Source organism: Chenopodium album, chromosome 23 (assembly GCF_948465745.1).
Source record: "Chenopodium album chromosome 23, dcCheAlbu1.1, whole genome shotgun sequence".
Lineage (NCBI taxonomy): Eukaryota > Viridiplantae > Streptophyta > Magnoliopsida > Caryophyllales > Amaranthaceae > Chenopodium > Chenopodium album.
In genome coordinates this window covers 33,821,752-33,882,699 of record NC_137856.1, presented here as the reverse complement: position 1 = coordinate 33,882,699, position 60,948 = coordinate 33,821,752, and the positions used below count along the sequence as shown (strand labels likewise).

Sequence of the window (60,948 nt, the reverse complement as noted above, 5' to 3'; positions counted from 1 at the left end):
ATATTTTGGACTTGATTATTGGTATGGTTTTAAATAAGGGCCTTATGTGGTTCCAATTTGTAAGCTTTGACTTATTTGTTTTCTAAACTATGTTATTTTAAAGACTTAAGTTTGTTTTTCCGCTGCGATACTTTGATAAAGCCTTAACGTTTTAACACGTGGCGGTAGCATGCCAATGGTTCTCCACTATTTTATTTAAATTAAGTGGTTTGGAAAAGGGAGAATTATTGGGGTGTTACACTTATACCCTCAAGGAGTCCCATTGCGTAAGTGGAACCATCTGATATGCCCTTAAACTGTCATTTACCGGTTCACAGCTTGCAGTGATTTCGTAAATTAAACTCAAGCCTACCACGTACGTTTATGACAACATGCAATGATCATATATGGTTTCAAACGAAATTATATGACCCCGAGATGTATCCCCTAGGGTCTCAGGCCCCTAAACCTCAAAATTTCCTAAAACAGCGTGGATTATAGCCTTCAATTTTGTAATTTTTTGACCTTTGTTCGCCCGAAAATAAAAATAGCCAAGATGTTAACCATGGTTCCTAATACCCTCCAAAAGTACAATTAGGTCGGTGGAACCATCCAATATGCCCTTAAACGGTCATTTTACCCGTTCACAACTTGTAGTGATTTTGTAAACTCAAGCCTACCAAGGACGTTTATGACAACATATAATGATCATATGTGGTTTCAAATTGTATTATATGACCCCGAGATGTATCCCTTAGGGTATCAAGGATTTTTGCCACCGGGCCTCGAAACCTCAAAATTTCCTCAAAAAACGTGGATTATAGCCTTCAATTTTGTAATTTTTTGACATTTTTTCGCCCGAAAATAAAAATTGCCGAGATATTTACCATGGTCCCTAACACCCTCAAGGATTCCAATTGCGTAAGTGGAACCATCCGATATGTCTTTAAACGGTCATTTTACCCGTTTATAATTTGTAGTGATTTCATAAACTCAAGCCTATAACGGACGTTTATGACAACGTATAATGATCATATGTGGTTTCAAATGACATTATATGACCCCGAGATGTATTCCTTAGGTTCTCAAGGATTTTCGCCATCGGGCCCCGAAACTTTAAAATTTCCTCAAAAAGCGTAGATTATAAGCCTTTAATTTTGTAATTTTTTAACCTTTTTTCGCCTGAAAAGAAAAATTGCCGAGATGTTAACCATGGTCCCTAATACCCTCCAGGAGTACAATTGGGTCGGTGGAACCATCCAATATGCCCTTAAATGGTCATTTTACCCGTTCACAACTTGTAGTGATTTTCTAAACTCAAGCCTACCACGAACGTTTATGACAACATGTAATGATCATATGTACTTTTAAATGGTATTATATGACCCCGAGATGTAACCCTTAGGGTATCAAGGCTTTTCGCCACCGGGCCTCGAAACCTCAAAATTTTCTCAAAAAGCGTGGATTATAGCTTTCAATTGTGTAATTTTTTTGACCTTTTTTCACCCTGAAATAAAAATTGTCTTGATGTTTACAATGGTCCCTAATACCCTCAAGGAATCCAATTGCTTAAGTGGAACCATCCGATATGCCCTTAAATAGGGGTGAGCATGGGACGGGTACCCGCCCCCGTTAGTACTAACGGTTCGGGTACCCGATAACCAAAATCACTAAAAGTGATACCCATAATCGGAACCGATAAGTTCGGGTACCCGGACTTTCGAATCTGTTATCGGGTACCCAATAAGATATCCAATAATGAGAATTAAACTTAATTATGTAGTTATTGTGATATAATTTACAACTAATTAACAACAATACCATATGATCTTGACCAAATTATTAATAATATTACTAATCTTTGATATTATAAAGTAATTATGAAGTAAAGTAAAAGTTTAGATTTATATTAATAGATTTAAGTAGGAAAAAAAGCAAAAACAATGCTTATCGGATCGGAACAGGTAACCGTTAATTTTTAAATAATACCCATAACCATACCCGAGAACAAATTATCGGAATGGGTACTCGAACCGTTATGGTTATCGAATCGGGTACCCTAATTTTCGGAACGGTTACGGATCGGTTTTTTCAGGATTTCGGTTTTTCGGGTAGTTTTGCTCAGCCCTCTTAAACGGTCATTTTACCCGTTCACAATTTGCAGTGATTTCATAAACTCAAGCCTATTACGGACGTTTATGACAACGTATGGTTTCAAAGTTCAAACGGCATTATATGACCCCGAGATGTATCCCTTAGGAAATCAAGGATTTTCGCCACCGGGCCCCGAAGCTCAAAATTTTCTCAAAAAACTTGGATTATAGCCTTCAATTTTGTAATTTTTTGACCTTTTTCCAACCGAAAAGAAAAATTGCCGAAATGTTAACCATGGTCCCTAATACCCTCCAGGAGTACAATTGGGTCGATGGAACCATCCAATATGCCCTTAAACGGTCATTTTACCCGTTCCCAACTTGTAGAAATGTTAGTCAAGTTAATCGAAACAGAGGAAGTATATCAGAAAGCTAAGGAATATATTATCGTTGTTTCATAATATGATTCAAAAAAAAAATTTACAATAAGGTTCTGGTTGAAAAGCAATGCACTATTTCTAGAGCAAAAGGGGGGAAAAAAAATTGCTTATGAAACTAAATAATCTTGTATTATTTCAGCTTGTAACTGATCTACACTTTTCAGTTGTGAAGTTTTGACAGCACAAATAAAATCATGGTTGAGCCATGGTAAAATCTTTTCCAGAAAGTTTCTAATTTACTAATGCTTGCCTTCCACTATCCTCAAATCTCCCCCAAGATGCGCGATCCACCATCATCACGTCACTATTCTTGACTGCTAGGTAAACCAGGTCTTTAACTAGGTAAAGGATTGAAGTTTAGGCTCAATCATGAAACCTTTGATCACGAATCCAACTTCTTCTGTGTGGCATTGGCAATGCAACGAAAATTCTGCCTCTCCAACAGAGCCGTTAGGGTGTGTCTTGAACTCGCCTATAGGGACTTTAAACCATTCATTTCTTGGTTTGTCATTCAAGTTTTGCTTGTGCTCCTGAAATTTCACATTAGGAAGGAGTAGTAGAGAACGGGCAATCACCTCTACAAATTCTGAGTCGTTTTCTAGCATGGCCACATAAGTGAATGTATATGTTACATTTGGAGATAGATCTTCGGTCTTGAATTTTCCACCCACATGAAGCTCAGATTCTGAAGATTTTAGTTTTGCCACTCTGATTAATGCACCATCTCTGCAGCATAAGAACAACAGTAGTAAAACTTTAATCATATATCAACCTTGCAATGACTATCATTCAAACATGTAGATTGTAGAACACATTTTCCTTCCTTTATCAATTACCTGTCTTTAGTTTCAGCCCATTCGCAGTTATCCATTTTTGTATTCCACTTTGGCAAACCATCACAATCCACTTTTGCTGTTAAGGAGAGGCCTACCACATACACCATGAAGCAATTATATTGGCAGTCCTCCTGCTTCACAATCCAGAACTTCTGTTTTTCAATCAATAACAGGAACTGAATTAACAAAACATACAACATCGAAGCCTTAATCCCAATGATGGGTTCGGCTACATGAAGATGAAATTTAAAAACTTTAGCTATTATTTTAGAGGGGAAACAAATAGAAAATTTAGGAGCTAAAGAGTCTGAAGCCTGTCTAGTATTCAGAATGGTAGATGAACTTGCCTTTTTTTTGTTATTCAGAAAGATCCCAGCAGTGAGCTGCTCATAGAGCTTGTGAATGGAAGACATGTCAACTTTAGTGTCACACTGCTCAATGATGGCTTCAAAATTATGAGGCAGCCTAAGCCTTTGCTGCGACCATCCATACACCCTAGCTTGTTCGTCAAATTCTTTGGGCACTCCAAAAAAGTCAAGTTGTTGGAGGGTTGTGACATACGCCAAACCATGAGGAAACTGTCGTAGCATCTGACAATTTAAGATCTCAAGCTTCTTAAGCCTAGGCATCGCCCCCTTCTCTATCTTCCACATGACCAAGTTCTGAAGGTCCTCAAGGTAGAGTTCTTCTAGCTGAGGAAAGGAACCAAGGTTGCAAGTGAATGTTGTTCCCGTGAAAGAGTTTGACAATCTTAGAAGCTTCAGGTGGGCTAATGCTCCAGCAACTACCATAACATCCTCATTCCTTAGAACACTATTCTTCAATTCCAGTATTAAAAGATTAGGTGGCAATAACAGAGAGAGCTTCTCTACCTTAATTTTTCCAACCAATACCAGTTCATCTAGGTGTTGATTCTGAGAGATAGCGCGATTTACATGTGTTAAGGTCACACCAACGCTCCATTCACAGTGGAATGTATGGAGCCGATCAGAAGCAAGGCTTGGGCAATCAAAGACGGCTTCCAAATTCTTATTGGTTGACACAACCACCTTCAACTTACTTAAGGTTGGGCTTAGTCCAAGCATCTCAGCTGAAAACCAATCACCCCCTCCACATTTAACACCCCAGAGTACTTGCAAGTTCTTTAGAGCACTCAACTGTAGTTTTTCAAGAGTCCAAGGGCAATCAATTGGCAAAAACAGATGCCTTAGTAGCATAAGCTGGCACAAGACATCAGGAATTTTGACAGTTTTACCAGAGCAGTCAATATTCCTGTAGTCCAAAGTAAGTAAATTTCTCAATTTACCAATTGATGCAGGGAGTTCTGTGATATTAGATGCCCGAATTCCCAGATACCTCAAGTGTCTTAAGTTCCCGATTTGTGTAGGCAAAGCTCCGGTGGGAGTCTTAATTCCCCAAAGATTTAACAATCTAAGCAATTTAAATTTTTGAGTGAGAACATTTAAGTTTAATGTCTCTTTGGATTCATAGGCAGAGTGCATTACACTAGATCTTGTCAATAGTACAAGTGACCTCAAATTTGAAGCTTGGGTAGGAAAACATGTGCTGAAAAAATGTGAAGAAAAGAGAGAAAATTAACTATGGTTTATACGTTATAAATTATAATCCATGATTTATATATGTCCTTGTTAGAATATAGCATTATGAATAAATCATAAGATACGAAGTACGAAGTATTAGACATATATGAATTCCATTATAGAAAGGTCTCTTTATATGCTTAAGTGGATAAATATGTTACCTGGAATGAAGAGCAGCCCTCCGTGACTGGAATGCTATTTGAGATGCATCAGTGGGAGCTAAATTGTTGATAGGAGTATTAACTTGAAGAAAACCTTGTTCTCTGGCCTTTCTGACACAGAGTTCGCGCAATAAATCATGCAAGTGAATTGCTTTGATGGCTCCTTTACAGTTGATCCGCACTACTTGAATCATGAACCGGTGACTCATTTCTTCTAAACACTGCATTGCTACATCTTCAAGGGACATGTCTTCATTTGCAGCGATAAAACCCTCAGCTATCCACATTCTGGTTAGCATTCCAACTGGAATTTGGCAGTCTTCTGGAAAAACACTCAAATAAAGAAAGCAAGGCTTAAGATCAACAGGTAGATCATCATAGCTCAGGGCGAGCATATCACCTACTTTACCATACATATGTGTGCATGTGCCTTCCATTACCCTAGACCGTACAGCTTCATTAACTTGTTGCCATTCCCGAATGCTTCTTTTTGTATTCAAGATCCCAGCCAATGCTACTATAGCCAAGGGAAGTCCATCACATTTCTTCAGCATCTCCTTGCCTAGACCCTCATAGGTTTCGTTATTGCAATTTGTATGATAATTGAAAGCAATCTTGCAGAACAGTTCCCAACTTTCTTCCTTGCTTAGAGGCCTTGGTGCATGGACATATAGGTTCCTTTGGAGGTTCTGGAACTGAACTACTTCTTGGTTTCGGGTTGTGATAATAATTTTGCTTACTTTGTCTTTCCTCACCCATGGGAGGGCAGGGAGTATTTCCTCTAGTGCTTCTTTCCTCCACACATCATCCAACACCAATAAATACGATTTCTTTTCCAAGATGCTCCGGAGCTTGTCCACTAGCTCATCCACACTTGAATTTGCATTCAACTTGGACAACTCCATATGGTCAGGGTCATTAACTTTCCTCAATATCTCAAACAAAACATGTCTGGTGCTCCATTCTTGGGATATATAAACCCATACACAACAATCAAAGCATTCTTTAGTATATGGATGGTTGTAGAGCTTCCTAGCAAGGGTGGTTTTCCCCGAGCCACCCATCCCCACAATGGAAACAAAATTTACTTGAGTCTTCCCTTCTCCCATCAATACTTCTACCAACATTTTGATGTCTTTCTCCAAGCCAACAACAAAATCACCATCATCATCATAGGGGTAGCTTCGTGGTTTTTGTTTAGAATATCTTTCACGGTTGCCAGATGATCTCAAATTTTCCCCTACATATGTGATTCTTCTTACCCCAGAAACAATTAAACTGTCTGTAATCTGCTTCACATTACTCTGCATCGACTGTATCTGCTTCCCTATACTGTAGGTATGAGGCGCTGTATGCAGGAAGCACGTAAATCTGAAGAGCCGGCCCTTATTTCCTGGGACATCTTTCTTTGCTTCAACTTCAATGATGTAAGTATCAATGACATCCTCAGCATCATAAACAAGTTTCCTAATTTGCCTGATCAAAGTCCGAATTTCCTTTATTTCTTGCTTTGCATCAGCATCTTGGAGATACTGTTGCATGAGTTCAAGGTCCTGTTGGAGGTCTCTTACTTGGTCTTCCACTTCAAATAACAGGCTTGCTTCTTGGATTAGCAAGGACCCAATCCATTGAATAGCTGAATCTACAAGAGATGCCGCCATTTTACAGCTAGTCCTGTATGCACATACCCTTGTCAAAATGAGTATTAACTATGAAGTTAGCAGAATACTGCTGCAGTACTATCACTAAGACAAATCAGAAATTTACAATGTGTAAACTATCATCAAAATATAGCAAGGCTTTTACTGAATACAGAGTAATTTGAAGCTCATGTATATAACAAAGCAAAAAATATAGTACAAGTGACAAATCAAAAGATGTAGAGTAAAAGTAAATTTACCACTTGCCAGTCTGCCAGAAGAGGCTGATCACTGATTCAGTGATTCTGGTGAGGAATTGGTGAGATGAATAGATTGGTGGAAGATTCATGGGAATTCCCAGTCTATTTTCGTGGAATTTTCATTTGAAATTGCATCATTTAATTCAACTAAGGAGGTGCTTTTTGACTAATCTCCGGGAATATAATAGGATTTTTCTCATTTTTGGAATATGTTGGATTTATTGCAAAGTAGCCACTGGCCACCATAGAGGCCCTACAGGTCCACAAGTTTGAGACTTTTTTTTTCTTTTTTTGACAAGCACAAGTTTGAGACTTTAGTTTGATTCACACTAATGAATTTGGCCTAATCCCATAGTTTTAATGATGATAGTGAGTTAGTGACATTACCTTCAATACTTCATCTATTCTATAACTAAGACCACGCAAAAGATTTTAAATCAATACTTAAAGACAAGATATCCTCTAAAACACTATCAAAATCAGAGAAGTAGAATAGAGGAATTAGTTTTTTAACTATGAGTAGAGGAATTAGTTTTCTAACTATTATTTACAATTCTCCTAAATCTCAATACTCAAATTCTGTACCTTCTATCTTCTTAAGAAAAAAAAGGGTAATATCAATGAAACTTCTCCAATAACAATCTACCCCCACTGGCTTCCCAAATAACTAAGATTTTTTTAACCCGTGCAAAAGATATAACATGTGCATTAACACGAGTACAATCTAATTATTCAATAATAATATTGTTGCCATCACAATTGTTCACCTCTTGCAAATACCTTCAACGCCAAATACTGAATTTATTTGTTACTAACCTCTATCTCTAATAATTAAGCCACATTTGAGGATCATGGAGTTTAGGGATGGTTTGTTCCTCCATCTCCCCTGGGAGTGACCTGGGTTCGATCCTCACCCCACCCCTCCTGTGATAGGAGGGGCACCCCCTGTATCTTACCGTGTAAAAAATAAAAAAATACGTAGTAAAAAAAAATTAAAAAAAATAAAGCCACATTTATGTATGCCCCCAATATCTCTATATATTATTCATTTTTTATGTATCAATTATGAAGACAAGCTAAGGCCAATTTCAACAATCCATTTTTTCTGATCAAATATCCTCAAACTACTCAACATTCATATACACGAAAAAAAAAAATTGCACATCAACCCCCGGTACAGAGAAAATTTTGTAAATAGATCAAGAAAAATGAGTTCTTATTGTTGAAAGATTTTCAATGAACATAACTCATACATATTAGCCGACCCCACTTTTGGGATTAAGGCTTTGATTGATTGATTGATAACTCATACATATTAACATAATACAGAATGTCATCATATTTTACAAGATAGAAAGATAATAATCACAATAAGACATCCAGACATGCCTTATTGTTCTTAGCACAAAGATCAGTTTCAACAAGCCAATCTTTCAACACAGATAATCATACAGTATGTCAAGTATTTGCAAATCTTCAACATAGATAATCTTGAAAAAATCCTGTCTGCCTATATGTTTAAACATGTTCACAACAGTGAATCTATGACAGAATCCTGTTTACTTAAGTTCTAGCATGTTCACATCAGCATATTCACATGCAACTCTTTGGCAGAATTTAAGTTTTGAACAAGGGAATGCACTAAATGCATATTAATCCAATATACTTCGTACAAGATTATCATACTTACGGTGAGCTGAAGATGACGTCCACACTTTAGCTATGCAGCAGGCTTCCCTTACCTGATCAAATTCGTAATCTCTTTCTTTCCCAGCCTCACAGCATAATCATGTCATTATACTATCTCTGAAACATCTAAAGATGTCATTAATGTCTCTAAGAAATCAAAGCTTAGGCTCAACGATATTACAATAACACCTTTGACTATCAAATCACATTTTTTCTTTATGGGTTTCTAGAGGCAAACTCATGGAAAATCTCACCACTCCAACATTTCACGAGGATGCCTGAAATTTAATGGCCAAAACTTGTATGTATTATATTCATTCATTCCTAGGCTTGTCATCCAATTTTACATAATGCTCTTTCTTGTATTATACAGGATAAAAAGAACAAATCCAATCAGAAAATCGGCCTAATAGAAAGAAAAAAGAGAGAGAGAGACAGAGAAAAGGAACCAACACCAATCTAAGGTTACAATCAGTTAAAAGCTCAAAGCTTTAGGCTGGTATAGTCGTTTTCCTTGGTCCAGTGACTCCAGTCTGGTCCAATGTTCTGGTCAGGACCAGTTTTTGAACAGCCCTAATAACAACACCTTGTATTTCGAACCCAGGCTCGATCCCTGCCAGCCTGAAGTGTAGAGTCTGGTCAATAGATGCAGGGGATGTCATGAATTCACCAATAACTAGTTGAATCCATACATCTTTTTGCTTGTCAACCAACACAAGTTCCTCTGCATGGGATGTTCCGGGAGCATAGGAAAAATAAGATCTAGCAGCTTTCAGACACCTTTCAGATGCTGAGAAAGGCACTTTTATCACAAATGCAACTTCATAACTGATTTCTGGCGAGAGATTTCCAGCGTCAAAATCCCCCATCACATAGAAAAGCTTATTACTGAAAGATGCTGGTTTCAATTTTCCCACTGTTATCAATGCTCCATTGCTGCAGCACAGAAATTAACCCAAATAAGAACATGCATCAAGGACTTGAAGACATTCTAATTAAAAAAAAGAGAGACTAAATCTATATTGTGATTCCTCTTTGAAATGTGAATTTACTATAAAAACAAGCACAAACTATTGTCTATACAATAAGTAACGCGAATCAACTATTAAGTACTATAATTTGAATTGAATGTACCAAAAGATCTAAAAACCATCAAATTTAACAGATTCTATCCATATTATGATTACTCTTGAATAGAATTTTGCAGCAACACAACAAATGCAGACTGTTAGCCTATACCTTTCTTCAATTACGCTCCATCCCCAGCAATTATCCAAGGGAACATCCTTAAATGGGTCACACTCAGCCAAAGATAGGCATGTGGCATACAACATGAAGCAATTATAGTAGATGTCATTTTGCTTCACCACCCAGTATTTCTGCATAGTTACATCACAGGTTAAACTGAGTACTTAGGAAATCAGACTCAACTTTAAAGCAGTAACATTGAGAAAAAATAAATTATAGAGATGACTGGTGAACAAGCCTGTGTTTTATTATTCAACAAAACTCCAGCAATGAGCTGCTCGTAGAGCTTGCTGATGGAGGAAAAGTCAACAGGAGTGTCAGATTGTTCAATGATGGCTTCAAAGTTATGCGGCAGCCTAAGGGTTTGTCTTGACCATCCACATTCTTCTGCCTTTTGGACAAACTCCTGGGGCACTCCGAAACACTCGAGTTGCTGAAGGGTGGTAACAAACGGCAAGCCAAGGGGAAACATGTGTAGCATTCCACACTTAATAATCACTAGCTTCTTCAGACAAGGCAGTGCGCTTGGCTGTACCTCCCATATGTTCAATTTTGGGAGACTCGCCAAATATAGCTCTTCAAGCATAGGAAACGAGCCATATCTGCAGGAAAACACAGTCCCCAAGAAGGAATTGGTAAGTTTGAGGAGCTTCAGATGGGCCAATGCTCCAGCTGCCACCATGGGATCTTCATTTTCTAGAATGCTATCCTTCAACTCTAATATTACAAGGTTTGATGGCAATATGAAAGACAATCTGTTCACCTGTAATTTTCCAACCAATACCAGTTTATGTAGAAGTTGGTTGTGAGAGAAGATTGGATTAGCAAGCTGTAAGGCTACACCATCACTCCACTCACAGTGAAATGTATGGAGTCGGCCAGATGTCAGGCTTGGGCAATTGAAGGCAGCCTTCAGATCCTTTTCTGTGCTCACCATCACCTTCAACTTTTTTAAATTTGTGCTCAGTTTAGGCACCTCTCTTGCAAACCAATCGTTCCCTCCACCACATCTAACACCCCACAAAATTTGCAGGTTTGACATAGAACTCAGCTGCAGCTCTTTTAATCTCAAAGGGGATTGAGCAGGCAAATATAGATGCCTAAGTTGCACAAACTTCCCAAATATATTGGGAATTATTATAGGTATGTTGTTATCAGAATCTATGTTTCTGTAGTCTAAAGTCAATAACTTCCTCAAATTTCCTATAGAATTGGGAAGCTTTGTTATATTTGAGGCACGAATTCCAAGGTATCTTAAGTGAATAAAGCTTCCAATTTGTGTGGGTAAGGTACCAGATGCAGTCTTAATGCCCCACAGATTCAACAATCTCAGCAACTTGAAATTGTGGTAGACAATCCTCAAATCTAACGTCTTGGATACATAAGTATTGTGCAAGCTGCTAGATCTTGTCAACAAAACAAGTGACCTTAAATTTGAAACTTGTGTGGGGAAAGTGATGCTGGAGAAGTTAGGAAAATAGAGCTAGTCATTAAATTTCTCCAAAAATAAAGGAGGGAATTAAGACAATGATTCATCCAATTCCAAATATGATAAAGTTATATAATGCATTAAGTAGGATGTGTCTATTGATCTCCTAAGTTACCTGGAATGAAGAGCAGCTCTACGTGGTTGGATTTTCAACAAAGATGCATGAGTGGTATCCTGATCACTGGTACCAGCAGTATAAATTTGAAGAAAACTCTCTTCCTTGGCTTTTTTAACACAAAGATCACGCAATAGATCATGCAAGTGAAAAGCCTTTATGGCTCCCTTATAGTTGGTTCGCACTACCTGAATCAAGAACCGGTGACTCAACTCTTCTAAACATTGCACTGCTACATCTTCTTGGGACATCTCTTGATTAGGTGAGCCAACAAGACCTTCAGCTATCCACATCCGAGTTAGCATTCCAGCTGCAATTTGGCAGTCTTCTGGAAATATACCAAGATAAAGAAAGCAAGGCTTCAAATCATATGGTAGATCCTCATAACTCAAAGCTAGCAAATCCTGTACGCTTGTGCATGTGTCCGTGTAGGTACCCTCCATCACTCGTGAACGTACAGTGTCACTCACCTGCTGCCACTCTCCTATGCTTTCTCTAGTGTTCAAAATCCCAGCTAGTGCTACTATAGCCAAGGGAAGTCCGCCACATTTTTTCAGCATTTCTTTGCCAAGTCTCTCGAAACTTTCTGTGTTGCAACTTTTGCGCTGACTAAGGGCAAGCTTATAAAGCAAGTCCCAACCTTCCTCCTCACTTAAAGGACGTGGCTTGTGGACATATAAATTTTGCTGAAGGTTTTGGGACTGAATGATTTTCTGATTGCGAGTTGTGATGATAATCTTGCTGCCGCTATTTATACTTCCCCATGGAAGGGCAGGAAGTATTTGCTCTAGAGCCTCTTTCCTCCATACATCATCCAGGATGACCAAGTATAGCTTCTCTTTCAAAATGTTGTAGAGCTTATCCATCAGCTCTTCCACATTCAACTTGGCATGAAGCTCAGACGTCTCATTCGGACCACCCACCTTCCTAAGAATTTCAGACAGAACATGACGAGTGTCCCATTCTTGAGATATGGATACCCATGCCATACAATTTATGAAGCACTTTGGATACATGGATGATTGTATAGCTTCCTGGCCAAGGTAGTTTTCCCGCAGCCACCCATTCCAACAATGGAAAGAACTTTTATGTGGTTGTTCCTCTCACCTATAAGTACTTCTAACAACAGCCTTTGCATGTCCTCCTCCAAGCCAACGACATACTCAAAGTTGTCATCATAGTAGTAGCTTCGACGCGGTGGCCTCCTATGACGGGGTCGCCTAAAACCTTCTGCTTCATGGATTCTTCTTAGTCCATGATTATTTAACTTTTCAATGGTTTCCTTAACTTCTTCTCGTGTCTCATATATATGCTTCCCAACTTCATACATCTTTGGGGCACTATGCATGAAGCAAGCAAATCTCATGATCCAGCTCTCTTCAGACATGACTTGTACATTAAGAACATACATGTCAATCACATCCTCAGCATCATATGCAAGCTTTGTAATTTGTCGTATAAGAACACCAATTATTTCCTTATCATGCTTTGAATCAGCATCTTGGAGGTATTGCTGCATCAGTTCAAGCTCTTGCTGAAGGCCCCGTACTTGATCTGCAACATCGAATAATATATTGGCCTCTTGAATCAATATAGAGCCAATCCACTGGACAGCTGATGCAACAATGGATTCTGCCATGGTTGTGAGCTTTGGTGTTTACCTTAGTTTTCCTGTTGATTTCATAGAAATGAATCAATATTAAAGATAGTCAATTCTAACTTACAACTTTTAAGGTGCTCCTAATTATCAGAACTTTGTTAATGGCGGAGATTTCAGCTTTTGGATCATGCATAGCATTTTCCTTGATAATATTCATACTATTACCAATAAAAGAGGAGTAATAGATAGTTCACTTATAGTATGAGTTACTGGTTAGTGCAGACTCTACAGAGAATGATTCTCTGAAGTTGTTACAAAGACCAAGATAAATAACATCAGAAATTTCATTAGACAGTTACCAAACTAGCATCCAATTGAACCAATAAAATAGTGCCATCAACTTTGGATTGAGACCCCACAACCAGTGAATAATATACAATAAACAATCATAAACAGCAACAACCAAGCCACCAGGGTATATTATACAATAAACAACAAATGTGTGTTTAAAAAAATTGTAAAATATCAAGAAAATTGATAGACATAGAAATCCAAGAAAACCAGTGTATAATAATATGAATACAACATATGTAACAGGAGACTTACACGCGAGTTACGAGTTTACAACTCACTAGAACAGGCTGTTCTTTGATGGGAAGCTATGCTAGGTACGTAGAAGCTAACGAGCAGTGATGTGAGATGAGCACAACTGCACAAATCTACAAGAATGACAACCTCAAAGAAAATTTTAAGTAAACATTCATGTAAACACTCTTCTGTTCCAACTTCTTAACATGGTTAGTCAATATACCAAATAGAGGTGACAAACAGTTTGTTCAGGTTGGATCAGTTTCGGGTATGTTTCATAGGATAGATCAGGCAAATTGTAAGTGCTCATCACAGAAGCCGTGAACTTATACTATTGTAGAAATCAAAGTCTGTCAGAGTCAAGCAAGTCAACCTCTCTTTTATTAAATAAGAATAAGAAATGGGGATAATTTTCAAATAATGAGCAGTCAAACTCTTGAATTTTCTTTACCAATTCTGGCAGCCTCTCACATCATAATTAAAAGCAGAAGTCATAACTATCTTAGTGCTTTGCAAAGAATTATAGAACTACCCCTTATTGCTAGAATTCACCACCGACTAGAATTGATTATTAAAATATACAAGTATACAAGTGGAATGCAAAGAAATCAACGACAATTTATAATTCAATTTACAAGTATGTTCTTCTTTTGTGAACATGTTCTTCAATAGAAACATAATAAATCACAATACCAAACAACAGTTTCTATACGCCATCTGCCGTAACATTCAAATAATAAGCCATCCTCTATTCCTCTGCCATTACTAATAAGCAATACATAGGTCATTTTAAAATAGATTAAGTTTGTGTCAAATTAGAAGCATGATATATTGACTGTAATGCAGATCCCATCATCATCCTTTTTCTTTAGAACCGCCACAAAGACCAATACCACCACATCGATCCCCACTACCACATATTTGCACCACCACCACCACTACTGTCACCACCATTATCACCTTTCCGGCTTTCCCCGCATATCTGGACTCAGATTGGAGAAGAAACATGCAAATTTCACCTAAGAAAATTAATAATCACCCACCAAAAATGCCATTATAAATGCACCAAGACTCCAACCCACATGCATATTTATACTTTCCAAATTCCAATCATGCGTTTTATGGAATTTCTAAGTTCATTAAATTTTCGTAAAAAAAATGGAAATAGGCTTGTAAATAAAGGACGGAGGGAGTACTTGACTTGAATAACACTGAAAGCGCCATAAACTACTCTAAGGGCCTGTCTGATTGATTGACTGAACGGAACTCAACTGAACTAAACTAAAATTATTGGAGCTGAGGTGAGTTGAACTGAACTAAATTGAATATTTTATGAGAGAAGGAAATTAAAAATAAGAACTGAAATGAAATGAACTTATTTCAGCTGAACTGAAAATAAGTTGAATAGAATAGACCCTAACTAAAACTTTTTTTTAAAAAAAAAAGAAAAAAATACAGCCTTAATAATATTTTCAGTACTGCTATGGGCGGTGGCCTGGTGGGAGTTGTGATGAGTGAATTTTTGCAATTGCTAGTGCCAAAATAAAAACAAAATCCAAAGAATGATTCAATCAATTTAATACTTGAATCATGTATACTGAAATTGGAAATTTTCAAGAAAGAAGACCAATTTCCCTTGTTGTCGGTAGAATTAAACCTTAATTTATTCCAAAAAAAAAAAAAAAAAAAAAAAACTGATCTAATTCCAGTTGCAGGAAACAACACAAGATAACTCAAAGACAATTAGCAACAAAATAATCTTAATAAATGGCAAGTACAAATAAATTTAGAGCACATAAAATGAGTAAAATGGCAAATACCAGAAGAAGCTAATCAGTAATCACTGGTACTGATACTCCGACCCGTATAGCTCAAGAAGCTCTTGCCAATTCTCTGGAATTTTGGAATTGGATATGAAATTATCTCATAGAATATCCATCTTGAATTTTCAAACCCGCTTTATGGAGGATTTTTTGCCTTTTTTTTTTTTTTTTTTTTTTTTACAAGAGGAGGATTTATTGTTGGTAATCAACATCAGAAACTTGGAATTACTCTGTGAAGAAGGTCCTACAGGCTACCGCATTATTGATGCCTTTTTAGCCTAAATTTCTAGGCCAAATAAACATTACTCGTATCTCTTTATTGCCTTGGTAAAATTACAAACATCAACAACATTTAAATTACCATTATATAGTTGTATAATAGTGGGGTTCAATTTCAAAAAAAAAAAAAAAAAAAAAACATTTCTATTGATGGCGTTGATTTAAAATCTCATGAGTTAGTTTCTACATACTTCCTCCATTGCTATTTAGTTGACACATTTGATGTAGGCACATATATTAAGGAGAAGAGAGAGAATAAGATAATGAAAAAGCAAGTAGTTAGCTTGTAAATGCAAGGTAAAAAAGTTACCTCAAAAGGAAACGTGTCAACTAAAAAAAAACTTTCTAAAAGAAATACGTGTCAACTATAAAGAAACGGAGGTTGTATTATATTTTGTTTGTAACAATTTTACCAACTTGCGCCTGTGTTGGGCGAATACACCCCAAAGTTAGGATTATTTTATACGTGAAAGTAGGGATTATTTTTAACAAATTTTCCAATTCAAAAATAACATAAATTCGATTGAATCAAATCAAATTAATATATTTAATTCAAATTAGCAGTACATTTTTAATTAATTAAATTAAATTAAAAACAAAAACAAGTTCAATCTACTTATAACTTTGTTTTGCTCATGCTTGTTCCCGATTGTCCTATCTTTATGTTATTTGTGAATATCAACCATTTTTTAGATAGTGAAATTTATTTTCAATTTTGATTGAGCAATTTTGTGCTTGCATGTTTGAGTGATTAAAATAATAATCGAAAGATTTTTTTGTGGTTTTTGTTGAGACTAATAAAGGACTTGATAATGTTAAAATGGTGGGTTGGGAAATTAGGGAGAAAAGGTGGGGAGATAGAAAGTGGAGAGGAATGAAATTGAAATTTTGATTAGTTTTTGTTTATTTTCATTTATATGCTCTCATAACTTTTTATGTTATTTTATTTTAAACATATGTTATTTCACTTAATATGTTGGAGTATCATGAGCATAATATTCCAGTAGTACCTAATACTAACTCGATGGTGGGTGGTTGGGAAAAGTTTTTATATAAAAAGTTGTCTATCTAATGTAATTATATAATTAACATTTAATAAAATTTATTATATTATTTTAATTAACATAATGACTTTTTTTTAGTAAGTTTTAGGTTATTGGACCTATTAAGAGAAAATACCCTTCAAAAGCCAACTTATTTTAGGTTAATCGAAAGGTTGACTTATTTTAAGCTAACCACCCAAAGATTGACTTATTCTTGACAAATTTTCCTTTAAACAATGAATATTACTACTATTACTATTATTTTAAAAAGAAAAAAAAAAAAAAAAAAAAAAAAGCAATACATAAGAACGAAATACATCATCATCTTTTTTCCTCAATTAAACAAACAAAAAAAAATTATGGATGATTGTGACTATAAAAATGAAACGATAAAATTTGTAAGATTTACCTCTAGAGTAGTAGCAACGAAGACTGATTACCAACGACTTGCTCAAAGATTTCACTTTTTAGTTTTTATTGACTTGTCAATCACGTGTATTGCCATGATTTATTTTTTGGGACACCTAAGAAAGAATACAAGACATCATTTTATGAATGAAGCCACTGAAGGAGTTTGAGAGTATGTGACTTAATTTTAGTTGAGCTTAATTGAATACAATTACTTCTTTAATTAATTCGTGTTGCTACATGCTTGTAAGACCCATAAATATTTAACTAAGAACTCCTAAGAAAATGTGGCAACAACTTTTTTGGTTCATTCATTCAAAGAAAATTAATCAAATATAAAAACTAAAAAACTTAATAAATTAGAGGAATGAAAACTTGGAACACTTGGCTTCTTGTAACCATATAGTTAATCACATTAGCTTAATTTGTAACATAATTAACGTAGATTACAGATGATGATATCAACAAGTTGAAGGGGGGACAATCATGGGCTTCTTCGCTTGGTTATCTTCGCTTGTGAATTTGCGGTGTTTGGACAACAATTAGTCTAAGGTACACCCTTGTGCACCTTAGATAGGTGCAACAACGTAAAAATAAAAAAAAAAATCAACACTACGCTCTACAAAATGAACATTTAGTAAACAAATATGAACATTTAGTAAGAAAATATGAACATAAAAAAATATGAACATTTAATAATAAAAAATGAACACGTAAAAAAAGTGAACATTTAATACTTATATGCATATATTTCATAATCATATTATTTTTTATTTCTTTAAATTTTTATGTTCATAATTAAATGCATTATATTCATAATAATATTTTATATGTTCATATATAATTAATTTCAAATATTCATAATGTAAATATGTAGTGTTGTTCATAAAATATTAATTAAATCTGTTTATGCATATGTTGTCTTTCTTAAATGTTTATGTTCATATTTTTTTTTACGTATATGTTCACCTTTTAAATGCTTATATTCACTTTAAGAAAACCAATGCTTACGTTCATATTTTGAAATCTTAAGTTCACTTTCTGAAATGCATAAGCTCATATTTTTTATGCCTATGTTCACTTTATGAAAAACTTATGTTCACATTTAAGGGAACCTATGCATATGTTCATATTTTGCATGATTATGTTCATTGATTAAAAAAAAAAAGCACAAAATCAGATAAAATTCAATTCGTTAGAATTAAGAAAATCATATACTACCTCCGTTAACATTTAGTTGCAACTTTGTAATATTTTATGTCTCTCAAATAATACCCTAAAGTTGCAACTAAATGTTAACGAAGGTAATCGAAGTTAATCGATCACAAAGCCACCACATAAGAAATCGAAAATCACACATTTTTATGCCTAAGTTCACTTTTGGAAAAGCTAATGTTCATATTTTTTTATACCTATGTTCACTTTTCGAAAAGTTAATATTCATATTGTACTGTTGTTACACCTAATTCTAGGTGTATGAGTGTGTACCTAAGAATATGCGTTTGGCCATTACCATCAACATCAATATCAATATCAACAAGTTGGAAGGCCCACTCCCTAATTTTTTGTCCAACATCACCTTCCTAAGATTCCTTGACCTCTCAAATACCAATTTGAATGGGTCCATCCCACTTTGGCTTAGTAACATGAAAGTCTTTGAATATCTTGACCTTAATGTGAATAGTTTTAGTCATGTTGAAGGAGGGACAATCATGGGCTTCTTGGGGAATCTATGCCATCTTAAGACACTATACTTATACTACCTCCGGTCCAAATTACTCGCAACTTTGGGGTATTATTTGTGAGATATAAAATATTCTAAAGTTGCAAGTAATTTGGACCGGAGGTAGTATAATTTTACAGAATGAGGAGAAATTTTAAGCCTTAGGGCCTGTTCATATTTACTGAGCTGAACTCTGAACTGATTGGAGCTGAACTGAACTGATTGGAGCTGAAATGAATATTTTTTGAGAGAGGGAAATTAAGAGCTGAGCTGAACTGAATTGAAGTAAATGTAAACAGATCCTTAATTATGAAAATTTCTCTGATTGCACCCATATGATTTGGAGGAGAAATTCTAAGCCTTAATCATAAAAATTTCTCTAATTTTCCAGTCTAGTTCACAAGGGGAAATCTTTATTATTATGGACAATGGACAATAGTGTTGATGTAATGATGTTAGCATGCAATGTTTTAATAACAGCCTTAGAGTAATAAGTACTCCAAAATATTTGCCGGGAAAAAAAAAAAAAAAAACTCAAAAATATTGTTTTTTAATATTCAACTGATTAACGTTGTGGCAAACAAAGAGGATGAGAGTTCAGTAAGGACAAAGAAGGTTTCATAGTAAAACCAATTGGTAATAATAAAGGTAACTCATCTACCTTGTAAAATGAACCATTTTTCCTCTTTTTCTGAAGTGGGACGCTCATAAGTCGGTTTATAATTGGTTTCAACGCTTGGTTACTTACTGAATTCCACATCATTGTAGAAGTCGGAACATGTAATTATGTTTCTTTAATTAAGCTGTTCATATTCAACCTGTTCATGCATCAATCTGCGTGCTAACATCACTTCTTACCATTAAAAAATGACTTGACCAAGAATGATGACTTCTTTAAAAATTACTTATTGAGTCAAATTAACTTGCCACTCGCACTTATTACGCTGCATATAATTAAGCTTAGCTTAGTGAGTCACTGTTAGTTAAGTTCGCTTATTATAATGTTTAGATTTGGGAGTTTGCACAAATATAGATTTATTTATGTCTAAACTAGTCAGCCTTTTGTTTAATTAATGGGATTAGGTTTTAGTAGCTTAATTATTTAGCCTACATGTTCATATGCCAAAGTTAAGCACGCATGTTCGTATGGCAGTTTATTAAATTGTTATGAATTCCTTTACCCCACGTACCCAGAAATTTCCTCTAGTGGCAATTTCGAGAAGGTCTCATCTATAATTAGAGTTGTCAAAACTTGAATCGAGTAAGAAAATAGAGTAACTAATACGAGTACATTATTTGTGGTCTTGTGGATATGGCTTAGTATTATAAATGATCTTGTCTACACCTTGCCACTTATTATACGAGAGAATTAATCTCTAGTATGTAATGTACATTATTTCATAGAGAAATTAGTAATTACCATATGAAAAATTCAAAAATGTTGAGAAACAAATTTATATCCCAACATTTTAAGCATTTTTCAAGATCTCCCTTTGCTTATGCTAGGCAAATAAGCTCAAAACCTCTATTAGCTGCTGAAGATCATCAGCACTATGTTGCAAGCAGCAGCGTGAACTCGAGTGACTATTTGGAGAAGAAGATGAAGGCAATGCACCACCAACAGCAGCAGTTATCGCGGCATAGTAATATAACCAGCATATACCGCGTGCCAGAAAAATTACGACACATTCAACCAAGAGCTTATGCGCCTCAGTTCATATCCATTGGCCCCTACCATCGTAATTTGCTTGAGCTGCAGGCTTCAGAGAAGCTCAAGTGGCTCTCGATGTACAGCCTTGTCGGCTTAGGTGAACAATCGAGGGGTAAATTAGAGAGCTTAGTGGCTGGTTTAAAGAAAATGGAACATGAAGCTCGAAAATATTACTCTGAAGATGTAAAATTAAGCAAAGATGAGTTTGTAAGTATGATGCTTCTTGATGGATGTTTCATAGTTGAGCTCTTTAAACAGCTTAATGAAAAGAAATTCGCGTCTTCAACGACGACACTTCTTCCTAAGAGGTGGATGTTACCTGCTGTTCGTCGAGACCTTATAACTCTTGAGAATCAACTTCCTATGATTGTCCTTGAGAAGATCTTCGACGAAACTAGGACACAATCGATGGAGAAGACCTCGTTAGAAGAGCTAGCTCTACGCTTCTTCAACCCATTGATGTGTAGAGATGATAAATTACTACGACGAAGCTATGAATCAATTGCAAGCAATCCTAAGAAAACTACTCATCATCGTCACTTGCTTGACCTCTTCCACTCTAGCATCACTCCAGGGGATAAAGAGACGCGAGTTCAGGAGGAGCACATGTACCGTTCAGTGAGGGAGCTAAAAGAGGCAGGAATCAAGGTACGAGTTTTGGAGTCGACACAGCCACTAGAGCTTAAGTTCGAGAGAGGAGTGTTAAGGATGCCGAGCTTACAAATTGACAATCACACAGAAAGCTTCTTCAGGAACATCGTTGCCTACGAACAATGCCACCACGTGTGCAAGCCGGACATAACAACATATCTGTTCTTTCTAGACAAGCTCATTAACTCAACTAAAGACGTCGAGCTTCTACACTATGAAGGGGTGATACAACACACATTAGGGAGTAATAGACAGGTAGCTAAGCTTATCAATAAGCTTTGCATCGAAGTAGAACATGATGGTAAGGAGTCTTATTTGTATGATGTGGTGAGAGACATTAATAAGTATTCCAATAAGTGGTCGAGCAAGGCCAAGGCTAAACTAAAACATGATTATTTCTGTAATGTGTGGGTTGGTATATCGACGATAGCTGCTCTGTTGCTGATCTACCTTACCTTACTGCAAACGAGCTGCGACGTGAAGCAGCACCTGCAGGAAAACAAGGGACTGTGGAATGGACTTCACTCGTTTCTTATTGATCCTGTTGAGTGGATTCATAACTTTGTTGGCTCTGCTCAAAATATAGAGAATGAGAAGTAGATCCTATATTTTTAGTATTGCATTTGAATTTGTTTTATTAATATTTTAGTTAAGCTATCATGCTTGCTTTGGTCCAAAATGTTTGTTGCATATGAAGTGTGGTATAAATGATCAATTATCTACTAAAAATCTAAAATTGAATGAAAGATATGTACAAACACCTCCAAAAAGCTCTTTTTAAAACGCTCCCCATATGTTAGTATTACTGTATAACTTATGAAATTAACAACTACTCATATTATGTAACACTTGCATTATTTAGACTTTTAATAAATTTTCATACTACACTCTTCTTTAATAATATCTTGATCAATATCTATTGTTTGACTTCTTATACTACGTATGTAATTAACTTGCCACTTGCTCATTCTGTAATTAAGCTATCACGTTCCATTAATTAATAATTAAGATTTCCTCAAAAAATAAATAAATAAATAAAAAAATTTAAAAAAAAAATAATTAAGATGTTTCGTTATCGAGATTCATACAAGTAGAGTGTAGCTAGTGGACCTAGCTAGCAATGAGAGTGATAAAAAATTGAATAAAAACCTTCGGATATATTACTACTCCAGTAGTTTATTCAGCGAGTCAATAGCTCGGTTTTGCTAATAACGTTTGAATTTGGAAGTTTTTTTAGATCATATGAAGTATTAATATCTTTTAACCTTGATCCATGATTTCGTTGAACTTCAAAAAACTTATTTTGACTTAATTCACACAAAAAAAAAGTTCAGATAATATTAATTTAAAATTTTAAACACAATAAGTTTAGCAAAATACAAATAAAGTAAGCTCGATAACTTGAAGTCTTGAATCAAACAAACCCTTGATAAAGTCAAAGCATCACTTAAGGTCAATTTAAACTATGATATAGAGTACGGACTACGGAGCAGTAATAATTAGCCTACACGTTTAATCCATATGCCTAAGTTAAGAACGAGTTATTGCTATTAGGACATTTAATAATTTGAAGTCTAATTTATTCCTACAAAGTCTTCTACTCCTTCTAAATTTGGTATTACATCTACATCAAAGTCTTACATGTAGTTAGAGTTGTCAAAATTTAACCCCATTCAAGAAAAAAGGCTTAAATTAGCTCTGATTTGCTCTTTAAATTAGCTTTGTTTCATTTCCCCTCATTGTATAACACACAACAATATAATAGCTATCAAAAGTCAAAAAGAATGTTTAGGAACAAATCTAAATCTCTACATTTACACCATTTCATAAGATTTTCCTTTGCCTATGCTAGGCAATTATGCTCAAAACCTCTGTTACCTGAAGAACGTTATGTTGCAGGCAGCAGCGCGAACTTGACTGACATGATTATTTCTGTAACCTGTGGGTTAGTATCTCGACGATTGCTGCTCTGTTGCTGCTGTACCTTACCTTGCTGCAGACGAGCTGCGACGTGAAGGAGCACCTGCAGGAAAAAAAGGGAATGTGGGTTGGACTTTACTCGTTTCTTATTGATCCTGTTGAGTGGTTTCATAACGTTGTTGGCTCTGCTTCAAAATCTATAGACAGGGCTAAAGGCGGCATTGAGCCTGCAGATGAGCCTCCATCTGTTAGCCCTTGGGAGTGCATTTGAATTTCTTAACAACAATGTCTTCTTTGAACTACAAGGAGTATGAATTGTAGTAAAATGCTTTATAATTTGTAGGAATGATGACATGTTTAAGTATCTAGTACAGAGTATTGTAGTATGAATGCTTGAAAATAAAATGGAAAAATACACTTTAATAATTTCAACTATTGGCGATTTACCTAGAATAATCCCAACTAAGGATTATTTTCTAACGATACCAACTGTGCCTCTTATTTTCTTCCAGCGGTCCCAATGACCGGTAACCTGTTGAAAAGGTAATTTCAAATTTTTTTTTTTTTAATAAATGACACGTGTCAACAAGTGATTAGTTTAGATTTAAAAAAATTAGAAAACAAAATTAGAAAATAAATAAAATCATAAAATTCAAAAAAAAATTAAAACAGAAAATTAAAAAATAAAAATTAAAAAAAAAATCAGAAAATGAAAAAAAAAATTAGAAAATTAGGAAAAAAATTTTTTTAAAAAATCAGAAAATATAAAAAAAAAAATTAGAAAATTCATCAAAAAAAATTAGAAAAGGATAATAAAAAAAACAAAAAGTTAAAAAAAAATTAAAAAAAAAAAAAGAAAAACCCCCGAAACCTCCCAGCCACACCCTACCACCACCTCATAACCCCCAAAACCACCCTCCCTCCCCTTTCCCCGCCGGCGGCCAACCCCCCAAACATCCCAAAATGGCCGGCCGACACCCATCCATCTCGGTAAACACTCAGCCAGCCCAAAGCCACCCTCCGAAACTAACCCCCAAAACCACCCCCTCCCACTTCCCCGGCCATCAAAACAACCCCTCCTCTTTCCCCTACCGCCGAAATGGCCGATTTTGACGGTGGGATAAAGGAAGTGGAGTTGTTTCGAGGGTTGAGGATAAGGAGATGGTGGTTATGGGGGTCGGGGAATAGTGAGTGGGGTGGTTTCGGGGTTGATTTTGGGCTGACCGAATGGTTTCCGAGCAAGGTGGGTGTCGGCCGGCCATTTTGGGATATTTAGGGGGTTGGCCGCCGGCGGGGAAAGGGGAGGGAGGGTGGATGGCTAGGTTACGGGGTGGTGGGAGGGGTGGCTGGTGGGCTTTGGGTTTTTTTTTTTCTAATTTTTTGATATTTTTTATTAATTTTATGAAATTATTCTAAGTGGCTGATTTTTTTTTTTTTTTTTTTTTGTTATTTTCTGTTTACTATTTATTGATTTTTTTTTTAATTTCAAATTTTTTATTTCAGATTTTTTTTTTTTAATTTTCTGTTTTTAAATTTTCTAATTTTTTATAATTGTTTTATTTTTTTAATTTCTAATTATTTTTGTTTTTTTTAATTTTTGACCAATCGTGTGTTGACACGTGGCATATGACTTGTTACAACAGGTTAATGACCCGTAGTTGACTGGTTGGGTCTACTAGAAGAAAATAAGAGGCATAGTTGGTACCGTTAGAAAATAATCCTTAGTTGGGATTTTTCTAGGTAAATCGCCAATAGTTGGGATTATTAAAGTGTATTTTTCCAAATAAATTTCCTCCGTTTTTTTTAAGTGCAACACTTAAGCTTTTTCTACTACGAAGTATTATTTAGTGGCTTTGATGTGTTTATTATTATTATTTTTTTCCAAACGTATAAAAACAAATGTTAGCATGTACTATATGTTATGTTGTAAGTTTACAATATATATATTTCATATAATAATAATAATGAGTCCAAATGATATAATATTATATACAGTGCATAATATGCTAGAAGTATTTTTAAATTTTGGGTTTAAATTTGTATAGTATATAGTAATGTATAGTTCCATTTTCTTTGAATCTTCATTCTATGTAGAAATGGTGCAGCAATAACTAATTAATCAGTTAATTATGCACATCCTTTAAACCAAAGAAAGTCAAATACATTGCTAGTAAATTTGGTATTTATGCATGTTATCTGAAACAAAATCATCTCCTTATTACCACTATAAGTAGTTCATTTACATTATAAGAGGCTCTAACTTTCACTAATTACTTCCTTTTGAATTTTAGTTAATTAGTTGTAATATTATGGAGGGGGCTTCAATTAAACTAGCTCTTTTTGCTGTTTTAGTGGCTTCTGCATCCAGTGGCGGATCTAGCCTTGGTCCTGCTAGGTCACGTGACCTAGCAGATTTTTTTTTTTTTTTTTTTTTTTTTTTTTTTTTTTTTTTTTTTTTATTTAAATGGCACCTATTGGAAAATAAGATATAAGCATTATTTTTGGTTATAAGTTAGCAATACAATATGTTATATGTAGCTTAGTGGTTGGAGGGATTGGGACAAAGCCCAATTAGCAAGGCCCTAACCACACAAGTCTTGAGTTCGAGCCCTATTTTGGGTATTGTGACTTAATTGGCTATAATATTCTAAAACCACTTGGGTAGAATAGATAAGTTGCAAAAAGATTGAATTAATCTATTTTTGACAATATTGGATTTTGTAATTAAATTGAAATTGTGACTTAATTTTCATAAAAAACATATGATATAACAAGTTTCTTTAGTCCCAAGCATCCTCCTCCACAAACTCATCGTCTATCACAAAATTCATCCACCTTCGATATGCGGTCGATGAGTGATGATCGATATAGGTGACAGTGACCCAACACCTTAAAAATCCTGGATCCGCCACTGTCTGCATCATGTAGGTGTCTCAAATATTTTTCTGTGCTTTGAGTTATACTTCGTCGTAGTTTTATTTATGAAGTTAATGAGCATGTTAGATTTGATTCAAAGTACTACGTACAATTAATCTAACTTGTAAGTATTGCGTTTTGTAAGAGTAAAAAGAACGTATTAGTGTGTCACTATTATAAAATAAGAGGTCTGAAAGTTATTTTACCAATTTATAAGCCATGATAAAGATAAACTAGTACAAGCAACATTTATTTTTAATAACAGTTACACCCTTAGTACTTGTTAAAGCTAGCCCAAATATATAACAATTCTTCCATTGTCTTGCAGTTCTAACTCCATTCGCAGTTGAAGCAATAGGCAAGAAACAAACACTTTCATGTGCACCATCACCCGCGCCAGCATCTGCACCGGCACCTAACATTGTAGGAGTACCACCAAGTCCACCATATCAAATCCATGGGTGTGGTTACCCGTGTAGCGACTGATTGTGATGCGCCTTGTACAATATGTTGTGCAAACCAAACATGTTGTTATGACGAGCCCACGGATCTTTCACCGCAACCAGCTGTTAGTAGATAAGTAAATTAAACGAAAGTACTTATCTCAATGTTGTGTAGACCAATTGACAATTGCCGCGTCGTGGTAAACCACTGACCTAAAAGACGATTCCGCGCTACCCCGGTGCAGTAGACATCAAGCGGTCGCCCTCCAGGATAAGCACGGCGCCGGAATTTGTGTGCACTCACAAACCCGACTGGAATTCAGAATACTTGCCCAAAACCGAAGGGATATATTATTAAGAGAAGGTAAGAAGTTAAAGATGGATGGTTTTGTTGTCATATATTTCGGAGGTGAATAATGTTGATTTATAAGGCAATGGAGGGAGTAAAAACAACCAGCAATTAAAGGGAATGGTCATCAATCAAGTGGTGTAACATCCACCCATTAATCCCCAATAAGAGCTAGCTTTAATCAACATTAAAAGGGTAACGGCTAGTCTTTAAGTAACAACATTAATCAGCAATAATGCCCATTAAATTAGCAATAAGAGGAAGCTAAAATTAAGGGATTCCAATAGCCATTAAATCCCAACCGTCAAAAGAATAAACATTGTAACTTTCTTGGTTTTACTTCAAGAACTTCCAACAATCCCCCACAGGTTCGAAGAAGTGAAAAGAAAGAAAGAGAGAAAATTGGTTTTGGGCAAAACAAAACAATTGCATAAGTGTCAATGTCTCGCGACTTGAATTAACACATAGTGGACATCAAGCTATGATCCCTCACCTACCAAGTGACCTTCGTCTTGAACTTAATAGGGAGTTAGGGACCCGTCACTTTGAGCCACACAATTGAACATGTATAATATTCTGAAATTCCGCGAATAAAGGTGACGCATTATACTGGCCATACGTCCAGCCTGGATGCTCATAGGTGCTCTAGAGTATTAGCCCACCCAATACTCATAGGAAGCGGCCACACTTCCACACCTAAGTAGGTGAATCCCATCAAGTGTGAGCTACATCACACCACCAAAAATATGGATATGGGTTCATTAAGAGCCATTTGCTCATCCTCTTTCCATTTGTAGCAAGCACACATCAAACATCTAGGGATGGACAAAATCAAATTTTGTGCTTCCGAATTATTTCATAATGTTCCCCTTTGAACTCATGATGAGTAGGAGTTGATTACTTGTAATTCATACTTTGGGCTTTTAGTCCCATCCCTTCCGATGTTACCAAAACTAGTTTTATACACAGGCCTTTATTAGTTAACGGATCCGTAACATTCCTTTTAGACTTTTTCTAGTCTAGTGATATCACCCTATTCGACAATTTATCTCTGACATCAACCATTATAGGCATGGTTCAATCAAAAGTAACTTCAACTTGCAAATCACAACGAATTCCCCTACAATGGGATATTTGCAAGCACATTTGCTCATAAGAGCCATATACTCTTGACCATCTTGCCTCATAATAATCTGTCAATTCAAGAGCAATAAATTTAGATTATTCCAAAACAAACATAGCAAAACAAGGTTGCTTAGCACAAATTCAAAACATAGCTCCACCACTTAGTGGTGCAGACATAACCACTTGAGTTTGAACTCATCGTCGAACTCCAATCACTCATGGAAACTTGCAATAGTGCAAACTCTAATCTTGTGTACTTTTCAAGTACCTATGCAACCTCCTCAAACCTATCTAAAGATCATTGCTCGAGTTAAGAGTATACTTTCTTAATCTACTTACATAATAAGCAATGTCAGACTAAGAATAGTTCCCAAGAAACATAGCAATACCAAATAGACACAAATGCTCACATATGATCAAGAAAATTCAAAATCTTTATATTGTAGCAATGACTCATCCATCCCAAGTTTAGCCATATAGACTTTCAACAAAACTCAGTGAATTAGCGACAAAATCCATAGAAGAAATATCATGCATTACAATCCCAAGAAAAAGATTGTAGAATTCTACACATAGTTAGACATAACCTAACTCATAGTCAACGACTTCTTCCACGGAAACAATCACTCATGACATTTCACTAGTTTAAAGTTGATACTCTAAAGACATAACGATACCAAAACAAACTTGTAAGGCAAACACCATCAAAAACCGTCTTTAGCACAATTAATCACTTTAAGGCTTTGCATTAAATAATAGAAAACTCTAACATTAATGTCTCTCATTACTACTATATTCAAATATCCACCACTAACAAAAGAAGAAAGAAATACATAATTTCCCAATGTGAAAATCTAACCACTTGAAACATAGTAGTAACACACAAATATACTCAAAGACAATTTATCCATATAAAGGATCAATCAGGCTCAGGATAAAGTTACTCTAAGTCTCGCCTATAAAGTCATAAACTAATCCAATTACTAATCAAAAAAATGAGCCAAGACTTTGAGTCCAACATTAATTCTTTATTACTTCCCCCACATTGGACAACAAAGTCCGATTCAAAGCCCTTAGCAATACTCCTAAAACCCACATTCTCAATGAATGAAATATTTTGACATAAAACTCCCTCAAAAATCACATGGGGTCTTTATTAATATAGATTTCTTATAAAGAAAACGCATAAGTTTATAAAACATGAACCCCCACATGGAAGGACAAGGTTCAAATACCAAAATAGAGCATAAACAAATATATGGTTGGGAAAAATTCACAACTATGTCATAACACTGGGTATAATAACATATAAGGTGGACAAGAGCAGAGATCTTTGAAACATTGAATTAATCAAAGATAATAATTCAACAACACCTCAAAATATTAACTCCCAAGCCACCATATAAAATTCAAGGTATTTACAAATTACTCATGCTTTATTCATAAAGAATTATAACACAATAAAGAGTCATAGGCGGTAACCTAAACCATCATAAAATATTGGAAAAATCATAGTCCAATTTCCAAAATACTTTACTCGAAAAATTCTCCAAAAAAAAAAGTCATATAATCTCCTTAAGAAAAATTATCACATAATTTCCCTTCACAAAACTTAACAGATGTAAGAATTATAAATTCTACACTTACATGTTAAACCGAGAATAAAGTAATGAAATCAATTGAGTTATGAACAAAGCTTCTCAATACAAGTATTGCATATCATGGATTCAAGAAATTGACATAATACATCTCAATTCCATGCTCAGCACATACATGAATCATGATAAAAGTAGTACTTGGAGTACATATATACATGTACCTCAAAAACATGTTAAACAATATTGCTCAAAACATCCTACTAAATAGCAAGTTAATAATGTAGAACCAACAAATTAATGGTAACTGATTATATGCATTTAAATGTCATACTCATAAAATATCGACATTATAACTTTAATTTCTATTAATCATTTAACAAATATTTACTTGACAAATTCAACAATCAACATACTTTGTCAACAACCACAAAAGCATATATTTGTTAAGATGATTACTAGGAATTAAAACAAATAATAACATGAGACTTGGTTTAGAGTGAACCTCCCTTGAATTAAATCAAGTAACATGTGCAAGACCTCTATGAGATGCCCAACCGTCCTCATTGTAAATAAGGGCCTCAAGATGTCAACATAACTTACTAATTTGAGCAGCTAGTGAGAATCCAACCGTTGAATCATTAGCCTCATGTGTCCCAAACATACTCCCAAAATTTCAGCCCAAACCGACCAAGGATGACCTTTGATCGGGGGTCATCTTTGGGACTGCTCCCGAAAATCCGCGAATAACGAACGAACAAGTCCTCAAAAAAAAATATAGTATATTACAGGAATTAGAAAATGTCAACAAAAACTCCACAAAACAATGAGATTTGGGAAACACTAAATCCCAAAAAAATACGACGTATAATTAAAAAAACATTGTACAACTCCTTTAAGATTGCAAACCGTTAAAAATATAAGTGCATCCAATAGCATTATAATTTTCACTATTAGTCATTGAAAATAAACTAGTAGTAGGCAGAATCAGGCAAATGAAGAGGAAATCAAAATCCACCGGCCATGCAACGAGTAATGTACAACATTAATAAGCCATAAAAAAAAAACTAATTAAATGGGTAATTATGGCTTAAATTAGTCTCACCTTTTTTCGTGACTAACATGCATGTGTAGAAGGATAATGACCAAAGAAAGCTATAACCAAGCCAATCAATTTTTAAACAAATCAGACTCAAAGCTATTCTTCTACACAGTATATAGCAACCACTCAAATATGTCAAGAAAATCAATTAAAAATAAAATAACATAAAGAAGTGGCCATAATTCCATAAACATACATATATACTACAGTTGACCATAAGTCCATAACATATTAGGTAGTCAAATTTACAAATGGCCTACCAAAGCAACAATAAATCAAAAAAGCATGCAACATTATAGTTATAAGCAATATTCTCTGCAATCAGTAGCATTACCCCTAGCAATTAGAGATTGGAGGAATATACTCTAAATCAGACAAAAAATATAAATTGAGCAAACAATGTAAAACACATGATAACCGATAACAAAAGTATAATTCTCATTCCAATACAATTCATCAGCATCGTCACAAACTCACAATCGCAACAAAATATGGTCTAAATAAAACCGAATCACAACATTATGTAAACTTGACATAAAAAATTCAAATATTTAGAAATCATATAATTCGTCTTTTAGATTGTTAGTAGATAAGTAAATTAAACGAAAGTACTTATCTCAATGTTGTGTAGACCAATTGACAATTGCCGCGTCGTGGTAAACCACTGACCTAAAAGACGATTCCGCGCTACCCCGGTGCAGTAGACATCAAGCGGTCGCCCTCCAGGATAAGCACGGCGCCGGAATTTGTGTGCACTCACAAACCCGACTGGAATTCAGAATACTTGCCCAAAACCGAAGGGATATATTATTAAGAGAAGGTAAGAAGTTAAAGATGGATGGTTTTGTTGTCATATATTTCGGAGGTGAATAATGTTGATTTATAAGGCAATGGAGGGAGTAAAAACAACCAGCAATTAAAGGGAATGGTCATCAATCAAGTGGTGTAACATCCACCCATTAATCCCCAATAAGAGCTAGCTTTAATCAACATTAAAAGGGTAACGGCTAGTCTTTAAGTAACAACATTAATCAGCAATAATGCCCATTAAATTAGCAATAAGAGGAAGCTAAAATTAAGGGATTCCAATAGCCATTAAATCCCAACCGTCAAAAGAATAAACATTGTAACTTTCTTGGTTTTACTTCAAGAACTTCCAACACCAGCACCACCACCAGTAGTGCTGTCTCCTGCACCAGTACCAGACCAAATCCATGGGTGTGGCCGCTACCCGTGTAGCGACTCCAATGACTGTGATGCTGCGCCTTGTACGCACTCTGGATAAGTTAACTCAAACACACATCTGAATTGTCACGAGGATATAACTCAATGTATAGATCCCTCTACACTTTACAAAAAAAATGTAGACGTATAAATAAATTCAATCACTAATCCCAACTATAGTGAGATTTATGTTGAATTGAAGCCTCTATTTTAGTGTTGCTGTTGTTGATACGTTGTTTTTATACATAAATAATAATCATCACTTGCTCTCGTCATTACAGATTTATTAATTAGAATGTAGGCGTAGGTGTGCCTAATTTTCAAGTTTGTTATGAGATTATTGAACATTGACTAATTTTGCAGTGTGCCGAAATTTATGGTCAATTTTAGGGGCTTTCTAAATTCTAACTACAGAGTTTTTCCTTACAAAGTATTTTATTCATTCCATCCATCGTAAGTGCATAGTATATATATACTTCCTCCATTTCAAGATAACGACTATTAATACTATATTGTATTTGTATTTCTCTTGCTTAATTAGTCATGTACGGTAAATTATTGTAATTACCACGCACCTTCAAATGGATTGATCTCGAGATGTATGTACTAGTTGGATCCTTATTCACAAAGATCAAGAAACATGTGCATTTGCTTACAAATTTAGTAAATTATGAGTATTTCAAGTAACGTGCACAATTTATAGATTTTGAAGATCGAGCTTCACGTCTACTTTAATTTAATTTGACCCAATATTCAACTTTAAAAAAAGTTATTAATCAACTCTGATATACATTATAAATTCTAGCTAGTATGAAGATTGAAGTTTAAAATCTAATTTTAGAACAAGCTAGGCATATCTCTTCACCATCTACACTTTAATTCAGGCATCACAATGCTACAAGGTTCAGTGAAGCTAGCTTCATTGGCTGTTCTTTTGGCTTCTGCATTATGTAAGTCTCTAAATTATTACCTCGTACTTGTATATGATAGATATTTCTCTATATATTTGAACTTTAATGCATGCATGTAAATATGTTCATGTTAAAAATAAATGAGGGGTGCATATGTACATAAATATTGTAAAATCATGTTGCTATGTAATTATAGAATTGGAACAATGTGATAACTAATTACTATCCGGAATCTTGAATGGAGTGAGTAAAACGATTATTATCAAACATACTCAGAATAAGTCATCATGATTATTATTTTGTCCCTTATTTTCATTTTACAATAGGTTTTGCTCCATTGACAATTGAAGCCAAGCATAGAAGATTCAAAGTTCACAATTACCATCATCAACATTATTGTGATAATCCTGATGCATCATCACCTAAACCCCCACCAATATCAACACCACTACCTACTTCTCCACCATCCACACCAAGGTTGCCACTTTCGCCGCCACCAACAACGGCCCCAACGAAAGTAGAACCACCAGTGGGACCACCAGTCCACCACTACCGGAAGTGGGAGTACCAACAATAGTTTTGCCGCCAGGATATCAATTCACACCTTTTCGTGTACGTTTATGTGGTTACCCGTGCAAAAATAGAAGCGACTGTGATTGGCCCTGCATGGTTTGTTGTGCTAATAGCACTTGTTGTAAAAAGGAACATCCATGATTATTTCATGAATTATAAATGAAAATTATTAGTGATAGATTTTATTTAATTCGTTTTTTCCCTCCTAATATTAGTTAATAGATGCTTGGAATTCACTATATTTTCATTAATTGTAAATGCAACCAAGAAATATTTTTGAATGGGTTTGGTTATATCTAACAAACTACCCAAAAGTATTTTGCATTCTAAAGGTATGGCCTATTGGCCTTATTGTCATATCATACTGTTGGTAATGCTCCATATCTTTTGAATATGGGCAAGTATGGCCTTTTTTAATTTTATTTGATGGGATTTGAATGACCTTGTTATATACTCCATTAGAGATGACTTAGAGTTTCAACTAAACAAATCATATTGATTGATTAATCAACCATATATAAAATAAACAATTCATCCCATAATTATAGGCATTACTTCGTATGGTTTTCAAGACGTACCTTTAATCATCAATTTTCTTACATATGCGTTAAATTAAAAACATATTGAGATGAATCTAATAATATCTCACATGAATATTTTTTTTTTTTTTTATGTATTAATGAGAATTTTTTAGTCAAAAGTCTTAACAGAGCTTTTTCAGTGCGGTAAGCCACATGGTATGGCAAGGTTACTTGTATTCTGGGTTACTTGTTTATGGAGTTACTTGTATTGTGAGGTTACTTGTATGAGTTACTTGTATTCTGGGGTTACTTGTATGGATTACTTAAATAGGTTGAATAACACCTACAAGTAACCCCAGACCAAAACCTTAGCTCGTACCAAACCAATAACATCCTACAAGTAACCACTGACCAAAACCAATAACACTCATACAAGCAAGTAACCCCATAATACAAGTAACCCCTGACCAAAACCAGTAACACCCATACAAATAACCCCAGGATACAGGTAACACCTACAAGTAACCCCTGACAAAACCAGTTAACTAGTAACATCCATACAAGTAACCCCAAAATACAAGTAACACCTACAATAACACCATACAAATAACCCTACCACACCATGTGGCCAGCCGCATACAAAAATTTATAAAGTTTTAAAAGTTTAACAAAGAAATAGGAAATATGGAGTAGCACAATTCATGAAATCGAGAGAATATAAAATTATAATACCACTGTATAAAAAATTTAAAAGAAATTTAAAAAACATTTAAAAATTCCATTATTAATGCAATTTAATAATGTATCTTACAAGATTTCACGAACTGGACAATTTTATCCTTGGACATTTATGGTCAAATTTATCAAAAGTTGACTTTCAAAAAGTCAAACAATAAGGTGGAGCCACCCATACATAAAGTCATCATTTACTCAACCGAGAAGGCCCTTTATCAGTGTATAAGTAGCTAACGGATTACATGGCCTTACAACACCCAATTGCATGCATCAAACAAACCATGGATCAAGGAGCTTTTGTCAAGCTATCTTTTCTAGTAGTAATCCTTGTAGTATTCACATCATGTAAGTGTCTCCATCTCTTTTAATTAATTAGGAGCAGCGTGCACATCTCCCAAATCACACGTACTAATTTTCTCTCTCAACCAATCAAATTAATTTTTAGCCAGTGTAATGCATGGTTTATATAATCGTATAATGAATTAACCACTACAAGTGCAACGATATTAATGAAATTGAGCAATTCTAAATATCAAGTTTTTATGTTATAAATTAATCGTATTAGGATAAATAACACGAAATTATGACCTTCATATTTTTGGTGTTGCAGTTCTTTCTCCATTTATAGCAGAAGCAAGACAAAAGCAAGGGCATCATCACATCAACAAAGGCCACCATCGTGTGAAGTATTCCCCTCTTCCGTCCCCACCATCTCCCCTAGCACCAACACCAGCACCTAATGGCAGTACACCACCATCGTTGTCGTCTGCCCCACCACAATCAACAACTAATCCTGACCAGCCACAATTAGATGCACCATCTCCGCCACCACCTGAAGAAGAAGAAGATGAAGAAATAATAACACCACCACCACCATATGATCCTTACAATGTAGGAACGCCATCGGAATATCCACCACCATATGAATATCCACCGCCATTTGATCCTTACAATGTAGGAACGCCATCAATAGATGACGTACCAGCGTATAAGCCCCATGGTTGTAAATACAATTGTACTGACTCAAATGACTGCGATTGGCCTTGTACAGTCTGTTGCTGGAATGGCACTTGTTGCTATGACTGGCCAGAGCTTCCGTACGAATAACCTATACAAAATAATTTATATGACGAGAATCGATCCTAGGATCCCTTGAAATCGGGAGGGAAGATCTAATAACCTACTAAGCCATCCTGGCATCCTCCACTATATATCACTATGTGTCTATGTTGTCTGACTTGTCTATGTATGTTTGATTTTTTTATTTTTGTAATTTTATTCCATATGATTGTAAATTATATATACACCAGTACAATGTGTTTTCTTTACAATGTGTTTTCTTTACCCGCCTACAAGGTGGGTAGCAATTTAAAAAAAAATGTATTTTCTTTATTGGGAATCAACTTTGAATGAATTTAAGACGATAAAATTGAGTAGGGTATTAGAGGACCTTAATAGCAATCAAAAGCAAATTTTTGTTTTTTTTTTTTTTTTGTTTTTTTTTTTTTTTTTTATGGGTGCATATGTAATTTTTTCGTCTCTAAAATATACATTTGCAACAGATTCATTGTACAAAATACATAACCAAACCAGCTAATCATCAAGAACAGAATTTCATCGCAATAGCTTCTTAATTAGTTTCAAACAGCTCCTAAATTAGATTGTTCTTAGAAAAACAAGCCAAAAAGAAAACAGCTTTCCAGAAAGATGCTTTCTAACAAAATCGTCTCTAGTAAACAACTCTTCCAAGTTTATGTTATTTATATAATAGGCCACTCCATCTTCTGCCTTTTGAATTCTTCATTTTTAATTAACTTCATACGACAATAATGTCGATTATGATCATGTGAATAATTGATTATATCTAATTTATTAGCTAGCTTTACTTCCTTCTTAAATAACATTTGAATGGAAAGTCAACTGATCAAAAAATCCTTAATGTAATTAGCTGATTTAATCCATGTCCTTCTGGATTTTGTGTCAAGTGAGTATGTATCTTTAATTTGTCGCGTATTGATACATCCAAATCAATAATGTGTATAACCAATGGCGGATCCAAGAATTGAATCTAATCGAACTAATGAGGTGAAATCTTAATCAACTTGACTACTATAACACTACTTTGTGGATGCATGCTTTAGTTAAAGTCTTAGAGTTGTTACCCAACACGAGTATCAAACACGTCTATATTTCTCATCCTTTGTGACTCTTATGTATAATCTACTGTGACTCTGTGTGTAAAATGTAGATGACAATTACAATTTTATACCGAGAGGGACTTTAATTTTCTTTGTAGTGTTCTTGTATCGCGGCATGCTATATGCCTTCAATATGTTGGGTAAGTTCATTTATTAACGTTTAATAACATCAATGAAATATTTTCTGCGATTGTTTCGCAAATTTCACTCAAACATCAAACTTTCTATGTTCTTAAATTTTTTAGTATTATTTGCGAGATTTCAGTCTCTATAACTTTGATCTATGCCACTCCTTTAGTTTCTTTTTCAGTGGTCAACACTTAACCCTTAATCAAATGATCATGTGGACAAGTATATTAATTAGCTTTACTTCATTCTCACTTGATTTGGAAAGTCAATTGATTGAATGTGGCCTAGCTAAGTAATCCTAGTATTATTCGTCCGAGTCGGTTCAATGTCAATATATATAGTTCATAGATTGAGAGAAACATAATTAATAACAGCATACCTTCATCACCATGGAGGGAACTTCATTCAAGTTATCTATTCTGGTTGTCCTCCTTGTGGTTTTCGCGTCTTGTAAGTGTTTCTCTATCTCCATCTCTCATAGTTTGTGCATGTCTTGTTCCCTATTCTAATACTATATATATAGTCCGGTACTAATGTACTTGATACTGCAGCTCTGTCTCCATATACAGCAGAAGCAAGGCGTAAGCACATTAAGCATCGTCGTAATTGCCACCCTCCTGTGAGGCCTTCCCCTGAGACACCACCACCAGCACCTGCACCAGAGCCTAATGATGGCATACCACCATACCAAATCCATGATTGTGGCTCCAAATGTAGGGACTTCAATGACTGTCAATGGCCCTGCACAGTCTGTTGTGCAAACCATACCTGCTGTTATGATGAGCAGCCTTACATTATTTCAGATCCATTCCCGACACTTGCTCCATCACCAAGCATGGGAGAACCAGTATCTGCACCAACACCGGCACCTGCTGATGGCGTAGAAATACCACCATACCAATTCCACAGGTGTGGCCAACAGTGTAGCGACTCTTACGAGTGTGACTGGCCTTGCACAACCTGCTGTGCAAACCACACATGTTGTAACGACGAGTCCTTTATACCAACATTACCATCACCTGCTCCCGCACCAGTGATATTGAGTCCATTACCAAGCGTAGAAGCACCAGCATCAGCACCTAGTGATGGATTCGATGCACCACCATACCAAATCCATGGTTGTGGCCACAATTGCACTGACTCCAATGATTGTGATTGGCCTTGCACAATCTGCTGTGCGAACCAAACATGTTGTAACGACGAGTCCTTTATACCAACATTATCATCACCTGCTCCCGCTCCACAGACATTTATTCCATTACCAAGTGTAGAAGCACCAGCACCAGCACCAGCATCACCACCTAGTGATGGTTTCGATGATGTACCATACCAAATTCGTGGTTGTGGCTACAGTTGCAGCGACTCCAGTGACTGTAACGGGCTTTGCACCACCTGTTGTGCAAACCAAAGGTGTTGTAACGACGACGAGTCCTTCTATATGCCACCAATTACATTATCTGATCCACTACCGTTCCCTCCTTTCTCACCATCACAACCCCCATCTCTGCCTCCATCTACTGGTGACGAAGCTGATAATGATTTTATAGCACCAACACCCAATTACTATGATGTAGAAGTTCCAGTAAGTCTTCCGCCACAAGAATATGAATTTCTGCACCATGAAGTGTATGGTTGTGGCTATGGCCCCTGCACGCACTCTAGCAATTGCGCTTGGCCTTGTACAACTTGTTGCCCCGATCACACTTGTTGTCAGGAAGACTTCTTTTGATAAAACTTCAAACACACAAATTACCAAGGATGATTTAACTACACAAAATCTGTTGTGATAACTAGCATGTAAACAAACTTCTTTTATACTATTGCTTCTGTATCATACAATATTACATATGTGAGCAAGATTAATAAAGATTTTATACGATTAATCATATTGTCACACTTTTGTTATCTTAACAGTTTGATGCCAGCCTATATTTTCTGTCCAAGATCAATACAATTACTGTAAATTTCAAAACTCTAAACAAAATTGGGTTTATGATCGGACAAACCATCAAATGATTGAATTGTTAACTTAATCACAACCAAGTGTGAAGGGTGTGATCATGATGTAGTTTCAATACTTACCAAGAGAGCATTCAGTCGAAAAATATGGTTTACACAAATTGTACTTATAACCATTATGCTGATCACATAAGCTTCAGTTCATAGCAGAAGATAACCTGAATCATGAAAGTTTACCACAGTAGAAAATAAAAAAGATGGAAAATTCAATAAATCTATTCAATAATAATGTTTGCTCAACATCACATGAAACACATCCGATCCTATAATTAGTTAAATCACCAAATAATTTCAATATAGTAGCTCTGAAAGCAAGATCATCAAAAATGTCTGGGCAAAAAAAACCAAAGCTGGAGCAAATACAAATGAACAGAGTGAAAAAATATATCAACCGAATAGCTTGAATACTGCGTTCTACTTCTTGTCTTCCTTCTCAGCTTCAGCAGCCCTCTTCAACCGGACTCCCATATGGCGCTTATTGGTCCTTTCCAATCGAAGCTTGGCATAAGCATTGAAGGACTTCATCTCATCGGTAACCTTGAGAAGCTCCACAGCTGGAGTCTCACGTACAATTGGCAAGATTGCACCTCGGACTTGAGTTGCGGTTGCCAACTCCTCGGGAGAAGAATCACCAGCCTGCAGATATTAATTATAAAACAATTATTTGACGCATTGAAGATAAAAGCTTACAATAAGCTTACAAAGATGCTAATTACCTTGGTTTTGTGGGCCTTTCTTGGGAATATAACCAACTTGGCTTTGTAGGTCTTCAACCTTTGGGTATTAGATTGAAGAGATTCAAGAGAGCGATTCTTGCGCCTGTGATCAACAGCTATGCCTATTGTTGGGGCAAGTTTTTTAGGAATACCTGCTGCCTGAATCATGTATATGGTAAATCATCACATTAGAGTGGGCAAGTGATCATCATGTAGATCAATACCATATTCAACAGTGAGGACAGACTTCTAGTCTTATACTACAGAAAATTTTGTTGTACTTGTTGCTAATTAACTATATCAAGCAATTAAATATACCAGTTTCTATAGTTCCAGCATTTAAACAAGTCGATTAGAAAGGTAAATATCTAATCAATAGCAATGAGCAAACAGCTAATAAACTAAAAGACTAGTTGACCATGCAAGGCTGGTTTAACAGGGAAAAGACTGCACTTCGTTGACCTAAAATCATATCTTACTAAGGACAGATGCTGGTACACAAACCAGGATGCATAGGCATGGCTATCCTAGATAAAGGTGGACCCTAATCAAACCTCATGATCAGTATAGTCCGAGGACACCACTCACTCACCTCAAGCTCCTCAAGGGAAAATCCTTTGCCGGCTCTGAGCTTCATGTTGTACTTCAAAGTCTGGCCATGAACAACAGGACGAAGAGGTCCAGCAGTAGGACGAGGAAAGACCTTCACGGCCTACTTTTGCCGAGCTGAAATACACAAACATAACACAGTGAGTAAAAATCTTTTATATGGAGAGGGAAGCAGGAATGAGATACAGATCAAACCCACAAAGTGCAGGTAAACCTACCCACTCTTCTTCTAGTTTTACGAGCAGGCTGATTGAACCAAGTCTTGACATAGTTCTGCCAGTGCTTCTTGAAATGGCCATTAGGCACAACATTATTATGTCTCACCATGGCTTACCTGCATAATCAAACAAGGGTTCAGTAAACCATAAATAAAAAATTCTTTATCAATATCTAAGTATCTGCAGAACATCCCCACTTCACCACAAGAAATTTAGCATACATTGTGTTGACAACACCATATCAACAATTTCATTCAAAATACAAAGACAACAATACCTTACACATGTACATATACACCAGAATAGACAACTAAAGCATCATTCAATATCATTATCCACATCAAAGCCGTACTACACATACAAGCCAATTGAGCAACAAATAGAGCAAAGCTAAAGCAACTATTTTCTATAGAATATACAAATTTATCACTTTTCCCCAACATTCTTTCCTCTGATTTCATAAAAGGGTAGATAAAAGTGAGGAAAGATACTACATTTGAATCAACTTCATTAAGCAACATCAACTAAACAAACTAACAATATGATCACACTCAAATAGCATCAACAAGGTCACCCTCACCCTCGCTCTCGCCCCTGGCAGCAATACAGAGCAAATTGGACCATCAAGCATTGATGGAAGTAGTGCCTTCCCATACAAACAATCTCACTCATCAATAATCAAAGTAGAACAGCACCCTCATTTCAAGTAATACCATAAAGAACCCAATATCCATAAAAACAGCATCAACCCATTAGGACCCATCAAAATCTCTACTTGAATACCCCTAATTCTATACAAATTACCTCTAATTCAAAAATAACTCCCAATTACCACAAGAATTAACCATTTTGAGGTATAAAACCAACAAAATTCCTCTTATTTCTGCAACCCAATACCCAGCTCACATTTCCGCATTAGAATCAACCAATTTAAAACCCAGATCCCTATTAAATGGTTATATATTCTAAACATAGCACGAAAATTCCACTAATTTTCACAAACAATACAGAATTAAGTATTAATCAATAAGAAAGGTAAATGGAGTAAATAATAAATCAAATCAAAACAATAAGAAATTAAGAGTGATAATTTCTACAAAAAAAAAAAAATATTAACTGACAGAGAGATCCGACGACTGGGTAGTGAAGAAAATGGTGGTGCAGTCGTCTCTCTCAGCAAAAGTTTGGGAGAGGAAGCAAAACTCGGGTTTTATGTTCTGCCTCTCAAAAACCCTACTTCTTTCTTCCTTTTTACATACGAAGTATCATTTCTTTTTCCCACCTTTTTTTTTTATTTTTTTATTGTAGTAGCAAAGGCCCATGATCGAATTAGTACCTCTGTTTTATATTATTTGTAACGATTGGACATTTTTTTTTCCACTTTATGTTGATTAGTTGCAAATAATATGAAACGGAGGTGTATTAAAATTGACTCAACTTCAAAAGAACTTTCTCCTCTTATGTATACCACATTGTCACATGATTAGATTGATTGGCGCCTCTAAATTAAAAACTGACCAGAAACGACGCATATGCCCACCATCCTATAATAGGGGTTTTGGACTCCAAGAGGCAAGTATCATAGGCTAAGCCCGCACGTCATATGGACCGTAAGGTGCCAGGCCGCCTTGAAGTACGACTTTAATGAGTTCCATGTTGAATCCAATACAAATGAGTTAAATGCACAATATGGTATTATAAATGTGGCTAAGTGTTTTTCGTTGTCACGATCCATTGAGATTTAGTAATATGTCATTTTGTTTCGTCCCTTCACCCACCCCACCCTACAAATCTTTATTTTGGGTGTAGAAATAGAAAATTATTTAAAAATGAAGGTTATAACCATAATTTTGTGTCAATTTTGGAAATTTTTCCAAAATTAGAGCATAAATCCTTTTTATGTACAGAAATAGAAAATTATCATTCAAAAATGAAACTCGTAATCTACACTTTCATGCCAATTTTTTTTTTAAAAAAAAAAATCCAAAATTAAAGAGAAAGTATGTGTATACGGGCCTATTCTTTTCAGCTTATTTTCAGTTCAGTTCTTATCTAAATTTGTTTCTCTCATAAAATATTCAGTTCAATTCAGTAAGCTCTAATAAGTTCAATTCAGTTCAGTTCAGTTCAGTTCAATCAATCAGAACAGGCCCTTAGTATTCCCTTATTTGGAACCGTAATAAGCCATTTGACAATACGATGGACCATGGAAGAACATGCCAAAACAAAAACAGTAATATCTCCCGGGGCGACTTCTGGTTACGCTTACTCCGAAATTGAAGTTGAAGAAGATTGAAGTTGGGATTAATTTGTTCATAAAAATGGAGTTGAGTTGCATAGCCTTCTCAACAACCCCTTCAACCATCACAAGGTATCCCATTTCTTTTCTAATTTCTTCGTTTAATCTTAATTCCCCTTACAACGCAAACAAACGAAGCATATACACTTGTTCTTGCTTTTCAATTTATCAAACTGAAACCATGAAAACCTCAAGTAGTAACTTACCCAATAGTTATAGCAATTCAATTATGAAATACCCAGTTGGAAAAGAACAATCTTTAGAGTTATACAGTGAAAAAATCAGTAATTATTGTAAAATTGGGTGTGTAGATAAGGCTATGTCATGTATTTCTGAAATGCAAGCAATGGGTATGTACCCTAATCTTTTTTGCTATTCATGTTTGATTGAGGCTTTAGGAAGTGTTGGTAGAACCCTTGAAGTTGAAATGATTTTCCAAGAAATGCTATATCTTGGGTTCAAACCTAGTGTTGGGGTTTTCAATGTTTTGATTAAAGGGTTTTTGAGAAAAGGGTTGTATAAGCTTGCTAATAGAGGTTTAAGGGTAATGGAGGAGTTGGGTGTTCGTCGAAATCAAGAGACATTTGAGATTTTGTTGGATTATTATGTGAGTGCTAGGAGGTTGAGTGATACTTGGAGGATTATTGGGGAGATGAAGAAGAGGAGTTATCGATTGAATTCGTTTGTGTATAGTAGGGTAATTGAGTTGTATAGAGATAATGGGATGTGGAAGAAGGCGATGGAAATCGTAGGGGAGATAAGTGAGATGGGTGTGCCTGTGGATAGGCGGATATATAATAGTATTATTGATACGTTTGGGAAGTATGGTGAGTTAGATGAAGCCTTGGAAGTGTTTGGAAAGATGCTTAGAGAAGGAGTGGTGCCGGACATTATGACGTGGAATTCTTTGATCAAATGGCATTGTAAGGCTGGGGATTACATGAAGGCACTTAGTTTGTTTACTGATATGCAAGATCAGGGGCTGTATCCTGATCCTAAGATATTCACTATCTTGATCAGTCTGCTAGGAGATCACGGAAAGTGGGATTTGTTGAAGGAAAATTTTGAGAAAATGAAACGTCGAGGTCACAAAAAGAGTGGAGCTGTATATGCCATTCTGGTTGACATATATGGGCAGTACGGGAGGTATCAGGGCGCAGAAGAATGCATATCTGCTTTGAAAGCGGAAAGTGTTCAGATGTCATCAAACATATATTCTGTTATGGCTAATGCATATGCTCAACAGGTATAACTACTTGCGTTAACATCTCAATTTCTCTTATTTTCCTATCTATTGATGCATGTGTTATACTGTCTTGTGTGGCTCTTTTGGGATTTAAAGGCATCTTCTTGAATCTTGTATCTGATACAATTTCATTAAAAGGTGGAAAAGAAATTCTGTCTTTAATCCTATCTTTTGTACCTGTATAAGTTTATATTTCCAATGCTTTAGAAAATGTTCCCTAGTATTTCCCTGGTATAATGCTTTAAAAATTCCTTTATTTCCCTAGTATAATGCTTTAGAAAATTTTCTTGGAACACTATGTACACTCAGAGGAAAAATTGGAGAAAGTCGGAGGATGGAAAGGGTATGATGATTAGTAAATGGAGAGGAAGTCCTAACAAAATGGAAGTGGGAGAACTATATGCTACAAGGGAAAACAACTTATAGCGATTAGATGGCTTTACATTGGCTGTGGGGATTATAACCAAGGGGAATAGGTATTCCAGCAGCTTGGTTGGCTATAAATTGTATGGCCATTTGAATTCATAAGTGGTGGGTTTTAGCAAAGAGCAGTAAGGAAATCTGTCAGGGAAATCACAGCATTTCTCTAGAGAATCTTAGTTAAGTTGTGGAAGACAATCAATAGCTTGAGCTGTTATGTTTTGATATGTAGGGTGTGAGTGTGAATCACTAAGCAGTGCCTGATTTGTGCATGTATATTACTATAGCTTCCCTTTATTTTCATGTTTGTACATATTGCCAGTTGTAATTGTTGATTTCTTTGGAGAGATTTGTCTTCACAAGAGTTTGAATGAGATCATCTTGGTTTTGTAGTCATGAAATTAGAGTTTATATTGCTATGTGGTTGATTTTCATCCCTTGGTTAATGATCTGGTGAAACTGCTTTATATTTTTGTCACTATTTCCTGTTTGAAAAAATGGTTGCACAACTTGACATCACTAATATTGGCTGATAGGGTTTATTTCTTATTTATATGGCTTAGGGATTATGTGAAGAGACTGTGAAGGTTCTGCAAATCATGGAAGCTGAAGGTATTGAACCGAACCTAATCATGCTCAATATTTTGATCAACGCATTTGGTATTGCTGGAAGATATCTTGAGGCACTCTCTGTATATGACCATATTATTGAAAGTGTAAGTGACATTACTTCATACCGGAAAATATGCTAGTGAAGAATTAAGCTCTTTCACCTTGCCTTGCCATGCATTTCACAACTGAATTTTTAATATATGTCTTTATCGCAGGGCATTAATCCTGATGTCGTTACGTACACCACTTTAATGAAAGCTTTGATCAGGGCAAAAAAGTTCACCAGGGTATGTTTTGAGTTTGATTGACAACCTTTTTCTTTTATCACACTTCCTCCATTTCTAAATTAGGCCTCATTTGATTGGGGGTCATCAACAAGGAATGTCGCTAATGCACCATAACAATCCTTTATACTTGTATATCTTTTTTATATTTGCCATATCAATGTAATCTTGTATGAAACTTTTATAATCATATCATTAAGTGAATATGAGAAAGTTCAAGATGTAGCTTATTATTGTTGTGAAATATAAACCTAATCCATATGTACTTGTACTTTTGAGAATCTTCAATCATGTGTTCTTCAAACACCCTAAACTTTTTCTGTGCATGTATATCTCCATTTGTTAACTTGCTGACATGGTAAGATACTTGAGCAGATATATCAAACATTTGTCTACAAAGATTTCACTTCACTCTCACATTAATGTTCTACAATTTTATTTCTTCTTTCCTGTTTAATTGATCCATGAAGTGGTTTCTGAATCAGGTTCCTGAACTGTACGAACAAATGGAGTTGGCTGGATGTACTCCTGATAGGAAGTCCAGGGAGATGTTGCAGATTGCACTGATGCACCTTCAACCGATATGATGTTCTGATGATTTTAGATTCTGACTCTGAAGCCTCTCCGTATGACTATTTTTATAACTGTACGGCCTCAGTTGACCCAAAAATTAACCAAACATCAACTATTTAATCCCCAACCCCATTATAAGTCCCAAAATGCAGAAGAAACATATCACAGGCACAGGTATAAATTAGGCCAGGCAAGCCTCATCAAGTCCTTGCTTATTTCAAGGTACCTTTTCTCGTGATTTCTTTTGTTATTGTATGTGATCAGTTATTCTTCTTCCTTTACAATAATATCTGTAGAATCATGAATTCATAATTGTACTCATTCAAGTTTCTAATCTTACTCAGGCAAATCATGCTGATTGCATATTTTGGTTTCTAATCTTACTCATCAGAAGCCTAGCTGACTTGCAGATGGAACATTACTTGAATCAGCCATGTGTTCCTGCTATCTCGCAGATGTAACTAAGGGGCATTTGGATGACAATTCAGGTAAATTGGTGATGCTTGTTCTCATTGTCTTCACCAACTAGGAAATAGTCCTCGTGACATGTCTGCCCATTATATGTTTTCAATGTGTTTTGAGCATGTTATGTTTCAGGATTGCAGTTGCTTTAGGTGTTCAGGGTGACACTAAGGTGCTCATCGCTGTGATTGTATGTTCACCTAAGAATGGTCGTTGTGCCTGGGCTGTGAGGGCTCTCAACCACACGGATACTTCAATGTGCCCATCAGCACCTGACATGGTGCTTGACGGAATATATATTCAGTAAGTATAGATTAGATCGCGTATAATCCTGCATTTGATGCCTTTCCTCGAGCTCTATGTTGGCTGAAGGATTATTTACTGCCAATGTTTTGAGCCTAGACTGTTCCTGTATCAGCTGCATGCTCATGGACTAGAAGAAACTTAGTATTGGAAAACATATCCTTGTGAAGTCCTAGGATTTGGGAGATAGAAGCCTAGTAGCCCACCTTGCCTAAGTGGCCCAAAAATCAGAAGTCTGTGAACGATTGTTCACTTGTTTAAATCTATGATTTCGATTTATAGTTTGTAATTTGTATTGCCCTTGTGGCTTATTCTAATCAAATAATATATCTCGTACTTAGTAAATTGTATTGTCTACATTATATTTTATTTTTTTTGATGGATCAATTTGGGCCAATTATAATTTTATTTTAATGGTCAAAGAGTGGCAGACAATCTCTCTTCCAATTATCTACAAATCTACAATAGTTGGAGTAATAAATAAAATAAGGAGGATGTGATTCATGAGGAACAATTTCAACGTGTCAAGATCATGTCTAAAATGCTGGCATCATGCTGGAGAATTAAAACTTAACCATTAATTAAAGATATATAGGCCCATATTTTCCCATTTATAACCATTCAAATTCAACTATTTGAATGAAATGTATATAATCTTCATTATACTCTACTAAACAAATGGTCGATTCTTCAATTAAATACAACGGCATTTAACAAATCTGCAATTTCCTTGCACTTTCCATTGACTACATGACTACTATGACTTGTGATAACGAGCTTGGTGCTTACATAATTTGAAAAGGAAATCACGAAGAATTCGTATAAAATAATTTGTAAATCTAGTACTCGTATTCACGTATACCTTTCAAAATTTAAAAAGTCGCGGATAAGTAAATAAGTCAATATGTTGTAAATAAAAAATGGAGGAAATATTTAAAAAAAAAACTCTTATTTTTCATAATAATTCAATTCGTATACTGCAAGCCTAAATGGACAAAGTAGAAGAAAATTGAGGTATGTATAAGAAACAGAGAAAGTACGCCGTTTACTAGAGAACCATAATATTGATTGAGAATAAGTTCCACACTTCCACTTGGAGCAACTTATACATCCTTGTCTATTTCAGAAGAATACAGTATGAATGAAAAGCTAAGACCAAAGGAATAGAACAAGAGACATCCAATTTCCTACATGGAAGAGATTGAGATTCCTTTCCAACTGCATGGGAAGCCCTTTTAGATTAGGATAACGCTGCGATCGACCATGCTCTGCGTATTGTAAGATATATCTCATTGACCGTAACATTTTTCCAAACACGCCTTAAAAAGATAGAGTTTTTCGGTTGGCAAAATTATGAAAAGTTATACTTATTTGATATTTTGATGATAAATTTATTATGGCAAAAGCTAACGAACACTCCAATGGCGTTGGGTAAGCTAGCTAAAAGTAGAAAGATTATTTTAAATCAACATTAATTACACCGATCAACGCGTGATTTTGTTATGTTTTCTTAAACTAATACCACTTTAGGTAATATTTTGACGTTCGTTACCAAGATCATTTTATTGTACGGGAATTATGTGTGAATGTGTTGCAACTTATTTTTCTTATGAACTGATATTATTTTTATTTTAACTTATTTTATCTAAGTGAGATCAAGTAAGGTAAAATGAACCGACACTTACTTTTAGGATTATACTAATGTTAATTAATCTTATCACAAGATGCACAACCTTATTCAACATTATACCTATTAAAAATCTTTATTATATCCTTAAAACAAAAATTTCCAAAACAGTAAAAAGGTGTAAAGTCCAAAAAAGAGGTTGGAATAGTTAATAAAGATTCGGATCTTTTTAAACGTGGGTCTAAAAAAGTTTATCTTATCCACAGTAATATTGTCCTCGTAATATTCATCCCATGTACTTAAAATAAATTACCCTAAAGTCTGAGAATTGGATAACAGTCTGACAAGGAAGCTCAGATTATGCCAACTGTTACCTTTTTCTTACAATTTTTAGCAAGCGTACAGGTGTATTGTAAGATATTTTGGATATTGTAATCAATTACGAGTAGTACCTCTGTTTATTAATAGTGTTGTTACACTATTAACAATTCTACATAAAACTACACATTATGGTCATCATTAAGAAACGGATTTAGGGTCTGTTCACATTTACTGAACTGAACTGAAATAAACTGATTGGAGCTGAACTGAACTGAACTGAACTGATTGGAGCTGAAACTGAAGTTAAGCTGAAGTGAATAAACCTTTAGTATTTAGGAACGAAGGTAGTAATCACATACAGAGTATATCGATTCTTATACGGAGTATCAGTTAAAGTCACGTAGTGTTTCAAGTATGGACTATTTTATATAATACGAACTTACAAATTACTTCGTAACCAACATATACATGTGGGTTGTATGCTTATAACTCCTAAGATTTATTGATTAATAATTTGTATAATTGTATTGATGATAGCTAAGCTGATTTTGACATGAAAAAAGGGAAAGAATGGATTAATTCATAAGAAACATAATTCAATTTGATTGTGTCATGTCAGCTCATATTAGACATAAATAGTCGTACTCCAAACCTATAACGTAACATTATGAATTGCTTATCCATAAAATTTGGAAGAGCCAATTAAAATTGACTACTCATCATCAATAATAGTAGAAATTCACTATCTTCCAGCATAGAAGAGGGTCCAAAATCCCTTTTGGTACCACTAAATTATCTCTTTAGTGGGACATTAGTTAGCTGTAGGCTTGTATATCTTGCCTTGCCCACAAAATCATTGTATGTGATATGTTGTTCAATATTGCTATCCCTGGTATGTTCATGATTAGATGTCTCCACAAAGAGGAACTAGATGTATGTAGCGATGGCCGATGGATATCGAGTCAGGATCATATCCCTCAACTCGTGTATCATCATATCGATCTTAGCGTGATATTGTAATACTCCGTATAAAATAAACGCGAGTATAATGAACATAGTCAGGTGATATCTTAAATGACTATAGTCATGTACATAGTGTATTGCACATCGTTCTCCTTGTATTAATCTTACATTACTCAAGAAGAACCTAATAGAAAAGGACAGTCATGTGATAGAGATTCTTATCAAAATCACATTTGGTTTATTTGTTAGCTTAGCATTTAGATTTCGAAAGAAAATTTGGCCAAAATGAAATTCAATTTTGCTCTGCCTAAACTGTCTTCCATGAATTGAAAGAAAATCTATGGTTATATAAATTACAAAGAAAAAGAAAGATATTTTGTATACATAAACGGTCTGATATTCATATAAGTAAGATGGTATAGTATCTGAACAAAATACATCACATCCATAACAAAATACAAAACCATCAGAGCAGGATAGCATCATAACTTTTAAACACGGATCTTCCAGGCGACTAATCGCCCATGGACTCTATGAACACGATCAGGTAAAATTATTACACAGCAGATTAAGCAAGTAGAGTCTTTTTACTAGCATAAACTACGAGTTATATTATAACTACTAGCCTGCCTCTAGTTTCACTGATGTATGTATATGTAGTAATAAACTAGGGCGGCTTAATCATTAAGGTATCAAGGGTGCTGGGGTTTCTCCAGGTCCTCAAGAGGACGGAAAAAGGTCTTCTGCTCCAACACAGACTCGTAGCCAGCATTTGAGGGCGAAGTGTGGAAACCACGGTCTGCAGCTGTGTTATTCTCAGCAGCAGGTCCAAAAACCCCGGTGCTAGGATTTGGAGACCAGTACTTATCTGATTGAGTCTGAATCACATCATCTGGCACCACAAATGGGCGGACGTGATCATCAACGTTCTTGTCATACACTGAAGCATGAAGAGACCTCCTGCAAATTATATCATACGTTATGTTGAGCATAAACGTTTCTGTCACAACTTTAACAACCAAGTGGCCAACTAAAACAATTCATTGTCAATAAAATTGAACAAAATAACCAATCAATTTGAGAAGACAAGTAATGTTTTTCCTGTTCCTAGTCTTTCTTCCATGAAATCATCAACACGTATGCATTTGACGGTCAATGCGATATAATCTTCTTCCCTAATTGAACTAAACTAATGTGTTTTCCTAGTCTCCTACCCATCACCAACCCATTGACACATCTGAATTTGACAATATAAAACTTAAGCTAGTACATCAACGGAATATCCTCTTTGTCCCTTGTATATTATACTCCGTAGTCAAGGACACTTAATAGGCCATAACAAGTTAAGAAACCAAATTTCACAAGTAACTCAAATCCGAGATTATCAAGGATACTAATCAGAAATTAATTAACTCATCCGAGATGCATACTAATTACAACATACACCGTATGTAACAAGATACAGAGGCCGCAACAGCAGCTGAGACGACCCATGTGTCTATGACATTGTGAATAACTAACTACGAATAAAATATGATACTATGCAAGATGCACTATGACGGATGATGGGCACACTGCACACACATCTAAAGAAATTGACAATCAACCGGCCAACTACTTTGGCAATTAATTATTCATTTGGCATATTTCATGCTTGAGCATTACTTTGTTTTTACAGAAAACAGACAAGACCCACATATATCTGATCTTGACATCAACGCATTTGTGCTGGATTCTAGGTAAGATAATCAACCTTTTTATCTATCTAATGACTTTACAAAGAAAAAATGTATCGCGATCAACATATTGAAGCTTCAAGAAAGAGAGAACCCCATTACGTACTAAGCTAAAGATTCAAAGTTAATACGAAAGAAACCAACCAACTAACCTCATGACAAGCTGTATACTACCTATTCACACCAAAATTGTGAATAATATGCCAGAAATTTCTCAATATCATTTAACACACAAATTAGGTGGTCATTTGGCACATCTAAATACGTGTTAGTCACACAATTGCAATTAGTTGCAATCACCTTGCTTCATTAAGGTAACCATATAGCAACATATCACCTAGCATAACAACTCATTCAACAAGACGATAATATAATTTAATCCCTAAATCAATAAAATACAATCTTTAAGGGAACACTCCAAAAAAAGAATCCAATATGGTTAGGCTTCACCACTAAAATGCAACACTAGAATCATGAAAATGACATAAAGGCGATAAAGCTTATATTATGGCTAATCTTCGGGCACAAACCATCCACATGACTACAATTGTTCATGACATTAGCATGTACGGAGTATTATGATCAAACCTTCTCTTTTTATATCACAAACTAAGACCAAAACAGCCATAAGAAAAGTCAATTCAAACAAATTGTTTACTTAATCTAATCTCTAAATCAGGTATATTCTCCTTAATCTGCCCACCGTTTTTAAGGTATCATGCATTTGTCAACATGTTTATTGTCAATTATTCAATAAAACTCTATATTATTTTAGAAAAGAAAGACTAGAATTGAAATTCCTTTCTATATTATACAACTTGATTAGCTTATTCTAGATATAGTAAATTATTAACCATTCACAAAATTACCAATATTTGATACTTTACTTTCCACCAGTAATTTTTCAAACAAGACAACACTTTATGCTATGAATTTTCTAAATATGACTATGAATTGAAGCTGAAATAATTTCCCAAATTTCTATAAAAAATATCTAAAAATAAACTTACCACTGACAGTTGTTTATTCGTAGAAAGCTTTCCTAGTGTCAGGAACCAATAAACTTTAACTTTAATAGGCATCTCAATATTTTGAGAAATTCTTGAACTCTAACTGTTAGAATGACTCTAACAAGGGCATAATGGTAATTCACGTGATACCAACAACAAATCATACCGATACCAACAAAGCATTTTTACGGTTCGTTGGTATCACTAGATAAGGTGATTGGTATGAAATAGTGTGGTAAAAGTAAATGGACGATTATGCCCATGTTAGAGTCGAAGAATTCCTCTCTCAATATTACCGGTTCAAGTACATGTAATTTCAGTGTAAAGTGAGTCACAAAGGGTCAAAAGGCAACTATGCAAACGAGATTCATTTTTAAGTTATAGATACCCGTCAAAACCTTAATTAACTAAGCTAATCGGCATTCACAATAGTGCGGAATAGATTTCACACAAAATTATTTGGTTTAGTAATATGAATATATGATTGCTCATATTCGAGGCTAGCAGGACAATTATTTGAGGACGGAACGACGGAGGGAATAACAACAATAAAGCAATAATCTAAAGTCGGTCATTTTCACATATACTACGTATAATATATCAGCATTAACCCAAAGAAATGGATTTTAGTTAACACAAATAACCTTATAACCATATTTTAACCCAAGAAGGCAATAATCACTTACCAACATCATAACAATTTATAATAAAACTACCACCAAAATTATTTTACATAAAAAAAACTCAAAATAGATATTGATAATAGAGAGACAATTCCAATATAATACTAGGAAAAAAATAAAATAAAAAATGATCATGCATAATACATTCATCATTTCATCCCCAACCTTCAACAACGCAAACAACCAATATTTAAAAAAAATGATTTAAGAGTTCAAAAATAGTCATAAATTTTTTTAAAAAACATTAAATAAAAAAATAAAAATAAATAAAAAAACCCATCAAAACCAATGTACAAAAAATCAAAACCCCACCCAAAAAAACAGAGTGATCATGAAAAAAAAAAAAAAAAAAAAAAATGATGATGAAAACTAAACAATGAAAGTACGTTATTATTAAATAAATAAATAAATTATTATACCTAGAAGCAGGAGCAGCAGCAGAAAGGGGGCGAGTTGGGTTAGAAACGATCTGAGTTAGGAATCGTTTTCCAACGGCGGTAACTCCACGGCAACTCGAATTAGCGGCCATATACAATAAAGTTAATTTCTGGAAAAATAGAGAGAGAATTTGAAGTGAAAATATCAGAGAATGAAAAATGGAAGGATAGATATGTTTATCTGTTAAATGTTAATTTAGGGTGTAACAAAACAGGGGTTTATATAGACCCAGAAAAGATGAATTGGTACGGATAATTAAATAAAGGATTTGATTTGATGAATAGAGAAAGATGAGAGAGAAAGAAAGAGTGAGTGTAAAGGGTGTTGCCTTGGTTCCCACCTACCCCCGTACGTTTTGGGTTGTACTACGACTACTACATTCAACCTTTTTTTAATTCAACTCCTTTTGCATGCCCCCGGTTTACAGTAATTTTATTGTACATCGAACATTTTTACGAAAAAGTGACCCTTTTTCTTTATAAAAGTGACCCTTTTTCTTTACAAAAGTGACCCTTTTTATTATAAAAGTGATTCATATTTTCACAAAAGTTACCCTTTTTTTACAAAAATGACCCTTTTTTTCCACAAAAGTGACCCTTTTTCTTCACAAAAGTGACCCTTTTTTTTCACAAAAACAGAGTATTAAAATAAAAAAAATAAACACAAAATACAAAGGTTACCCCAATGGCTCTACTTTCATCCCGTATCTTTATCTCTCCTCAAAACTAAACATTTCCACCATTAACAAACCTTCAAATTCTCTCTCCTCCATCAAAACCTCAACCCCCTTCTCCCTCTCCGTTACCAACTGCAAGCCCTCATATTTTTCCCTTCATAGTTGTCGTCATCGTCACCTCTGCCGCCATAGTCATCACCACCTCCGCCGCTGCCATGTTTGCCACCATCAAAGTAGATGAGGTGAAATGATAAAAACCCACAATAAGGTATATATGCAATTGGGGTCGAGGTATTCGGAGTTGTTGTAATTCCGGACTTCAAACTCGACAAATCGGGGGATGGGGGGAGGTCAGAAGCGCTGGAATCAGGGGATTGGGATGGTTAGCAAGGTCGAAATCGGAGGGGGACGCCGGATTCTTAGGAGAAGCTAAGGGAGTGGCGACAGGAGTGGTGGTTTGGCAGTTGTTGGTTGTCCCAACTTCCGCCATTCACTAATTTACCGAACACCGGCTTTTTTTAAAAATTTGTCTTTTTAATTTGAGAGAAGTTTGGAGACAGTTAAGATTTAACGGTGGATAACGGAGGTGTTATACGTCGCCTTTACGGACAATGATATTAGATTTGGGTATGGGTCGTGTTATTGTATTGTGTTGTATTTGAGATGAGCTTAAAATAGTCATATCAGTTTGACTTATGTCCAACTCTTATAATATATTTAGTTTTTACTTGAAATCAAAATTTCATGTAATAAAAATAGTAAAAATTTTAAATGGTGAATAAGACCTTATCCAGAATCCATCAACCTAAAAAGTAAAAATAGAAGGTTAAAAGTAAAAAGAGGATAAAGACAATATTTTCCGTTAAAAAAGTGGGAGTTGGGAAAATGGGGAGTTTGACGGTGTTGGTTGCATGTCATAACGACGTCGGTTGATAATAAAAATAGGAAGGGTAGATTTGGGTGAGATGACAGTGAGCCACGTTTGATTGTCTGTAGTCTTTAGCCAATATTCAATTCCTACAACACTTGTAATACTCGTGTGGGGAATTCTTTTGGACAATACAATGGATAAGATTAGGGACTATGGTTATGAGTTATGAGACTTATGACTAATGAAGCCTATTTTTTGATTTTTTGATTTTTTTTTTTAATTATTTAAGCATAATGTGCTAGGTTCATTTCCTCTCATTTAAGCTCATCGAAATTTGCTTATTTAAGAAATAATTAGATTAAATCTTATCTTTTGTCAAAAAAAAATAAATAAATAAATCTTATCTTGTTATTTATCTTTATGAATTATTTTTAATTTTATAATAAAAAAATATTTATACAATTTCATTTTTAAAAATTGAACATTAATGCAAATTTACTAGGAAAATTTGATTCTAATAATCCAACCTTTGACCGATCTTAATTTATTAATCCCACCTTTCAATTATAGCTGATTACTCCCACCTTTACACCTAATTCTATTTTATCCAACCCAACAGGTCATCCCACCTTCTACAACAAGTTGCTTGTCCACATGTTGCGTTATGATCATTGGTCTAAAAATATTTTTTTTTTAATTTTTTTTTTTTAATATTTCTATTTCCTCTTTTCTCTTTATTTTCCCCCTTCCCTTCACCTCCATGAAACCCGACCCTCCCAGCCAACTCTTATGCCTTTCCCCAACCACCATGGCCAACATGCTGCCCTTCCCTTGCCACCCCAATCACCAACCCTTATAATTCACCTTCGCCCACTTCCTGAGGGTTGCCGGACGAAGATTTCAAGGAATACCCCAATCTACGAAAAACAATAGTTCACCACTAACCAAAACCCACCCACGAAACTGGCAACCCATAAAAACCAACCCATGGAGTCTTTTAAGCAAGAAATCAAGGTGGATTTTTGCGGAATTTCATAATTGGATGATGGGTTTTGGAGCTTGAGTTCCATAGAAATGGAGGTTGTGAGGAATTGGGGGAAATGAGGACGACATTGTCGGGTAATGGTGGTAATGGAGGGAGTGAGAATGAAGATGATGATGATGAAGAAATTAATCGAGCTTTCATGGCAATTGTTACTTGTTAAATGTTAGGATTGGAAGCTGAAATTCTGGGTTTTGAGTGAGTGATTTGTTAAACTCACATTCACAATTTTTTTTATTTTTATTTTTGGGTTGTTGTTGGAGTTTTGTTTATTGATTTTAATGGAAGGAGGAGGAGGTGGATTTCAGGGAGTAAGAGTGAGATAGAGATATTGAGGTGGATTTGTGGGAGGTGGATGAGGTGGTGGTCGGCGGAAAATGGATGGAAAGGGGCGGCTGGGAGGTGGGGTGGTCGGGGAAGGGGAAAGTGGGTGGCTAGGAAGATTTTTTTTTTTTTTTTTTAATGAAAATGGAAAAACAAAAAAAATTACCTGATTAGTAGGTAACCGGTCAACTTGGCCTAATAAAATAGAATGGAGTGTAAAGGTTGGATTAATCAGCTATAATTGAAAGGTGGGATTAATAAACTAAGACCGGTTAAAGGTTGGATTATTAAAATCAAATTTTCCAATTTACTAACGTCTCATTTGATAGTATTATTTTAAACTTAGAATCGTGTAAAAAAAGATGTTAGAATTTGGTCAAATATGAAAATCAACATAGCTTTAAGTATAACTTATTTTCATTTATTTCAGAAAAAATAAGTTTTGATTAGATCAAAAAATAACTTCAAATCAAATCAGATTAAATAAGTTCGGAATAGATCATCATTTTATGTGCAGTTTTTTATCGCTAAAAAAATATGAAAATTATATGTTAATAAAATACACATTATTACGTACGAATCTATCAAAATCTCACTTAATATATTTTTTTTTCTTATAAATTATCATACATTTAAGATCAAAGTTTGGTCAAATAAAGACAATCAGGTCAAATTGGTTACCATGATATTACTAAGGGCATGTTCTCTTACGTTAAAGTTCAGTTTAGTTCAGTTCAGCTGAGTTCAGTTCAGTTCAGCTCAATTCAGTTCAGTTCAATTCAGCTCCTAATTTCCTTCTCTTATAAAATATTCATTTCAGTTCAGTTCAGTTCAGCTGAGTTTAGTTCAGTTCAGTTCAGCTGAGTTCAGTTCAGTTCAGTTCAGCTGAGTTCAGTCAATGAGAACAGGCCCTAACTATGGCTAAAAGAGTGATGGATACGACTATACGAGGTTGTATAGCTTAAAATTTCCTCCAATTTTTAATACTTGCAACATACACTTTTTTCACAATATTTAAAAAAGTTAGGTTTGCATAATTGAATACGAAGTATATTTTAAAATGAGGTGAGAGATTGTTAAAAGTACTGGTACAATTTAGTGGCCATGATATTTAAAAAAGGAAAATAATACAACTTTTCCGAAAAAACTTTTCAATTATGGTGTGACCATTTTAGGTGAGTGTTGAAAGTATTAAAAACGGAGGAAGTACAACCTATAATGTGCATAACTATGATCACAATTTTGTTTTATTTGTATAAAAAGCCACTTTTAACTTGTATCGAGAAAAAAACTTATCATTTTATACAATACATTACGATTTTTATTAATTACTTATACCTTTTTGTCAGGGCATGTTATTATATTCACCTTATGTTTATCTATTTAAGATTTAATAAGTTCGAATAAGATAAGTTTGATATTCGCAATTGAAAATTACATACAAAGATAAATCTTTTATTAATAATTTCGCTTAAAACAATTCATTGATCAAATTTTGATAAAGCATTCAAATATAAAGAATTTAAAATTAGTATAATAATAATAAATGTATCAACACATTACATGATACCATTTGTTTTCAATAAATTAGTAAAAATATGATCAATGTTTTAATATGAGATCAAATAGAATCTGAAATTTGGTTGTTTTGAATTGGACAAGAATATCGATTCGGATCAAAATTGGAATCTCTATGATTTTAAATTTGCATTTACAACCACTCTTTTGGTTTAATAATTTATAAGTAATACATAGATTTTTCTAGATTGGGTTGATGTGTGACCATGTGTCTTAACACATAAAAGACATGCAATTCTAAATATTGCCCCATATGGCCATATTATATTCTTAATAATCATCAATAACATAATACTAAAGGCGAATCTGACATGACACTTGTCATGTTTTGATTAAAAAATTTCCCGCCACTTTTACTTTCTTTTTTTAACAAATATTTATGAACATTATTTTACAATATCCTATAATCATTAAATATTGCTCCTTTTTTTTAATAACTTCTGATATCAATATAATATAAAATTTAATAGAAAAGAAAATCAAGTATTTGTTTCAATAAAAAATAATAATTTTTATTTTAAATTATTGTTAAATTAACATTATAATTTATTGATATGTTAAGTAATTAAAAACCGTGCATTGCACGGAACTTAAACTAGTGTACTTATAATATTAAATGGTAACAAATAAAAAAGGCAATAAGAAATACTTTACTTAAGAAAAATAATAATAAAACAAAAAACCTAGTAATGACTAATAAGCAATCCAAAGCAAGTTCCACGAGGAGCGAGCTTATGAACCAAGAAGTGGTGCCACAAGGATCACGAGCGAGACGTCTATAGAACACGCGTTATATGAAGAAATTACAAACACCAATCTTTCTTTCTTTCTTCCTTCTTCTTCTTCTTTTTTTTTTTTTTTTTTTTTTTTTTTTTTTTTTTTTTTGGGAAAGAAAATTACAAACACCAATTGTCAAAATAAAATTTGTAAATAGTGCCAAATTTTTACATGTTACTCTCTAAAAGTTTTTAAAATTTTTCAAATATGTTTAAAAAAGCTCAACAAAATACGAAGAATTACATGAACTACAACATATGACTACTTATAATTTAATGATAAAAGTATAATAATGAAAATATGAATGAGTTACATAAAATTACAATACATAGTATAATGAAAATAGATGAACATAATTGAGGTGAACTACAATCGATTATTTAAAGAAAATGATTCCGTTCTTCCTCTCCATTATCGATTTTATTTCTATGTAATTGAGGTGCAACGTGATCATGAACTTCAATTTATTAATATAAAAACCAATTAGTACCGATTCTTCTTCCTCAAATCCTTTATTTATTTATTTATTTATTGTTTTTTTTTTTTTTTTTTGACAAGACCTCAAATTCTTTATTTTAATGTTTCCCTAATAACAAATATTTTATTTAAATGTTATTTTATTTTAATTTGGGTGCATGAAAGCATAAATTCTATAGAAGTTATTCCATAATTCCTTATATTATAAAAATAGTGGTTTTAGATTAAACTAAATCATTCTATCTAGTTCGTGTTAAAGCCGCGTTGGTCTTTCCTCCTATCACACTTTATCAAATTATATCTTAAAAATCGAACTTAGTATAAAAAAATAAAAAATAAATAAAAAAAAATTATAGAATAAAGTGATTGATACGTGTTTCATTAATAGAACTTTATCATGAAGTTCCATTTCGTACAACATCAATACGAAATTTCATGGGATAAAGAAGTAACGTTGAGAATTTTGGAACTTTTTTCTTTTTAGGGCCTATGCTTCCAATTAATTCCAAGGAAGACCATCAAGAGTTTAAAAAGAAGCCAAAGAATAGTATCCAACAGAAAGTTTTCTTAATTTATACTTTATATCAAGCCTACAAGGCTACAAGCTAAAGTATTCTATAGTTCTATCTTCTATGTGTACTAGTTAATACTACATCAATTTTGAGCACATTGTAGTTATTTGATCGATTGACTAAATATTCTATTTTTTGAATTAAATAAGATACAAAGTAAATTAAGTTGTGATAAAAAAGAATACAGGAAGATACTTGTCTTAAAAATAAAATACAGAGTAAAATATAATATAACAAGAAAGACAAATAAGCCCGACAAAGGTTAGATTAAATTTTTTATTAATAATATATACTATCTGTATTAGCCTATTAGGAACCCAAATGACAACATCAATACATCTAAATATCTAGATAATTAATTAACCAAATACCCGCTGTCACAAAAAAAATAAAAATAAAAACCCTTAACCAATGATGAAGACGAATTCTTTGTTAGGTGATTTAATTTTGAACAGCAAGAACCCATGCCTCATGAAGTTCAAAAATTTTGCTTGTATATCAACTCTTACGTATGTGACATTGTCATTTTCTTATCGAAGATATAGATTTGATTACAATAATAAATTAACAACAAATTGGGAGAATCAAATGACAGAAAATGAAGTAGAACCGTCATGAGACTCATGAATTGTGCTGTCAAATTCAACAGTATAATATTTTTGTATTTTAAATTATAACCTCTCAAATATTATGCGCCATTTTGTCAATCGAAAGCTAAGGTGATACTCCGATCCGTATGAATATATGATGACAAGATATGAAGATAATGATATTGATATTCTCAAAATGACCTCCCCAAATAAAAACTATGCATCTGTTTGATTGTTCTTTTCACATGAAAGTTTTAATTTCACACTAATATCTCAACATAATATGGTCCTTTTCATGATGGGTTACTACCTTTCGTGTTATTTTCACCTTACAAAAGAAATTTCGAGTAATTTAGCTTTAAAAAATTTAAGATTAAACATATG

General features: G+C 34.6%; 4 protein-coding genes and 2 pseudogenes across 9 annotated transcripts; 2 read left to right on the top strand and 4 right to left on the bottom strand.

Annotated features, from left to right (window-relative positions):
• Positions 1–2,511: 2,511 nt before the first annotated feature.
• Positions 2,512–7,126, bottom strand: LOC145608524 (putative disease resistance protein RXW24L). Its single transcript, XM_081664139.1, has 4 exons — positions 7,011–7,126; positions 5,111–6,784; positions 3,349–4,914; positions 2,512–3,238 (listed from the first exon to the last, which is right to left on the bottom strand). The coding sequence occupies exons 1-4, from the start codon at positions 7,097–7,099 to the stop codon at positions 2,851–2,853; spliced, it is 3,717 nt and encodes a 1,238-aa protein (XP_081520265.1). The 5' UTR covers positions 7,100–7,126; the 3' UTR covers positions 2,512–2,850.
• Positions 7,127–8,983: 1,857 nt separating this feature from the next.
• On the bottom strand, positions 8,984–15,708 carry LOC145607719 (putative disease resistance protein At1g50180; annotated as a pseudogene). Its single transcript, XR_014105615.1, has 5 exons — positions 13,758–15,708; positions 11,552–13,222; positions 10,186–11,407; positions 9,939–10,078; positions 8,984–9,635 (listed from the first exon to the last, which is right to left on the bottom strand). The product of XR_014105615.1 is annotated as a putative disease resistance protein At1g50180 (transcript).
• Positions 15,709–20,453: 4,745 nt separating this feature from the next.
• Positions 20,454–23,568, top strand: LOC145607432 (UPF0481 protein At3g47200-like). Its single transcript, XM_081663083.1, has 2 exons — positions 20,454–21,854; positions 23,377–23,568. The coding sequence occupies exons 1-2, from the start codon at positions 20,454–20,456 to the stop codon at positions 23,566–23,568; spliced, it is 1,593 nt and encodes a 530-aa protein (XP_081519209.1).
• A 15,811-nt stretch (positions 23,569–39,379) lies between these two features.
• Positions 39,380–41,817, bottom strand: LOC145608023 (large ribosomal subunit protein eL13z-like; annotated as a pseudogene). The gene is made up of 5 exons (XR_014105700.1): positions 41,798–41,817; positions 40,681–40,796; positions 40,446–40,579; positions 39,854–40,012; positions 39,380–39,773 (listed from the first exon to the last, which is right to left on the bottom strand). The product of XR_014105700.1 is annotated as a large ribosomal subunit protein eL13z-like (transcript).
• A 1,090-nt stretch (positions 41,818–42,907) lies between these two features.
• LOC145608577 (uncharacterized) lies at positions 42,908–47,224 on the top strand. 4 transcript variants are annotated; one of them, XM_081664191.1, is made up of 7 exons: positions 42,908–44,225; positions 45,209–45,361; positions 45,473–45,544; positions 46,027–46,336; positions 46,459–46,602; positions 46,712–46,879; positions 46,995–47,224. In XM_081664191.1, exons 1-4 carry the CDS (start codon positions 43,002–43,004, stop codon positions 46,126–46,128), a joined length of 1,551 nt encoding a protein of 516 aa, XP_081520317.1. In that variant the 5' UTR covers positions 42,908–43,001; the 3' UTR covers positions 46,129–46,336; positions 46,459–46,602; positions 46,712–46,879; positions 46,995–47,224. The 4 variants fall into 4 exon arrangements, with proteins under 4 accessions (XP_081520317.1, XP_081520318.1, XP_081520316.1 ...); XM_081664192.1 differs by having other exon boundaries at positions 46,506–46,602; positions 46,712–47,224; XM_081664190.1 differs by having other exon boundaries at positions 46,720–47,224.
• Positions 47,225–50,152: 2,928 nt separating this feature from the next.
• On the bottom strand, positions 50,153–54,015 carry LOC145609220 (late embryogenesis abundant protein At5g17165-like). Its single transcript, XM_081664760.1, has 2 exons — positions 53,639–54,015; positions 50,153–50,750 (listed from the first exon to the last, which is right to left on the bottom strand). Exons 1-2 carry the CDS (start codon positions 53,746–53,748, stop codon positions 50,483–50,485), a joined length of 378 nt encoding a protein of 125 aa, XP_081520886.1. The 5' UTR covers positions 53,749–54,015; the 3' UTR covers positions 50,153–50,482.
• Between the last annotated feature and the right edge of the window lie 6,933 nt (positions 54,016–60,948).

Coding starts and splice junctions, on each gene's coding strand:
- LOC145608524 (XM_081664139.1), bottom strand. CDS start 7,099: ATGAATCTTCCACCAATCTATTCATCTCACCAATTCCTCACCAGAATC. Junction 6,785..7,010: donor TTCTGGCAGACTGGCAAGTG/GTAAATTTACTT, acceptor ATGTGCATACAG/GACTAGCTGTAAAATGGCGG. Junction 3,239..3,348: donor TGGGCTGAAACTAAAGACAG/GTAATTGATAAA, acceptor CTTATGCTGCAG/AGATGGTGCATTAATCAGAG.
- LOC145607432 (XM_081663083.1), top strand. CDS start 20,454: ATGTTGAGAAACAAATTTATATCCCAACATTTTAAGCATTTTTCAAGA. Junction 21,855..23,376: donor TACTGCAAACGAGCTGCGAC/GTGAAGCAGCAC, acceptor ACCTTGCTGCAG/ACGAGCTGCGACGTGAAGGA.
- LOC145609220 (XM_081664760.1), bottom strand. CDS start 53,748: ATGGCCGCTAATTCGAGTTGCCGTGGAGTTACCGCCGTTGGAAAACGA. Junction 50,751..53,638: donor GCTGCTGCTCCTGCTTCTAG/GTATAATAATTT, acceptor TATAATTTGCAG/GAGGTCTCTTCATGCTTCAG.
- LOC145608577 (XM_081664192.1), top strand. CDS start 43,002: ATGGAGTTGAGTTGCATAGCCTTCTCAACAACCCCTTCAACCATCACA. Junction 45,362..45,472: donor ATGACCATATTATTGAAAGT/GTAAGTGACATT, acceptor TCTTTATCGCAG/GGCATTAATCCTGATGTCGT. Junction 45,545..46,026: donor GGGCAAAAAAGTTCACCAGG/GTATGTTTTGAG, acceptor TTTCTGAATCAG/GTTCCTGAACTGTACGAACA.